A 72,089-nucleotide genomic window follows, 5' to 3' on the forward strand; every position below is an offset into this window, starting at 1 on the left:
ACTCACTCCCCCTCCTCACTCACTACCCCCTCCTCACTCACTACCCTCTCTCTTCACTCAGTACCCCCTCTCCTCACTCACTCTCCCTTCACTCACTCTCCCCTCTCCTCACTCACTCCCCCTCCCCTCCCCCTCACTGCCCCCTCTCCTCACTCAATCCCCCTCCTTACCCTCCCTCCCCATTACCCTCCCTCCTTACCCTCCCTCCCCATTACCCTCCCTCCTCACTCACTCCCCCTCCTCACCCTCCCCTCTCTGAATCCTCCCTCTCCCCGGGGCTAGTTGCTAGATGTACTCCACCCTGGGGGGGATGATCTCCCTCCTTCCCCACCCCCTCCCTCCATCCTCACCCCCCCTCCATCCCCATCCCCTCCCTCCATCTCCACCTCTACCCCCATCTCCCCCCCCCCTCCCTCTCCCTCTCCCCATCTCCATCCCCTCCCCCATCTCGTCCCCCCACCCCCTCCTCCATCCCCCTCCCCTATCTCCATCCCCACCCCCCGGGCTCCGCTCTCTGCGATCACTCGGAGTGACGCATGCGCCCGCCTGTGAGTGTCGGAGTGAAATGGAGTGAATGTGGAGGCAGAGCTGAGGGTGTGAACCCCTCAGGTAGGGAGCTGCGGCGGGGCGGGGCCGGGCCGGCTCCCACAGGGACACACACCGAGACACAGAGAGGGAGAGGGAGAGGGAGAGGTTCCCCGGGACTGCGCTGATGCAGCTCCAGCTGGTCCGGGCTGACAGTATGTGGCAGCGCAGACTGACCACACTCCTCCTGACCACAGGTAGGGAGGGGGTGGGGGTAGGGAGGGAGGGGGTGGGGATGGGAGGGTAGGGAGGGGGTGGGGGTGGGGATGGGGGGGGGTAGGGATGGGGGTGGGGATGGGAGGTGAGGGGAGGGGAGGGTAGGGAGGTGAGGGGAGGGGGGGCTGTGACGGGGGTGGGGGTGGCATTGAAGTCGGCTCAGGGCTTCAGGCTGCTCCTGCTCTGTCGCTGCAGCGAGATTCAGCATCGAATCGTCCCAGAGCAAATTACTGGCTGCACAGCACAGGAGCAGTCCCTTCGGCCCACCATGTCTGTGCCGACTGTGGTGCCATTCTAAATTAATCCCGCCCGCCCGCACATACTCCATATCCCTCTGTTCCCCGTGTCTTCATGCGTCTGACTAAATGCCTCTTAAAGGTAGCAATCATTTCTACCTTTACCCCCCACTGGCAGCACGTTCCAGACTCTGTAAAGACAAACTCACCTCACACATCTCATTTAAACTTTCTCCTCTCGCCTTAAACCAACTGCCCCCTAGTGAGAAACTGTATACAGTATGAGCAGGTACAAAAAGAGTTAAATTCAGGGTTGTGTAACAAAGATTCAGTGAGCATAACTTTGACCAGATAAGAATTTGTAGTAAACAATGAGGTGCTGGAGGCAAGGGCAGTGGGTTAATGAGGTGAAAAAGCATTCATTATGTAAGTCAGAAATCACACCACACCAGGTTATAGTCCAACAGGTTTATTTGGAAGCATTAGTTTTCGGAGCACTGCTCCTTCATCAGGTGGTTGTGGAGTTAAGATCATAAAACACAAGTTATAACAAAAGTTTTTTGCTTTTGTTGTGTGTCCTATGGACTAGTACTCCACAACCACCTGATGAAGGAGCGGCACTCCGTAAACTAATGCTTCCAAATAAACCTGTTGGACTATAACCTGGTGTGGTGTGATTTTTGACTTACATAATGAATGCTTTTTCACCTCATTGTCCATCCCAGACCAACACTGGCTCCTCCAAATCATGTTCATTAGGTGAAGCCAGTTAATAAGGTTAAGAACATCCATTGTATAACGCCAGATGGCTTAATATTAACTGTTGATGCTCGCTGATTGTAACAGTCACCCAATCAATATAGATGTTGCCTTATTTGGAGGCTGCTCCCTATAAGTGACTATATAATTCATTAAGAATCTGCTGTTCGAGAGAAGACAATAACTCAAGTCACTGTGCACGTGAGTGATCATTCTCTCTCCCTCCAGCGCCCGGAATAAAGATGAAGGAGGTAAAACTATATTGTGTCTCTGAGCATTTTGCTTTAACTGATACAGAGGTAGAGAAACGGGATGACACTAGTATTATACAGTATCCTGAACTAAGCAAAATAATGACATAAAAATGAGAATTTAATTTTTTTTGTGTACAGATACTCTTAATTACACAAATTTGACTTCAAAATGAATTGTATAATTTCGTTGAACACATGACGACCCAATCTAGCCAGCTGATCAACTGGAGTGATTTTCAACTCAATAGCTTAAATGAGTTTGCATAAACTTTTGAAAAGTCCCCTTGTGGGACCTGCTTTTTGTGGGGAGAAAGGATAAAGTATTCTGTGATTGCAGTGTTTCACCTGTTTTTGTGGTTGTATTTGACTGCAGCCACGTTCGGAAGTGTAACATTAACCCCCAGGGCAAATATTCTGACACATCTCCTGACAGGTCCAGGCAGGAGCCATCTCTGGGTTTATGAAGCAAGATTAACACCGTGTACTCTGCTACTAATATGCTCCCAGATTACAGGTGACCAATAGTTAGTATTTCATGTTTTTAACCAATTTGTGTGTCAGCTATGCCTCAGTGGGCAGCACTTGACTCAGTCACAAGGTTCTGGGTTCAATTGTTCCTCCAGGGTTTGGTCTGAACCTGCAGTCCTGAGGGAATGCTGCTCAGTCGGAGGTGCTATTTTACAGGTGAAACATTAGCTGGAAACGCTCTCTAGTGGATGTAAATGCTCCCATGGCTCTATGTTGTTGGGGAGCAGGTCAGTTCCCCTGGGGACCTGGCCCATTGTTTGTTTATCCTTCAATTGGCATCACAGAAACAGATTGTCAGCTCGACATTGTTGTTCAGAGGAGTTTGCTCAGTCTTTCCTGTCTTACTTCAGAGGCTGTACTTCAAAAAAATGTCATTGGCTGTAAAATGCTGAGTTGTGTAATGTTACAAAGCACACAACACCAGGTTATAATCTAACAGGTTTGTTTGGAAGCACTAGCTTTCGGAGCGCTGCTCCTTCATCAGGTGGCTGTGGATGTGACATTTATGTGAATAATTACATGTTTCTGTTGGTGTTTGTAAAAGGCATTTGGATTTCAGTTTGAGTTTTAAGTATCGGTGGTGGATAAGTAGGTGGTGATTCTGGACGATAGGATTTACATGCGTTTGGAGAGGGAAGGATTGGTTAGGGCTAGTCGGCATGGTTTTGTGTGAGGGAGATTGTGTCTCCCAAACTTGGTTAAGTTTTTTAATGAAACAACAAAGAAGATTGATGAGGGCAGAGCGGTAGACGTTTTTTACCTGGAATTTAGTAAAGCCTTTGACAAGGTTACACATGGTCGATTAAACTAGTAAAGTTAGATAACATGGGATTCGGGTTGAGCTTGCCATTGGATACAAAATTAGCTTAATGGCAGGAGACGGAGGGTGGTTTTTCAGACTGAGGCCTGTGACCAGCAGGTTCCCGCAAGGATCAGTTCTAGGTTCACTTTTTTGTGATGAGATTGTAGGAGGTATGGTTAGTAGGTTTGCAGGTGTCACCAAAATTGGTGGCATAGTGGACAGTGAAGAAGGTTATTTTAAGACTGCAAAGTGATCTTTATCAGTTGGGTCAATGGGCTGAGGAGTAGCAGATGGCGTTTAATTTGGATAAGTGTAAGGTATTGCATTTTGGTAAAACAAACAAAAGCAGGACTTAGACAATGAGTGGGAGGTGTGATGCTGCTGTTCCTTTAACAAGGTTACATTGTCCTTGTATTTTTTTCAGAGATGTCGTAAAAGTCACAGGTTAAGGGTTTCCATGGATTTTAGGGCTAGTTTGTTTACAGCTAACAGATACTGGCTCAGGCAAAAGGCTTTCAGGTTTTAAAAAAATTGTGCAATGAAAGGGGAGTGGCCAGTTCTCCCAGCTCCCAGTTCTCCCAGCTCAGCTTTTCTCTGATTTGGTTTGAACATAGAACAGCACAGCACGGTACAGGCCCTTCAGCCCTCATTGTTTTGCCAACCTTTTATCCTACTCTATAGTCAAACTAACCTACATATTCTTCATTTTATGTCATCCATGTGCCTATCCAAGTGTCGCTTAAATATCCCTAATGTATCTGACTCTACTACCATTGCTGGCAGTACATTCCGCGCACTCATCACTCTGTCTAAAGAACCGACCTCTAACATCTCCCCGAACCTTCCTCCAGTCACCTTTAAAATTATTCCCCTTGTGATAGCCATTTCTGCCCTAGGAAAAATGGCTATCCACTCTGACTATCCACTCTATCTATGCCTCTCATCAACTTGTACAACTCTATCAAGTCGCCTCTTATCCTTCTTCCCTCCAATGAGAAAAGCCTTAGCTCCCTCAACCTTTCTTCATAAGACATGCCCTCCAGGGCACTCAACGTCCTGGTAAATCTCCTCTGCGCCCTCTCTAAAACTTCCACATCCTTCCTGTATTGAGGCAACCAAAGCTGAACACAATATTGCAACTGTGGTCTAACCAAGTCTCTATAGAGCTGCAGCATAGCGTTGCGGCTCTTAAACTCAGTCCCCCTGCTAATGAAAGCCAGCACACCATACATCTTCTTAATGACCCTATCAACTTGGGTGGCAACTTTGGGGGATCTATGGACATGGATCCCAAGATCCCTCTGTTCCTCCACACTGCCAAGAATCCTGCCTCTAGCCCTGTATTCTGCATTCAAATCTGCCACTTCTCAGCCCAGTTCTGCATCCTATCAATGTCTGTTGCAACCTACAACAGCCCTCAACACTATGACTCACTCCACCAACCTTCGTGTCATCAGCAATCTTACTAACCCATCCTTCCACTTCCTCATCCAAGTCCTTTATAAAAATCACAAAGAGCAGAGTTCTAGAACAGATCCCTGCAGAACACCACTGGGTACCGAGCTCCAGGCTGAATAATTTCCATCTACTACCACCCTCTGTCTTCTATGGGCCAGCCAATTCTGTATCCAGACAGACAGGTTTCCCTGTATCCCATGCCTCCTTACTTTCTGAATGAGCCTACCATGAGGAACCTTATGAGACACCTTGCAAAAATCAATGTAAACTGCATCCATTGATCTATCTTCATCTATGTGTTTTGTCACATCCTCAAAGACTTCAAAAATATTTGTGAGGCATGACCTGCCCCTCACAAAGCCATGCTGACTATCTCTAATCAAACTATGGCATTTGAGTGGGAGCAGCGGCCGAGTTGAGGTGAACCCGGGAGACTACAGCTAAGGTAAGAGTTTTTTTTTTCAAAATTACTTACCTGTAGCGGGCATCGGTGTTTTGTTTTCTCTCTCCTTCACAGAAAGAGCGGGAGCAGCAGAGGAAGTGACGGCAAGCAGAGGGGCAGCCGAGACCCGGAAGCAGTTAGTGTAAGCTTAGCTGGGTTAGTTTTTTCCCCCTTTAAAAGCGTGAAGGAGAGGAACCCGAGGCACTACACGGGTAGTGCCTCCCACCCGCCCTCCATCTCTAACCTATTAATAACATCTGTTGTGGCAAGCAGGTAAGTGCTGAATTTTGCTTGTATTATTTAGATACAGTTTTTGTTTAAACAGTTAGCTTTAGAGGGATGGCAGTGAAGGCAGTGCAATGTTCCTCCTGCAACATGTATGAGGTGAGGGATGCCATCGACGTCCCTGCCGATTACACTTGCAGGAAGTGCACCCATCTCCAGCTCCTCCAAGACCGTGTTAGGGAACTGGAGCTGGAGTTGGATGAACTTCGGATCATTCGGGAGGCAGAGGGGGTCATAGATCAGAGTTATAGGGAAGTAGTAACTCCAAAGATGGCAGATAGATGGGTTACAGTGAGGGGGACTGGGAGGAAGCAGCCAGTGCAGGGACCTCCTGCGGCCATTCCCCTCAAGAACAAGTATACCGTTTTGGATACTTGTGGGGGGGATGACTTACCAGGGGTAAGTAACGGGGCTCAGGTCTCTGGCACGGAGCCTGTCCCCGTTACTCAGAAGGGAAGGGTGAAGAAGAGCAGAGCAGTAGTAATTGGGGACTCGATAGTTCGTGGCACAGATAGGCGGTTTTGTGGGAACGAGAGAGACTCACGTTTGGTATGTTGCCTCCCAGGTGCAAGGGTACGTGATGTCTCTGATCGTGTTTTCCGGGTCCTGGAGGGGGAGGGGGAGCAACCCGAAGTCGTGGTCCACATTGGCACCAACGACATAGGTAGGAGGAGTGCTGAGGATGTTAGACAGGCTTTCAGGGAGCTAGGTTGGAAGCTTGGAGTTAGAACAAACAGAGTTGTTGTCTCTGGTTTGTTACCCGTGCCACGTGATAGAGATTCGAGGAATAGGGAGAGAGAACAATTAAATGCGTGGCTTCAGGGATGGTGCAGGAGGGAGGGGTTCCAGTTTTTGGATAACTGGGGTTCTTTCTGGGGACGGTGGGACCTCTATAAACAGGATGGTCTACACCTGAACCTGAGGGGAACCAGTATCCTTGGGGGGATGTTTGCTAGTGCTCTTGGGGGGGGTTTAAACTAACTCGGCAGGGGCATGGGAACCCAGATTGTAGCTTCAGGGTGCAGGGCCTGGAATGTAGGGAGGTGAGGAACATGGCATCAATTTCCAAGGAGGGTGCCTGTAAACAGGGAAGTTGTTTGAAGTGTGTATACTTCAATGCAAGAAGTATACGAAATAAGGTAGGTGAACTTGCAGCGTGGGTTGGTACCTGGGACTTCGATGTTGTGGCTATTACGGAGACATGGCTAGAACAGGGACAGGATTGGCTGTTGCAGGTTCCGGGATTTAAATGTTTTAGTAGGTTCAGAGGTGGGGGTAAAAGAGGGGGAGGTGTGGCATTGCTTGTCAAAGACAGTATGACAGCGGTGGAAAGGACGATGGATGAGGACTTGCCATCTGAGGTAGTTTGGGCTGAGGTTAGGAATAGGAAAGGTGAGGTCACCCTGTTGGGAGTCTTTTACAGGCCTCCTAATAGTCCTAGAATCATTGAAGAAAGGATTGGGAAGGTGATTCAGGAGATGAGTGACAGTAATAGGGTGGTTGTTATGGGGGACTTTAACTTTCCTGATATTGATTGGGAAAGCTGTAGCTCAAGTTCGTTAGATGGGTCAGTGTTTGTTCAATGTGTGCAGGAGAGTTTCCTGACACAATATGTAGACAGGCCAACAAGAGGTGAGGCCATACTGGATTTGGTTCTGGGTAACGAACCAGGCCAGGTGTTAGAATTAGAGGTAGGTGAGCACTTTGGGGATAGTGACCATAATTCGGTGATTTTTACACTCGTGATGGAGAGGGATAAGTGTGTACTACAGGGCAAGAATTATAGCTGGGGTAAGGGAAATTATGATGCGGTGAGGCATGACTTAGGATGTGTGGCTTGGAAAAGTAGACTCCAAGGCAAGAGTGTAAATGATATGTGGAACTTGTTCAAGGGGCAACTATTGAGTGTCCTTGATAATTATGTACCTGTCAGGCAGGTAGGAAAGGGTCGTGCGAGGGAGCCGTGGTTTAATAAGGAATTGGAATCCCTTGTTAAATGGAAGAGGGCGGCCTATCTCAAGATGAGACGTGAAGGTTCAATTGGGGCGATTGAGAGTTATAGGGTAGCCAGGAAGGACCTGAAGAGAGAGCTAAAAGCAGCAAGGAGGGGACACGAAAGGTCCTTAGTAGATAGGATTAGGGAAAACCCTAAGGCTTTCTATAGGTATGTTAGGAATAAAAGAATGACTAGGGTAGGAATAGGTCCAGTCAAGGATAGTAGTGGGAAGTTGCGTGTGGAGGCGGAAGAGATTGGGGAGACACTGAATGAATACTTTTCTTCAGTATTCACTCAGGAACAGGGCATTGTTGTCGATGAGAATACTGAGGCACAAATAAGTAGAATGGATGGCTTTGAGGTATGTAGAGAAGAGGTGTTGGAAATCCTGGAAAATGTGAAAATAGATAAGTCCCCTGGGCCTGATGGCATTTATCCTAGGATTCTCTGGGAAGCAAGGGAGGAGATTGCAGAGCCATTGGCCTTGATTTTTATGTCCTCTTTGTCTACAGGAGTAGTCCCAGAAGACTGGAGGATAGCAAATGTGGTTCCCTTGTTCAAAAAGGGGAGTAGGGATAGCCCTAGTAACTATAGGCCGGTGAGTCTCACTTCTGTTGTGGGCAAAGTCTTAGAGAGAATTGTAAGGGATAGGATTTATGCACATCTAGATAGGAATAATGTGATCAAGGATAGTCAGCATGGTTTTGTGAAGGGCAAGTCGTGCCTCACAAACCTTATTGAATTCTTTGAAAAGGTGACGAAGGAGGTTGATGAGGGGAAAGCGGTAGATGTGGTATATATGGATTTTAGTAAGGCGTTCGATAAGGTTCCCCATGGTAGGCTACTGCAGAAAATACGGAGATATGGCATTGAGGGTGAGTTGGAGGTTTGGATTAGGAATTGGCTGGATGGAAGAAGACAGAGGGTAGTAGTTGATGGCAAAGTTTCTTCATGGAGTGCCGTCACTAGCGGTGTTCCGCAAGGATCTGTTTTGGGACCATTGCTGTTTGTCATTTTTATAAATGACCTGGAAGAGGGGTTAGAAGGTTGGGTGAGCAAGTTTGCGGATGACACGAAAGTCGGAGGAGTTGTTGACAGTGAGGAAGCATGTGGCAGGTTACAGCAGGATATAGAGAAGCTGCAGAGCTGGGCAGAAAGGTGGCAGATGGAATTCAATGTAGCTAAGTGCGAGGTGATTCACTTTGGGAAGAATAACAAAAAGATGGGGTACTGGGCTAATGGTCGGATACTTGGTAGTGTGGATGAGCAGAGGGATCTTGGTGTCCATGTACACAGATCTCTGAAAGTTGCCACCCAGGTAAATAGTGCGGTGAGGAAGGCATATGGCGTACTGGCTTTTATTGGTAGAGGAATTGAGTTCCGGAGTCCTGAGGTCATGATGCAGTTGTATAAGACTCTGGTACGGCCGCATCTGGAATATTGTGTGCAGTTTTGGTCGCCATACTATAGGAAGGATGTGGAGGCATTGGAACGGGTGCAGAGGAGGTTTACCAGGATGTTGCCTGGTATGAAAGGAAAATCGTATGAGGAAAGACTGAGGCACTTGGGGCTGTTTTCACTAGAGAAAAGAAGGTTTAGGGGTGACTTGATTGAGGTGTACAAGATGATTAGGGGGTTAGATAGGGTCGACAGTATGAACCTTTTCCCGCGTATTGAGTCGGGTATTACAAGGGGGCATAGCTTTAAATTAAGGGGGGGTAGATATAGGACTGATGTTAGGGGTAGGTTCTTCACTCAGCGAGTCGTTAGTTCATGGAATGCCCTGCCAGTAACAGTGGTGGACTCTCCCTCTTTATGGGCATTTAAGAGGGCATTGGATAGGTACATGGAGGATAGTGGGTTAGTGTAGTTTAGGTGGGCTTGGATCGGCGCAACATCGAGGGCCCAAGGGCCTGTACTGCGCTGTATTCTTCTATGTTCTATGTTCTATGTTCTATGTTCTATGTTCTATATGGTATTCCAAGTAACCAAAAATCCTGTCTCTCAGATTCCTCTCCAATAATTTGCCTACCACTGACATAAGACTGACTGATCTGTATTTCCCAGGATTATTCCTATTCCCTTTCTTGAACAAGAGAATAACATTTGCCTCCCTCCAATCATCTACTCCAGTGGCAGTGGGGATGCAAAGATCATAGCCAAAGGTGCAGCAATCTCTTCCCTCGCTTTCCGTAGTAACCTTAGGTATATCCTGTCTAGCCCAGAGGACTTATCTATCCTTATGCTTTTCAAAATTTTCAGCACATCCTCCTTCTTAACATCAACCTATTTGAGCTTATTAATCTGTTTCATGCTGTCCTCAGAAACGTCAAGATCCCTTTCAGTAGTGAATACTGAAGCAAAGTATTCATTAAGGACCTCCCCTACTTCCTCTGACTTCAGGCACAAGTTCCCTCCACTATCCCTGATTGGTCCTACCCTCACTCTAGCCATCCTCTCGTTCCTCACCTAAGTGTAGAACATCTTAGGGTTTTTGTTAATCCTACCTGCTAAAGCTTTTTCATGACCCCTTCTAGCTCTCCTAAGTCCATTCTTCAGTTCCTTCCTGGCCACCTAGTAACTACCTAGAGCCCTGTCTGATCCTTGCTTCAGCAGTATTAAGTAAGCTTCCTTCTTCCTCTTGACTAGATGTTCCACATCCCTTGTCACCCAAGGTTCCTTCACCCTCCATCCCTTCCTTGGCTCAGTGGGACAAACCTGTCCAGCACTATCAGCAGGTGCTTCCTAAACAACCTCCACATTTCTGTCATGCATTTCCCTGAGAATAGGTCTGGCTGTTCACTGAAAGCAGGCTGTCAGTTGTGAAGCTGCTGGACCCAAAGAATACGCCCCATGCTGACCTTCCCTCTCACTGACCTTTCTCCTGTAAGACCCTGGGTTTGATTTTACGTTTTAGTGCCAAGCGATGTTCGTGGGGATTGTTGCAAGTATTTGTAACACCATCGTTAAGTTGGGATGGCCTGTGGGGTTTTCGGGGAGGGTAAGTTATTCTGGATTCTATTCTCTTTTGTTTGTGTTTAATTCAGTAATCTTGTAAATAAATTCTGTTTTGTTTAAGACTAAGTGGTTTGACCAACTGCATCCCTCCTGGAAGATCCACGCTACACCTGATTAAAACAACAAACAAAGTTAGGGAGGGGCTACTTTCTTGGAATGTTTTGAGGGGATCTGGCCTGGTCCATAACAGTAGGCCCCTGGTAGTGGTATAAAACAGAGAGGGATGGGGGTGAGCTGCTGCCTCACAGCCGCCAGGGGCCAGGGTTCGATTCCAGCCTTGGGCGACTGTCTGACATTCTCTCCGTGTCTGCGTGGGTTTCCTCCGGGTGTTCCGGTTTCCTCCTACGGTCCAAAGACGTGCAGGTTAGGTGAACTGACCATGCTAAATTGCCCATAGTGTTCAGGGATGCGTAGGTTAGGTGCATTAGTCAGGGAAGATGTAGAGTAATTGGGGAGGGGAATGGGTCTGGTAAGATTACTCTTTGGAGGATTGGTGTGGACTTGTTGGGCCAAATAGCCTGTTTCCACACTGAAGGGATTCTGTGTATAATTGTTTGAAGTTTGCCTCACAGGTGTCAAAGGCGTTTCTCATGCCCGTCTTGGTTGCTCAGACCTTTGAGTATTAGGATTTGCGGCGTCATGTTGAGGTTGTACAAGACTTTGGTGAGGCCTCTTCTGGAACACTGTGTCCAGTTCTGGTCATCTTGTTGTGAGAAGGGTATTATCAATCTGGAAAGGGTTCTGAAAAGATTTACCAGGATGTTGCCGAGAATGGACCGTTTGAGATATAAGAATAGACGCAATAAGCTGGGACATTTTTCACTGGAGCATTGGAGGTTGAGGAGTGACCTTATACAGGTTTATAAAATCATGAAGGGCATGGATAAGGTGCATGACAAGGGTCACTTTCCTGGGGTGGGGGAGTTAAAACTAAGGATCATTTTTTACTGTGAAAAGGGAAAGATTTATAACGTGTATGAGGGGCAACTTGTTTACACAGAGATTGGTCATGTGTGGAATGAAGTTCAAGAGAAAATGGTAGATGAGGGTATGATTACAACGTTTAAAAGATATTTGGATAAGTGAATAGGAAAGGTTTGGTTTGGATATAGGCCAAGTGCTGGCAGGTGAGACTAGGTTAGTTTGGGATTTTGGTCGGTATGAATTTCTTGGACTGAAGGGTCTGTTTCTTTGCTGTATGACTCAATGACTGTCTAACTTACAAAGGAAGTTCTGGTTCACTGGACAATTAGTGAGTTTTGAGAAGGTTTGTTGCTCAGGTTGAGGTTCTGGATATAGGTTTGCTCGCTGAGCTGAAAGGTTCATTTTCAGATGTTTAGTCACCATACTAGGTAACATCTTCAGTGAGCCTCTGGACGAAGCACTGCTGGTATTTCCTGATTTCTATTTATGTTTGGGTTTCCTTGGGGTGGTGATGTCATTTCCTGTGGTGGCATCATTTCCTGTGGTGATCTTATTTCCTGTTCTTTTTCTCAGGGTGTAGTAAATGGAATCCAAGTCAATGTGGTTATTGATTGAGTTCCGGTTGGAATGCCATGCTTCTAGGAATTCTCATGCGTGTCTCTGTTTGGTTTATCACCACAGGAAATGACATTACCAACCCAAGGAAACCCAAACATATAAATAGAAAGCAGGAAACACCAGCAGTGCTTCATCTGGAGGCTCACTGAAGATGTTACCTTGTATGGTGATGAAATGTTTGAAAATGAACCCTCTAACTCAGCAAGCAAACCTACATCTATCATTGGACAATCACTAGATGATCTTATTAAAAGGCATCGCAGCTTTGAGGTGCCAATGGCCTATCGTCCTGTTCCTGTGTCTTCTCTTTGCAACAGGTAGTTACTGACCATGTAACTTGCTGCCTGTGGAAGCAGAAACAATTAATTTCAGAGAGAGATTGATGGTCCCTCAAGGGAAATAAAACAGCAAGCAATTGGAGAAAAGAGAGAGGGACAAATAGGTTTGACAAGATTGTGATAGATGGACTGAATGGCCTCCTCCTGTTCTGTAGTGACTATATTGCTAATGATTGGGTAAGGTGTTGCCTTGATTTAAAAATTAGAAAAAGGCAAAAGATGTATGTTTGATACAATTCCTTTATAACCTAAGGATGGCAAATCATTTTGCAGCCAATGAAGGAATTTTTGAACTGTTGTAAGAAACACAGAAGTCAATCCACACAGAACAAGATCCTGCAAGGCAGATCAACTGTTATTAGTGGGTATCGGATGAGATATTAATGTTGGTCAGGATGCTGGCAAGAATTCCGCTGCTTGTGTAGTACTGTAAGAAATTCACCAAGGGTCCTCAGACAGCACCTTCCAAACCTACGACCAGGACAAGGGCAGCAGGGGACACCCTCTGCAAGTTCCCCTCCAAGCCACTCCTGAGTTGGAAATGTATCACCGTTCCTTCAGTGTCACTGAGTCAGAATCCTGGAATTCCGTCCCTAAGGGCATTGTGGACTGTAGCGATTCAAGAAGGCAGCTCACCCCCACCTTCTCAAGGGGGCAACTAGGGACGGGCCAGCAATGCCCACATCACACGAGTGAATAATAGTAAATAGCGAATAGATCTGATATATCCATTTGAGTGAGCTTTGGGATCTCAGTTTTACATCCCATCCATAGGCCACAGCTCTGTTAGTGCCACACACCCTCTGATGATACCATGGTGTATTTTGCTAATGATTGAGAGGGATTAGACAGAATGAATTTGTTGTTTTCTTTGTGTATAGGACATATCTGGGCAATGTTCTGAAATGCCAGGTCTTACTGGAACAGCTTGGCTCAGCGTGGCTAGCTCTGGAGCACAAGTCTTCAGTATTATTGCCAGATTGTTGTCAGACCCATAGTCTGTGCTGTATCAGTGCCTTCAGCCCTTTCTTATCACATGGAGTGCATCGGATTGGCTGAAGACTGGAATCCGTGATGCTGGGGAGGCCCGGACAAGGCTGGAATGATTCACATACTCAGCACTTCTGGCTTAAAATAGTTCCTTAGATTTTTACATTGATGTTCTGGGATCCTCCATCATTGAGGATGAGGATATTTGTGGTGCCTCCTCTTCTCATTAATTGCCCCTATCATTTATATTTCTGTTGCAAAGGATTTATCATGTGATTAACTTTACAGTTTCAATCAAACATGTAAAAGAGACTATGGTCTATTACTGTTTACAAATAAAAAGTAATTTTGGAAAGCAGTATTGAGAAATGTTTTAGACAGAGATAATGGATGTTTTATTGATTTAATTGTTGAACACAGTCTTGAAAATTTCAACTGGGTCTATGCTGCCATGGCCTAGCAACAGCCTCTGGATTGAGGTAATGGATGTTTTTGCAGTATACCCCTGGAAGTTGTGGCTTGTTGCTGAAGAACTTCACAAGGATGTTGTTTCTCTGTAAGAGACTGAGCTTAGATCTGAATGCAGTGTTCCTGTGATCCCTCACATTTAAGTAGTTTGGACAAACTCTGATAAGTTTCAAATATCAGGATTCATAACCATTTCTAAACCGAATCTGAAAGCTAGCCTGAAAATTGCCCATCGTTCTATGACTGACAGAAAAATGAACTCATCATCAAGAAAGTGAAGGAACTGAGAAATTACCGGATTCTACCCTTTCACTTTAAACTCTTGATATTTCTGCAAAGCTATGTAGTGTATGTCATAGTCATAGAGTCATGGAGATGTACAGCATGGAAACAGACTCTTCGGTCCAACTTGTCCATGCCAACCAGATATCCTATATTAATCTAGTCACATCTGCTAGCACTTGGCCAGTATCCCTCTAAATCCTTCCTATTCATATACCCATCCAGATACATTTTAAATGTTGTAATTGTACCAGCCTCCACCACTTCCTCTGGCAGCTCATTCCATACATGCACCACCTTTTGCATGAAAAGGTTGCACCTTAGGTCCCTGTTAAATCTTTCCCTTCTCACCCTACACTTATGCCCTCTAATTCTGGATTCACCTGTCCTACTTGAGTATGAACACCCTTGTGCTGCTGTGGGAAGACCCACAATGTCCTTAAGGGAGGGAATTCCAGGATTTTGACCCAGTGACACTGAAGGAACAGCAATATATTTCCAAGTCAGGATGGTGACTGGCTTGGAGGGGAACGTGCAGGTGGTGGTGTTCCCATGAATCTGCTGCCCTTGTCCTTCTAGACAAAAGTGGTCATGGATTTGGAAGATGCTGTCAGTGGATGTTTGGTGAATTTCTACAGTGCATCTTGTAGATAGTACACACTGCTGCTACTGAGCCTCGATGGTGGAAGGAGTGAATGTTTGTGGATGTGGTGCCAATCAAGCACCTGCTTTGTCCTGGATGGTGTCGAGCTTCTTGAGTGTTGTTGGAGCTGCCCCCATCCGGGCAAGTGGGAAATATTCCATCACACTCCGGACTTGTGCCTTGTAGATGGTGGACAGGCTTTGGGGAGTCAGGAGGTGAGTTACCTGCCACAGTATTCCTAGCCTCTGACCTGCTGTTGTAGTGAAGGTGTTTATATAGAACATAGAACATAGAACAATACAGCACAGAACAGGCCTTTCGGCCCAGGATGTTGTGCCGAACATTTGTCCTAGCTTAAGCACCCATCCAGGTACCTATCCAATTGCCGCTTAAAGGTCACCAAAGATTCTGACTCCACCACTCCCACAGGCAGCGTATTCCATGCCCCCACCACTCTCTGGGTAAAGAACCCACCCCTGACATCTCCCCTATACCTTCCACCCTTCACCTTAAATTTATGTCCCCTTGTAACACTCTGTTGTACCCGGGGAAAAAGTTTCTGACTGTCTACTCTATCTATTCCTCTGATCATCTTATAAACCTCTATCAAGTCACCCCTCATCCTTCCCCGTTCCAACAAGAAAAGGCCGAGCACTCTCAACCTATCCTCGTACGACCTATTCTCCATTCCAGGCAACATCCTGGTAAATCTTCTCTGTACCCTCTCCAAAGCTTCCACATCTTTCCTAAAGTGAGGCGACCAGAACTGCACACAATACTCCAAATGTGGCCTAACCAAAGTCCTGTACAGTTGCAACATCACTTCACGACTCTTGAATTCAATCCCTCTGCCAATGAACGCTAATACACCATAGGCCTTCTTACAAGCTCTATCCACCTGAGTGGCAACTTTCAAAGATCTATGAACATAGACCCCAAGATCCCTCTGTTCCTCCACCTCACTAAGAACCCTACCATTAACCCTGTATTCCGCATTCTTATTTGTCCTTCCAAAATGGACAACCTCACACTTGGCAGGGTTGAACTCCATCTGCCACTTCTCAGCCCAGCTCTGCATCATATCTAAGTCTCTTTGCAGCCGACAACAGCCCTCCTCACTATCCACAACTCCACCAATCTTCGTATCATCTGCAAATTTACTGACCCACCCTTCGACTCCCTCATCCAAGTCATTAATAAAAATTACAAACAGCAGAGGACCCAGAACTGATCCCTGCAGAACTCCACTTGTAACTGGGCTCCAGGCTGAATATTTGCCATCTACCACCACTCTCTGACTTCGACCGGTTAGCCAGTTTTCTATCCAATTGGCCAAATTTCCCTCTATCCCATGCCTCCTGATTTTCCGCATAAGCCTACCATGGGGAACCTTATCAAATGCCTTACTAAAATCCATGTATACTACATCCACTGCTCTACCCTCATCCACATGCTTGGTCACCTCCTCAAAGAATTCAATAAGACTTGTAAGGCAAGACCTACCCTTCACAAATCCGTGCTGGCTGTCCCTAATCAAGCAGTGTCTTTCCAGATACTCATAAATCCTATCCCTCAGTACCCTTTCCATTACTTTGCCTACAACCGAAGTAAGACTAACTGGCCTGTAATTCCCGGGGTTATCCCTATTCCATTTTTTGAACAGGGGCACAACATTTGCCACTCTCCAGTCCCCTGGTACCACCCCCGTTGACAGTGAAGACGAAAAGATCATTGCCAACGGTACTGCAATTTCCTCTCTTGCTTCCCACATAATCCTAGGATATATCCCGTCAGGCCCGGGGGACTTGTCTATCCTCAAGTTGTTCAAAATGTCCAACACATCTTCCTTCCTAACAAGTATCTCCTCTAGCTTACCAGTCCGTTTCACACTCTCCTCTTCAACAATACGGTCCCTCTCGTTCGTAAATACTGAAGAAAAGTACTCATTCAAGACCTCTTCTATCTCTTCCGACTCAATACACAGTCTCCCACTACTGTCCTTGATCTGACCTACCCTCGTTCTCGTCATTCTCATGTTTCTCACATACGCATAAAATGCCTTTGGGTTATCCTTGATCCTATCCGCCAAAGATTTTTCATGCCCTCTCTTGGCTCTCCTAATCCCTTTCTTCAGGTCCCTTCTGGCTATCCTGTATCCCTCCACTGCTCTGTCTGAACCCTGTTTCCTCAACCTTACGTAAGCCTCCTCCTTCCTCTTTACAAGACATTCAACCTCCCTCGTCAACCAAGGTTCCCTCACACGACCATTTCTTTCCTGCCTGACAGGTACATACATATCAAGGACACGTCGTATCTGTTCCTTGAAAAAGTTCCACATTTCCATGACATCCTTCCCTGACAGCCTATGCTCCCAACTTATGCTCCTCAGATCCTGTCTTACAGCATCGTAATTACCCTTCCCCCAATTGTAAAACCTACCCTGTTGCACGCACCTATCTCTCTCCATAACCAAGGTGAAAGTCACAGAATTGTGGTCACCATCACCAAAATGTTCACCCACTAACAAGCCCATCACTTGTCCCGGTTCATTACCAAGTACCAAATCCAATATGGCCTCCCTCTGGTCGGGCAGTCTACATACTGTGTTAGAAAAGCTTCCTGGACACACTGCGCAAACACCGCCCCATCCAATCTACTTGATCTAAAGAGCTTCCAATCAATATTTGGGAAGTTGAAATCGCCCATGACTGCTACCCTGTGGCTTCTGCACCTTTCCAAAATCTGTTTCCCAATCTGTTTCTCCACATCTCTGCTGCTATTGGGGGGTCTATAGTATATGGTGAGTCCAATTCAGTTTCTGGTTAATGGTAACCCTCAGAATGTTGATAGTCGAGGATTCCATGATTGTAATGCCATTGAATGCCAAGGTTATATTATTTTTTGTTTGGGATGGTCATGACTTGGCATTTATGTGGTGTCAATGTTACTTGCCACTTGTCAACCCAAGCCTGGATATTGTCCAGATCGTGATGCATTTGAACACTGACTGATTCAGTGTCTGAGGAGTCGTAAGTGGTGCTGAACATTGTGCAATCATAGAGATGTACAGCACAGAAACAGATCCTTAGGTCCTACCCGATTCCCACTTCTGTCGTTACGATGGAGGGAAGGTCATTGATGAAGCAGCTGAAGATGGTTGGGCCTAGGACACTACCCTGAGGAACTTGTGCAAAGATGTCTTGGAGCTGAGATTTCTGACCCCCAACAACAACACCCAGCTTCCTATGTGTCAGCTGTCATGCACTAGTGTAGTAGGGCTTGATTTCCCATTTGATTTTTGTGGAGTCATCATGAAAGTTAAAGATTTTTAAAAGTGTGCAGAATTCCCTAATTTACTTGACTTTCAAATTCAGGTGGACAGAAAATGTGGGCCAGATTTCTGTAACTGATCAAGAATTGATATTTATTGCAAATCAAAACATTTAACTACAGATGAGTAATTGTGAACTGAGGACATCTATCTGTAACAGTTAAAGCTCTAACCCTGTTCTAAGCAGTCCCTACACAGGTAGATAGGAAGGAAATCACGAGTGTTCCAGGCAGAGGGAAAGATTGGGAAGGCTGTTTAATGTTCCCTGTTTACAGGGTTCACTGAGATGTTGCTTTATAATTTGTCAGGACATGCTGCTCCTGGATTCTCCTTTGCTAGTTGCTTTTACTTTCTTGTCAAAGGCACAGGGTGGCTGGTTCACACTTTATTATGTCTCTGGCTTAATAGCTTACATAGCTTACAACAATAACTAAGGGAAAAAAATAAACTGGCTTTCCTTCGGCTTATGTTGGTGCAGAGACAGGAGGTAGTTCTTGCTCTTACCGGGAACCAATAGATCAGTGAACCTTACTTTGGTAGTGGGTAAAGTTTTTTGGAAAGGATTATAAGAGATTAGATTTATAATTATCTAGAAAGCAATAAATTGATTAGGGATAGACAACACGGTTTTGTGAAGGTTAGGTCGTGCCTCGCAAACCTTATTGAGTTCTTTGGGAAAGTGACCAGATAGATGGCTGAGGGTAAAGCGGTTGATGTGGTGTATATGGATTTCAGTGAGGCGTTTGATAAAGTTCCCCAAGATAGGCTATTGAACCAAACACTGAAGCATGGGATTGAGGGGGATTTAGCAGTTTGGATCAGAAATTGGCCAGCTGAAAGGTGACGAGTATGGTGGCTGATGGGAAATATTCATCCTGAGGAGAAAGTGAGGTCTGCAGATGCTGGAGATCAGAGCTGAAAATGTGTTGCTGGAAAAGCGCAGCAGGTCAGGCAGCATCCAGGGAACAGGAGAATCGACGTTTTGGGCATAAGCCCTTCTTTAGGAAGGAAGCCCTTCTTCCTCTGCACCCGATGTGGCCTCCTCTATATTGGGGAGACAGGCCGGCTACTTGCGGAGCGTTTCAGAGAACACCTCTGGGACACCCGGACCAACCAACCCAACCACCCTGTGGCTCAACATTTCAATTCCCCCTCCCACTCCACCAAGGATATGCAGGTCTTTGGACTCCTCCATCGTCAGACCACAACAAAACGACGGTTGGAGGAAGAACGCCTCATCTTCCGCCTAGGAACCCTCCAACCACAAGGGATGAACTCGGATTTTGCCAGTTTCCTCATTTCCCCTCCCCCCACCCTGTCTCAGTCAAATCCATCGAATTCAGCACCGCCTTCCTAACCTGCAATCTTCTTCCCGACCTCTCCGCCCCCACCCCAGTCTGACCTATCACCCTCACCTTGACCTCTTTCCACCTATCACATTTCTGACGCCCCTCCCCCAAGTCCCTCCTCCCTACCTTTTATCTTAGCCTGCTGGACAAACCTTCCTCATTCCTGAAGAAGGGCTTATGCCCAAAACGTCGATTCTCCTGTTCCCTGGATGCTGCCTGACCTGCTGCGCTTTTCCAGCAACACATTTTCAGCAATATTCATCCTGAGTTCAGTTACTAGTGGTGTACCATAATGATCTGTTTTGGGTGCACTGCTGTTTGTCATTTTTATAAATGACCTGGATGAGGCCATAGAAGGATGGGTTAGTAAATGGGAAGAGAGAATAAAACTCTCACAGTTTTATAGTCCTTGGAGGGCTTATAACCTGACACTACAGTGGTGTAATTGTCAACTAGAAATATTTGGGCATGGGAAAGCAGCTAAGTGTGCTTTAGAATAGTCAGGGCTAGAGGTAACTAAAACGTGAATAGGTTTTCAGAGGTGGATAAACTGAATCAGGGACAGTGTCGGATATTTAACTGGAGGTGAAATGGACAGTGTTGGTAATGATGCTGATAAGTGCCTAAAAAAATTAATTCCAAGGTCACTGAAGGGGAGCCTCATGCAAAGCATTCAGAACTGTCATGGATCAGTTGGGCTGAATGGCCTGTTTCTCAGCTGGATCTGCCTTGCAATTTTACCCAAACAAATAGATTTGTTTGTAGCTGAAAATTAAAACACTGTTTTTAACTTGTTTAGGTTGGGCCTGGTGTAATCAAACAGCTTCTGATGTGAATCCTACCCTTACAATGGAAGCAGAGAAATCTTTATGTGCATCGGGGAGGCAAATGAACTGCACAGGTATGAAAGCACAGTCTGTGCTGTAAATAATCTCAGCGTAGCCATGGCATTCATGTGTGTGACATGGATAGATCTCACAAGTCCATGAGGATGTTCCTAAATCCCTCAGGTCCAAAAATATTAAAGGGATATCGAGATGAGGTCCTAAAGGTGAGATGAGGTCCTAAAGCTAAGTTAAGGGGTTAATGAATGGATCAAGAGAAACTATAACCTTGGATTGTGGGGAGTGATGTTTTAAATGATGTCAGAAAGCACTTCTTCACACAATGAGGAACTCTGTCCCCCAAAACCCTGTGGAGCGCGGGGTTGAAATATGTAAGTCAAAACTGAGATTGATAGGTTTTTATTGTACAAGTTTATTAAGGGTTACGGAACCAGAATGAGTGGATAGAGTTAAGGCACAGATAAGGCAGAAACCCAGCTGAATTGTATAGCAGGCTAGAAGGCCAAATGCTGAAAATGTGTTGCTGGAAAAGCGCCAGCAGCAGGTCAGGCAGCATCCAAGGAGCAGGAGAATCGACGTTTCGGGCATGAGCCCTTCTTCATTCCTGAAGAAGGGCTCATGTCCGAAATGTCGATTCTCCTGCTCCTTGGATGCTGCCTGACCTGCTGCTGGCGCTTTTCCAGCAACACATTTTCAGCTCTGATCTCCAGCATCTGCAGTCCTCACTTTCTCCTAGAAGGCCAAATGGTCTTTCCTGCTGAAGGGCTTTTGCCCGAAACATCGATTTTCCTGCTCCTCAGATGCTGCCTGACCTGCTGTGCTTTTCCAGCACCTCTCTAATCTTGATTCTGATCTCCAACATCTGCGTTCCTCACTTCTGTGTAGAAGGCCAAATGGCCTCCTCCTGCTCCAACCTTCCTGTTAGCAGCACTGTGGAGTGATCTGAAGATGTGAAAGGTGCTATAAAAATGCAATATTTTTTTCCATTGCACGTTTGAGATGACTGCAAAGCTGTCTTTGGTGTGTAAAATCCTAACCTGGTTCAGTTGATTTTTAAAACTGAAATCAGAAACATCCTGATTACAGCACTGACATCAATTAGATCGAACACGCAGAAAAGGAAACCTTGTTGTGAAACCTCCTGCCAAATCTTTTTTAGAATTACAATAATCTTGAGAATTGCTGTCTTGTAATTCTTTCTTAAATAATTGACCTTTTGGGTGATGGGATTCAGTGAGGCCGACGCAGAGAAAACATTCCCTTTCTGTGATGAAGACAGAATCTTTCTCCTATTTTTTTCTTTTATTCATTAGTGGAATGTGGGGGTCGCTGGCTGGGTCAGCATCTACTGTCTGTCCCAAGTTGCCTCTTGAGAAGGTGGGGGTGAGCTGCCTTCTTGGCCCGCTGCAGTCCATGTGCTGTAGGTAGACCCACCATGCCCTTGGGGAGGGAATTCCTTTTCTTTCTCTAAGCCCTCCTCCCACCCCTCCCCCTTCAGGTATCACACCCTAACACAGCACTGATGACCATGAACTTCCAGCCACTGGTCCCTGATATTTCTTGCGAAACTGTAGGGGTGGTTTTTCACGGCCTTCTGAACAATAGACTCTTTCCTTCTTACTGTCTCCCTAAGGGGTAATTGGAAACATTCACAGGTGGATACCCTGCCTGCTTGGCTGTGTAATGAAGATATTATTAACCATCAGGTCCTGGAGTGGAATTTGAACCTGGAGCATCTGGGGTTAGAGGTAGAGAGTCTACCCATTGTGCCACAAGATTTCCTTCAGGCTATAATGAGGATCACTGAATTAGGGGAGGTGATGACCTAGTGGTATTATCACTGGGCTGTTATTCCAGAGACCCCCGATAATGTTCTGGGGACCTGGGATTGAGTCACACCATGGCAGATGGTAGAATTTAAGCTCAATAAAACTTTGGAATTAAGAACATTGGAAAAACCCATATGGTTCACTAATGTACTTTAGGGAAAGAATTTACAACCTGGTCTGGTCTACGTGTGACTCCAGACCCACAGCAAATCTTAACTCTAGGCCAAGTCAGTTACCGATAGGCAATAAGTGAATGTGTTAAATTCATTTATTAAAAATAAGATGGTCATTAATGAAAGCAGTAAGGAATTCAGAACAAGCATCTTTACTCAGAGTGTTGGGAGAATGTGGAGCTTAGGAGTGGTTGAGTTGAGTAGATTTTAAGGAGAAGTTGGTAAAACAGAGAGAAAGGATTGGGAGGAGACTCCTGTGGATCAGAAACTCCAGCCTGGCCTGTTTCTGGAGAATGGACTTGGCGCAGCTCTCTTCTCTCTATCTGCAACAAGTTATTTATTAATATACATTCCAAGATTGTCAGAATCATTGGTTTCTCTGTGAGTGTATTGGTACATAAACCTGCTGGCTTTACATGAGTAGTTCAGAAACCTCCGGTCACAAATCCCAATTCCAAGTATGGGTATGCCCTGTGGGTCCAAATGAGTACCCCCTTCCCACCTCCCCCTGCACCTCACTTGGATCAACTTCCAGAGGAGAGCTCTGTGTCTGCTCAATCCTGACCTTAAACTGACACAGCAATTCCAGGAGAATGGGATTATTTATTTTTTGATGCTGAGGATATGGATGTCACTGGCTGGGCCCAGCATTTATTACCTGTCCCTAGTTGCCCCTTGAGAAGGTTATGGTGAATTGCCTCCTTGAAGCACAGAGAGTGTGGGGGTAGAATCCTTGTGTATATTTAGGGCTGCGAGAAAGACATTCTCCATCGGTTGGGGAATCGAGGTTTATGGGGAAAGAGCAGGGAAGTGGTTTTGAGGAATATTGGATCAGCCATGATCCTTTTGAACATTTTGAGAGGCCAAGTGTTCTTCTTTCTTATATGCTGTAGATTGGCCATTAGGGAGGGAATTCCAAGATTTTTACCCAGTAACACTGAAGGAACGGCAATGAAAAGTCTTTGACCTGAAACATTATTCCCATTTCTCTCTCCACGTGTACTGCCAAACTCCGAGTTTCTCTGACATATCTGTCGTTTATTGCATGTTTCCAACCTTTGTCATCTTTTGCATTTGTAATCCTTAAATGTTATGATGTCATATTTTGTGTTATTGTGCTGCTGTGAAACATCTTGAGACATTTTATTACTTTAAAGGTGCTATATAAATGTAGGTTCTTGTTTTATTGTTGCTTTCAGTAATTTGCATAAAATGTCTGCCTTCTAAATCTTCCAGATGTGGGTAAGTGGTGGTAAAATGGGAAAATAATTGAGAATATCTGGGAAAGAGAGCGGGGATATATAAAACAGAGTTTGATGGCACCTTCTCTCTCCTGCCTCATCTCAGGGGCTAGTGTGAGGGCAATGGGGAGAATGCACTCCTCCTGACCTGTAAAACCTCGATTGGAAAACCCACTTCTGCTTTTCCTCATCTTCCATCCTGTCGAGCAATCCGAGATCTTGGAATACATTTTAACTTGTCTCCTGAGCTCCGTCAACACAGTTTTAAAAGTAATGTGCGTTCTCAGAATGATTTTACAGTTGCAGTCATCACCCTGGTGTTCAGATGCCAAAGATAGACTACAAAGTACTCGGAAAGCTTTGTTCTTGTACTTATGATGTTATTTGAACTCTTCTGTTGCTTTGTAATTGCTCTAAGGCTCCTATGAATCGTTTACAATTTTAATTAATTTTCAACAGCTTCATAAGTGACTTTTTTTTTAAGTGGGTCGACCCCTGTGTTCGGTCTGTCCCCCAGTTCTCAGAGGGCTAAGTGTGGTCACTGATCATCATTTTCTGCTGTTGTGCTGATTATCTCCCAGGTGATTAGAGGCCGCCCTGATTCACACTGGAGGGACACTGATGCTTTTGTAAAAGATTTTTTTTTCACTCCTTTATTCTTTTGTAAACTCGAGCTGATGAAGCTTGCTCCTTGATGTGGCCAATGAAGCTGAGGAGTGGTGATGAAGTCAGTCAGAGGGTTGGAGAACATGTTGAATTATAATTCATCACTTAACCTGCACACCGCCCCACTCCCCACGCACCCCAAGCACCCATCCCCGACAACTGCTTCTTCCATTCTATTCCTGCTCTTAAAAAGAATAAGAACGAGAAAGGCACAGATTTAAAGGGATGTGCAAACAAAGCAGAGGTGACATGAGGAAAAAAACCTCTTCACACAGCAAGTAGTTTGGGTCTGGAATGAACTGCCTGGTTGGGCCAGGTATGAAGAGGACATTGGACTTGGATTTGGATATGGATAGAAATAGTCTGCAGTTGTATTTGGATATTGACACTGGGTAGTGATGCTCATTTGATGAGTGAGTGCAGGCACAATGGGCTGAATGGCCTCCTTGTGTACTAGAATAATTCAGTGTTTTTGTGTGCTTTTGCATGGGGGCTCAGTGGTTAGCACTGCTGCCTCACAGCACCAGGCACCTGAGTTCAATTCCAGCCTCGGGTGACTGTCTGTGTGGAGTTTATACATTCTCCCCGTGTCTGCGGGGGTTTCCTCCGGGTGCTCTGGTTTTCTCCCACAATCCAAAGATGTGCAGGTCAGGTGGATTGGCCATGCTAAATTGCCCATAATGTTCAGGGGTGTGTATGTTAGGTGCATTAGTCAGGGGTATACATAAGGGAGGGGAATGGGTCTGGGTGGGTTACTCTTTTGGGGGTGGGCGTGGGGTTTGGTGTGGACTTGCTGGGCCTGTTTCCACACTGTACAGATTCTATATCTAAGTTAGGTCTGAGGAGAAGACAAAATCTACAACTTTCTTTCAGCTTAAACTTCAAAGTAACACAATTTATTAGACATTAATATGAACCAATGTACTCCTCTCAAGAAGGCGAGAACCATCTGCACTGCATGGCTATATCATCGTGATCTAGATCCACTGGCATTGTATAAATCGGAATTCTGAACTTAGGAACTGGCACAGTTAAGTTCATGAGTTAATGTTTAATGACACAAGTCCATGCTAATGTAATGGGAACCCTCCAGGCCTAGTTCTCACAAATATTTTTGCTGGATTCCATGCATTTTTGATGGAATGATACCTAACCTCCCCGTCCTGGTATATTTCCATTCCTACATATATGTTTGTTATCTGTTCATCTGGAGCTGCATTTCAGAGTTGACCTTCCATCACCCGGCCTCAAATTCACCTTTTGAAATTGAACAGTCAAACAGCTCCCTCCCCTTGAGTTCCCAGTTCAGAAATTGGTCAGGGTTTCTCCAGTGCATGGTAAAAACAAGGACTGCAGATGATGGAAACCAGAGTCTAGATTAGAGTGGTGCTGGAAAAGCACAGCAGGTCAGGCAGCATCCGAGGAGCAGGAAAATCGACGTTTCGGGCAAAAGCCCTTCATCAGAAATAGAGGTAGGGAGTCTCCAGGGTGGAGAGATAAATGAGAGGGGTTGGGGGTGGGAAGAAAGTAGCAAAGAGTACAATAGGTGAGTGGGGGTGAGGATTAAGGTGATAGGTCAGAGAGGAGAGGGTGGAGTTGATAGGTGGAAAGGAAGAAACGCAGGTAGGACAGGTCATGGGGACAGTGCTGAGCTGGAAGGTTGGAACTGGGGTGAGGTGGGGGAAGGGGAAATGAGGAAGCTGTTGAAGTCCACATTGATGCCCTGGGATTGAAGTGTTCCGAGGCGGAAGATGAGGCGTTCTTCCTCCAGGCGTCTGGTGGTGAGGGAGCAGCGAAGGTGCCCAGGACCTCCATGTCCTCGGCAGAGTGGGAGGGGGAGTTGAAATGTTGGGCCACGGGGCATTGTGGTTGATTGGTGCGGGTGTCCCGGAGATGTTCCCTAAAGCGCTCTGCTAGGAGGCGCCCAGTCTCCCCAATGTAGAGGAGACCGCATCGGGAGCAACAGATACAATAAATGATATTAGTGGATGTGCAGGTAAAACTTTGATGGATATGGAAGGCTCCTTTAGGGCCTTGGATGGAGGTGAGGGAGGAGGTGTGGGCGCAGGTTTTACAGTTCCTGCGGTGGCAGGGGAAAGTGCCAGGATGGGAGGGTGGGTTGTAGGGGGGCGTAGACCTGACGAGGTAGTCACGGAGGGAACGGTCTTTGTGGAAGGTGGAAAGGGATGGGGAGGGAAATATATCCCTGGTGGTGGGGTCTGTTTGGAGGTGGCGGAAATGTCGGCGGATGATTTGGTTTATGCGAAGGTTGGTAGGGTGGAAGGTGAGCAGCAGGGGCGTTCTGTCCTTGTTACGGTTGGAGGGGTGGGATCTGAGGGCAGAGGTACATTGGAGGGCACCTTTAACCACGTGGGAAGGGAAATTGCGGTCTCTAAAGAAGGAGGCCATCTGGTGCGTTCTGTGGTGGAACTGGTCCTCCTGGGAGCAGATACGGCGGAGGCGGAGGAATTGGGAATACGGGATGGCATTTTTGCAGGAGGTAGGGTCGGAAGAGGTGTAATCCATGTAGCTGTGGGAGTCGGTGGGTAAAAAATGTCAGTGTCAAGTCGGTCGTCATTAATGGAGATGGGAGAGGTCCAGGAAAGGGAGGGAGGTGCCCGAGATGGTCCAGGCAAATTTAAGGTAGGGTGGAATGTGTTGGTGAAGTTGATGAATTGCTCAACCTCCTCGCGCGAGCATGAGGTGGCGCCAATGCAGTCATCAATGTAGCGGAGGAAGAGGTGGGGAGTGGTGCCGGTGTAATTATAGAAGATGGACTGTTCTACGTAGCCAACAAAGAGACAAGCATAGCTGGGGCCCATACGTGTGCCCATGGCTACCCCTTTGGTCTGGAGGAAGTGGGAGGATTTGAAGGAGAAATTGTTAAGGGTGAGGACCAGTTCGGCCAAACGAATGAGAGTGTCGGTGGAAGGGTACTGTTGGGGACGTCGGGAGAGGAAAAAACGGAGGGCTTGGAGGCCCTGGTCATGGCAGATGGAGGTGTAGAGGGATTGGATATCCATGGTGAAGATGAGATGTTGGGGGCCGTGGAAATGGAAGTCTTGGAGGTGGTGGAGAACATGGGTGGTGTCTCGAACGTATGTGGGGAGTTCCTGGACTAGGGGGGGATAGGACAGTGTCGAGGTAGGTAGAGATGAGTTCAATGGGGCAGAAACATGCTGAGACAATGGGTCGGCCAGGTTGGTCAGGCTTGTGGATCTTGGGAAGGAGGTAGAACCGGGCAGTGTGGGGTTCCCGGACTATGAGGTTGGAAGCTGTGGGTGGGAGATCTCCTGAGGTTCTGTATGGTCTGGGAGATGATGGTTTGGTGATGGGGGTGTGGGGTCATAGTCAAGGGGGCATTTGGCTTCAGCGGTGTAGAGGTCAGTGCGCCAGACTACCACTGCGCCCCCTTTATCCGCCGGCTTGATGGTGAGGTTGGGATTGGAGCAGAGGGATTGGAGGGCTGCGTGTTGTGAGGGTGAGAGATTGGAGTGGGGGAGGGAGGTAGACAGGTTGAGGCGGTTAATGTCCTGGCGGCAGTGGGAAATGAAGAGGTCGAGGGCAGGTAATAGGCCAGCACGGGGTGTCCAGGTGGATGCAGTGTGTTGGAAGTGGGCAAAGGGGTCCTCGGAAGGTGGGCGGGAGTCCTGATTGTGAAAGTAAGCTGGGAGGCGGAGGCGACGGAAGAATTGTTCGACGTCACGGTGTGTATTAAATTCATTGATGCGTGGACGGAGGGGGATAAAGGTGAGTCCTTTGCTGAGGACGGATCGTTCGTCCTCAGTGAGGGGGCGGTCTGGAGGGATGGTGAAAACTCGGCAGGGCTGGGAGCTGGGATCTGGTGTGGGTGTAGAGCTGGGAGTGGGGGCGGAACCTGTAACTGGCGTGGGTGTGATGGTGGGGGGAATGGGTGTGGAGTCATGAGCAGGGTTAGTATTCCCCTCGGGGTTCTGGGGGCCAGGAATGGGATCAGTGGGGTCTGTGGGGGGCGTGTCAGCAGAATGCAGGTGAGTGCCGCTGGTGGGGGTGGAAGTGGTGGTGACAACGGCAGTAGGGGTGGCGGAAGTCACTGAGCATGTGGCATCAGCGATGATGTGAGGGCAGAAATGATGTCACGTGTGATGCATGAGGAATTGTGAGGGGCGGAAATGGTTGTGGGAGTGGCCATGATGGGGGCGGAAGTGACATCATCAATCAGCGTGGGGGTGGCAGCTGCATCAGCTGCATGGCTAATGGCCTATGTGTAGTTCCGAGGCCAGGGGAATCTTCTGGAATGTTTGAGGAGCGCTGGTTATGGAGGTGGGTGGATAAAAGTTTGTTGTACTTACAGTTTTTGATGTTTGAGATGGAATTGAAATACTGTTTGTTGAGAGTATGAATTCTCCTGAGGATGTAGTACAGAGTGGGTCCTTTGCAATTCTGAGAGAGTGTGGCCCTCAGCTGAGGCAGGGCTGACTGTAGAGAGGTTAGGTGCCGGCGCATTGCTGCAAGCGTGGAGCGGAGGATCTTGAAGGAGAACTGTTGCTGGTGTTTTTGAATCTGTCGTCTGTACTGTTTGTCCTGTTCGGGTCCAAACTCTGCTGGTTTAAAGGCGGTCCAGAGTCCGTGTGGGATGAGTTGGTTACGGAGGCAGGCACTGAGGAAGCAAATGTGGCTGTGGTAGTGAGTTTGTTTCATGACGTGGTTGAAGAGCTTCAGAGCAGAGGAAATGACCTGGGAGTTGCAGTGGGAGAGGGACTCCCTGAGATTCTTGTAGAGAGAGGAGGAAAACTTCTTCAAGGCAGGCATCCAGTCTACCACACATCGACCTTCACTGGTCAGTTTACACCTTAGATTCCTACATTGCATGCACTATATAACTGGTCTTTTTGGGAACCTCTTAAGTAGGGACTGAGCCATTTGTTCACTGTGCGTGTTGTGACATTGAAATGTGGCCCATCAAAGCTATTCTGTGGGATAATGGTGACCCTGATCAGATCGTCTCTCACTGAACATCCTGCAAATTCACAGATGGACCTGATGGTCCAAAAAAGTGTTGAGTCAGGGAAAACTGCCCTTCTCTTCCTGGAGATGGGAGGTGAGACCAGACCATGGCTTTATGGATGATCTGAGCAGCAGCACCTATAACCATGCAGCACTCTGTCAGTATGGCACTAGGAGGGTTGGCCTGGATTTACTGCCTGTGTCACTAATGTGAGACTGGAACTGATGACCTCCTGAGTCAGAGGAGAGTACCCTGCCCACTGCCATGTATGTTCAAACTGATTAGATTTTCATCAACTTGTCTGAGCACCAGATTTGGATGCTAAGTGCTTAGTTGAGATTTAATTCAACATGAACACAAGTTGAGAATGATATAGAGCCTTGGGCCATGAAGGATCATCACCATCTCTGTCCATTAGAGAGAGACAATCAGTTATGGAACATAGAACACAGAACTGTACAACACATGATGTTGTGCTGAACATGATGCCCAAATTAAACTAATCCCTCTGCCTGCCCTTGGTCCATATCCCACTCATTCCTTGCCTATTCATGTGCTTATCTATAACTCCCTTAAACACTCCGATTGTATCTGCCTCCACCACCACCCCTGGCAGCAGGTTCCAGATTCCTACCACTCTCGGGGTAAAATAAAAATTTGTCCCTCATGTCTCCTTTGAACTTTCTCCCTCTCACCTTAAATGCAAGCCCCCTAGTTTTAGATTAGTACACAGAAAGGGCTCACACAGTTGGCACCCACATCCTAACCACCAAGCCAATGGATGATCAGCTGATCAGAGAGACTGTCAACATTACTGATTAACAGTTGCAAACACTTCAGTGATTTGTCTTTTCATGTCTGTAATTAGTTTCACTGAACACAAAGCTGAATTTCTCTTGCTCTTTCATCCTCCCTTTTTCTTTTCTTTCTCTCTTTCTTTCTGTCTGTCCCTCTCCCTCCATTCTCTCTTACCCTCTCCTCATCTTAAGTCTGTGCCCTCTCGTTCTCGATCCCCTTGTTGACTGGGGTCAGGTTCTCCCTCTGTACTCCCTCCAGACTCCTTATGATTTGCAACCCTCCAATCAAATCTCCTCTCTCTACTCTTCTCTTCTCTTCTCTTCTCTTTTTATTTCTCTTCTCTCTTATCTTCCCTGCCCTTCTCTTCTCAAGGGCAAAGTCTCAGTTCCTCATCTGCCCATGTCACTGAAGACCCTCACACAGGAAGCATTTATGTGAATCTTTTCTGCACCCTCTCCGATGACTTCTCTCTCTTCCTAAAGAGTGACGCCCAGAACTGCAGCTGTTCTCCAACGGGCCCCTTGCTTCGTGCCCGTTGCTGCCTCCACACATGCCTTCAGGCAGTCCTGCAGCTCTGCGTAACACACGGTGTGAAAAAACTCACCTCAACTTCCTTTTTCTTGTCAAATACCTTAAATCTGAGGAAGAGTCAGAATGTACTCCCAACTTTAGCTCTGTTTCTGTCTCCACAGATGCTGCCGGACCTGCTGAGTTTCTCCAGTAAGTTTTGTTTTTGTTTCAGATTTACAGCATCTTGCAGTATTTTGCTTTGAAATCTTAAACCTATGTCCTCCAGTAACTGACCCATCTCCCGGTAGAAATAGACTCTCTCTACCTTGAATAATTGTGAACAAACCTATTAAATCTCCCCTGAGCATTCTGAGTGCTAGCAAGAACAATCCCAGCATCTCCAGATGTTCCCTGTACCATTCCAGTTAATCAGCACCACAACCTCTCAACAGCGTTGACGTTGTTTCCTGGTGGCAGGTGATGGTGAAATTGGCTACCATACCTCTGCTGTGGCAAAGCCTCTTGTTTGAAGAGGTTTGGTGTAACCTCCCTGCCTGTGTGCTTTTTCACTTGGAGTAAACCACACTTATTCTGTCAAGCTTTCAGTTCAGGGCAAACGGTCAGCATTAGATTGCAGAATGTTGTTTACAAGGTGGAAGTTGTAAGCTGATGCAAAGATTCAATCATAATAAATAACTTTACAATTTTATGACAGTCCATAAAACATTATTTATTCAAGAATAGTTACAGCATAGCACAGGCATTTCTGACAAAACAGTGCAGTCATCGATTTTCACCGATCGTAACTAAAAGCTACCCATATAGAGTCTCTGACAGTAAACGTGAATATTCTCCGACTTCTGTGGGGTACCACAAGGATCAGTAATCAGTCCCCAGATATTCACACTAGGAATAAATGACCTGGATGAGAGAGAACCAAATGCAACACTCCTGGTTTGTAAATGATACAAACAGGGTGGGATTATCAGGAGGAGTCAAGGTAATACAGGAAAGGTGGGCAGTGGACAACATGTGGCAGGTGCAGTATGACGTGGCTAAATGTGAACTGATAGACTCCAGTGTAAGTAACAGAGAGGCGGGTTATTATTTAAATGGTGACATAATAGGAAGTGTGGATGTGCAATGGGATCTGGGTATACTTGTACACCAGTCAATGAAGGTAGACAGGCAGGTGCAGCACGCAGTTAGGAAGGGGAATGATGTATCGATCTTCATGGCAAGAGGATGAGAGTTTGGAATTAGGGATGTCTTACTGCAGTCATACAGGGCCTTGGTGAGACCATTCCTGGAGAACTGTGTGAAGTTGTGGTCTCCCTACCTAAGGAAGATTACGGTTCACTAAGCAGGGATGGCAGGACTGTCCAGAGGAGAGATTGGTTTGGCTGGGCTGACAGTCACTAGAGTTTAGAAGGATATGAGAGGACCTGATTGAACATATGAAGTTAGAACAAGGCTGGACAGACTAGATGCAGGGAGGATGTTTCCCTGGTTGGGGAGTCTAGAACCAGGGATACAGGGTAGACCATTTTGGACCGAGATGAGGAACGATTTTTTTTCATGCGCAGTGTAGTGAACCAAAGGAGGCTGCAGAGGCCAGACCATTGAATATATTCAAGAAAAAGACAGAGAGATTCGATATTTTTAAGGTATGGAGAGAAGTGGAAACAGGACTGAATTGGGTGATCGTACTAAATGGAAGAACAGGCTTGAAGGGCGGAATTCCTGATGAAGGGCTCCTGCCTGAAATGTTGATTCTCCTGCTCCTCGGATGCTGCCTGACCTGCACCACTCTAATCTTGACTCTAATCTCCAGCATCTGCAGTACCCACTTCTGCCTGGATAAAAGATGAGTCTACCATAAGTTTAATGGGTACTTGTGCCCTACATTGAGAGATGGGGACGGAAAATCAGCCACAGTTCTCGGTTACTATTCAAAGATCTCTGCTGGGTTACAACACACTATATAGAGAGTACACGTTGCTGCTACTGAGCATTAGTGATGGAGGGAGTGGATGGGCCAATCAAGTGGGCTGTTTTGTCCTTGATAGTGTCGAGCTAGTGGAGTGTTGCTGGAGCTGTACCCATCCAGGCAGCTGGGGAGTTGTGATCACACAATGTAGCAGTATGCTTGTCATCATAAGTTGAAATGAATTGTGGTGAATAAGCTGTGAAATCAGTGATTGGGGGCTGCCTATGATATGGTATCTCTAGCCTTTCTCTTTTTTGGAAAGGAACTTTAACAGAGGTTGAGTCTGGGAATAGTTTGCTGCAGGATTTACTGTTCTTATCCATCCAAACTTCCAAATCTTTAAATCTTCTCCCTCCCCATATTCTGGAAGACAGCACAATCCAATTCCAGGAATTTGACTGTTGAGCTCCGTTATCATTGAATTGTGAAAAGGGATGAAAGCCTTTGGTTTCTGTGAGGTCACTGTGGTAATGCAGGAATCCCAGCAGCTAACGTGAGTACGGAAACATTCCCACAAACCCAAAGAGGTGATGACCCAATAATCTGTGTTAGTGAGGAACCAGTGTATTGTGTAAAAATATTTATGAACATTGACACCCTGTTATTATGGAGAGCAAGATTACACCAACATCTCTCTTTCAAAAAAAAATTAATTATTATATTGCTTGGCTAGGTCCATTTATTGCCCTGTCCCTAGTTGCCCCTTGAGAAGGTGGGGGTGAGCTGCCTTCTTGAACTGCTGCAGTCCATGTGCTGTGGGTAGACCCACAATGCCCTTAGGGAGGGAATTCCAGGATTTTGACCCAGTGACAGTGAAGGGACGGCCAATATATTTCCAATCAGGATGGTGAGGGGCTCAGAGCGGAACTTGTAGGGGGTTGTGTTCCCATGTATTTTGTCCTTCTAGATGGAAGTGGTCGTGGGTTTGGAAGGTGCTGTCTGAGGAGCCTTGGTTTGTTGCTATGGCACATCACGTAGATGGCACACAGTATAGCCACTGTGTTTTGGTGGTAGAGGGAGTAGATGTTTGTGTCTGTGGGGACAATCAAGTGGGCTGAGCCACACCCAACCAGGTAAGTGGGGCATATTCCATCACTATCCTCACTTTTACTTGTAGATGGTGGGCTGGCTTTGGGCAGTCAGCAGGGTGAGCTACTCACCACAGGTTCCTAGCCTCCTCTAGCTCCAGCATTTACACAGCTATCCCCAGATTCAGATCAATAGTAGTTCCCAGGATGTTTTTTTTTCTTTCATTATCAGCGGTCTGAACCAGTGCACACTTCGTGTGATGGGGAAATAGTTTTGTTAATATCATGTGAATTTCTAAAAAAAACCGACCTATCCTCAGTGAAAGAAACAAACTGCTGGAGAAACTCAGCAAGTCTGACAGCATCTGTGGAGAGAGAGAGAGAGAGAAACAGAGTTAACGTTTCGGGCCCACTGACCCTTCTTTTTTTAGATTACTTACTGTGTGGAAACAGGCCCTTCGGCCCAACAAGTCCACACCGCCCCGCCGAAGCGCAACCCACCCATACCCCTACATTTACCCCTTACCTAACGCTACGGGCAATTTAGCATGGCCAATTCACCTGACCACCGTGCCACTGTGCCGTTCCATCTTGACTGAGGCTGAACCGAACCATATTTGCATTTGAACTGGAAGAATTCACTTCCATTTACTGACTGTGAAGGAATTCACAAGCTGCTACAGAGATTTAAAATATTTTGGGTGTAGCACCAAACAACGCAGCTGGATTTGTTCTTCTGGAAGTTGTTGAGGATTGCGGGTTTTGCCATGGCTTTGTGTAAAAGCTAATTATTTTGTTTTGGCTGTTATTACTGGACATTGTTCAAGCAAACAAATGTGGTGACATTAAGAAGTTATTGTGGGTGTGGCTGAAACTAGATTAACTTGTCAACTGAGAAAGAAAGAGTCAGCAGTGTGTGTGGGACCCCTCCTATTGTCAATTGGTAAGCATGCCAGCTATGTGACAAAGAGGAATTTACCCGGCCTACTCTTCACAAAGTATCCTTTAGCGATGGAACAGGTTACATAGCACAGGTCATGTGCAAGTTTGATCAATTTCATCCTTTAATCTAATTTTTGATAAAATTTCAATTTGCACATGAGAGAGAGAGTCTGTGAACACAAATGAAATGACTACTCAGTAAAAGGGACTGAATGGGTCTGTGGTGGATAATAGATTAAGAGTTTAATAATCAATTTGCTGAAACTCGCTCTGTTTTGACTGGCTCGGATTGCCGGTCTTTCAGTGCGAGCTGTTGTCCTTGCTCACTTTTTTTTATTTCAAAAATATACTTGATTCATAAATACTTTGATGGTCTGTACAACTGGACATGCCATACATATGTAAGCATTCCATATGTTTGCATACCGAAAACAGAGTAATCATTCCTATTTACAGGTCTGTACGATTACATTTTTAGCTGAGGCGTCAGCGAAGCCCAAATGACTGCGCAGGCCCCCTGTTCTTCTTTAGGCAGGCAGATGTTACACGGTGGTCTTTCCCCACTGTGCCTTGGCGGCAGCTGCCCCAAGCTTCAGCGCGTCCCTCAACACGTAGTCCTGGACCATGGAATGTGCCAGTCTGCAACACTCAGTCGGGGTCAACTCCTTCAGCTGGAAGATCAACAGATTTCAGACCACCCAGAGAGCGTCCTTCACCGAGTTGATGATCCTCCAGGTACAGTTGATGTTCGTCTCGGTGTGCGTCCCGGGGAACAGGCCGTAGAGCACGGAGTCCCATGTCACAGCACTGCTCGGGATGAACCTCGACAAACACCACTGCATTCCTCTCCAGACTTCCTCTGCATAGGCACATTCCAGAAGGATGTGTGTGACAGTCTCGTTCCCCCCCGCAGCCGCTTCGAGGGCAGCGTGCGGTGCGGCTGAGAGTCCGGGCGTGCATAAAGGATCTCACAGGCAGAGCCCTTCTCACCACCAGGCAAGCCATGTCTTGGTGCTTGTTGGAAAGTTCTGGCGATGAGGCATTCTGCCAAATGGCTTTGACAGTCTGCTCAGGGAACCGCTCGATAGGATCCGCCCTCTCCTTTTCCCAAGGACACTACGTGCTGACCACTTCCTGATGGACTTGTGGTCAAAGGTGTTTTTCTTCATGAATTTCTCCACGAAGGACAGGTGATATGGAACGGTCCAACTACTCAGAGCGTTCCGCGGCAGTGAGGCCAGGCCCATCCTTCGCAACACCGGGGACAGGTAGAACCTCAGTACGTAGTGACACTTGGTGTTTGCGTACCGGGGATCCACGCACAGCTTGATGCAGCCACACACAAAGGTGGCCATCAGGGTGAGGGTGGCATTGGGTGTGTTTTTTCCCCCGTTGCCCAGATCTTTGTCCAGCGAGTCCCTTCGGACCCGGTCCATCTTTGACCTCCATGTAAACTGGAAGATGGCCCGGGTGACTGCAGCGGCACAGGTTCTGGGAATAGGCCAGACCTGTGCCACGTATAACAGCAATGACAGTGCCTCACACCTGATGACCAGGTTTTTTCCCGCGATGGAGAGCGACCGTAGCTTCCATCTGCCCAGTTTCTGCCTCACTTTGCTGATACGCTCCTCCCAAGACTTGGCGCACGCCCCAGCCCCCCGAACCAAATACCCAGCACCTTCAGGTGGTCGGTCCTGATGGTGAAGGGGATAGAGGATTGGTCGGCCCAGTTCCCGAAGAGCATGGCCTCGCTCTTGCCTCGGTTTACCTTAGCCCCCGAGGCCCATTCGAACTGGTCACAAATGCACATGAGTCTGCGCACGGACAGCGGATCCGAGCAGAAAACGGCGACGTCATCCATGTACAGGGAGGCCTTAACCTGCAGGCCCCTGCTGCCAGGAATAGTCACCCCTCTCAGGCTCGCATCCTTCCTGATGGACTCGGCAAATGGCTCTATGCAGCACACAAACAAGGCAGGAGAGAGAGGGCAGCCCTGCCTGACTCCAGATCTGACTGGGAAGCTATCTGATTCCCACCCATTGATTGAGACTGCACTGACAATGTTGGTGTAGAGCAGTCTGATCCAATTGCAGATTCCCTCCCCAAAGCCCATTTTGGAGAGAACATCTCTCATATACCTGTGTGATATCCTGTCAAAGGCTTTCTCCTGGTCCAGGCTGATCAGGCAGGTGTCCAACCCTCTGTCCTGCACGTAGGCGATCGTATCCCTGAGGAGCGCGAGACTCTCAGCGATCTTCCTGCCCGGCACAGCACAGGTTTGGTCAGGGTGAATCACCGACCCTAGAGCAGACCTGACCCGGTTGGCGATTACCTTTGACAGAATTTTGTAATCTGCATTCAACAGTGAGATTGGTCTCCAATTTTTGAGTTCCTCCCTCTCCCCCTTCCGCTTGTAGATGAGGGTGATGATGCCTTTCCTCAGGGATTCACTCATGGTACCTGCCCGAAGCATACTGACATACACCTCCAGCAGGTCCTGGCCAATCAAGTCCCACAGAGCGGAATAGAGCTCGACCGGTAAGCCGTCGCTTCCGGGAGTTTTATTCTTTTTGAAGGACTCGAGGGCCTTTGTCAGCTCGTCCAGAGATAGCGGCTGGTCCAGCCTCTCCCGTGTTCTGTCGTCTAAGACCTCCGTGATAGAGGACAGGAACGACTGGGAGGCCGCGCTGTCGGTCGGCTTCGCGTCATACAGACTGGCATAGATGGGTTTGCTGATCCTCATGATGTCAGCCTGAGATGACGTTACCGAGCCATCTTCTTCCTTCAGGCTGCTGAGCACGGAGCTCTCTTTGTGCACCTTCTGGAAGAAGAAACGTGAGCACGTCTCGTCCTGCTCCACCGAGCGGACCCTGGACCGGAAGATTATCTTGGAGGCCTCCGAGGCAAAGAGCGAGGCTTGCTGGCCCTTCACCTCCTTGAGGTCCTCCGTGACATCCACCCCCATCGTCTGCAGCAGGAGCAGGTTCTGCATACTTTCCTGGAGCTGGGACCGTTTTCCCCGCCTCTCTCTCGCCTCCTGAACACCTTTGAGGATGAAGAACCTCTTGATGTTCCCCTTTACTGTTTCCCACCAGTCCGCTGGGGACTCAAAGAGGGGCTTCACGGTTCTCCAACCTGCGTAGTTCCTCTTGAGCTCCTCAATGTTTCCCGGGGTCAACAGCTTTGTGTTCAGCTTCCACGTTCCCTTACCAGCCTGCTCGTCCTGTAGGTGACAGTCAGCCAGCAGGAGGCAGTGGTCAGAGAAGAACACCGGCTTGACGTCGGTGGATCTGACCAAGAGCGTTCGGGACACAAACAGGTAATCTATTCTTGAGCGGATAGAATCTGAAGAAGTTCCCAAAGCCTGGAGCATCCTCCACCGAGGCACAATGAGGAAAGGACACAGTCTAGTGCCTTTCAACCACTGTACAGTGAGGAGCTGGAAACGGTGAATGCTGAGCTCCCAGCCCGATCGGAGTGAGCACTGTGTATACTAACAGGAGGCAGGTACCCCTGTGCAACTTGCACTTTGTATAATATTCACATCAAAAGATCTTGGAATGTGGTTTTACAAATATTGTGAATAAATAATAAGAAAATTCATATAAACAGAAACTCAGAGCAGCAGTAGGCCATTCAGCCCTTCGAGCATACTGCACCATTCAGTATGGTCCTGACTGATCATCCATCTCAGTCCCCTGTTCCTGCCTTCTCCCCCATACCCTTAATCCCTTTTCACCCTAAGAACTGTATCAAACTCCTTCTCAAGACATTCAATGTTTTGGCCTTAACCACTTTCAGTGACCGAGAATCCCACAGGCTCCCCACTCCCTGGGTGAAGACGTTTCTTTCATCTCATTTCCAAACGTCCTACCCTGTACCCTTAGATTGTGACTCCTGGCTCTGCACTCCCTGGTCTTCACGAACACCCTTCCTGTGTTAACCCTGTCTAGTCCTGTTACAATTTTATAGGTTTCTGTAAGATCCTCTCCCCCACATTCTCCTCAACTCCAGTCAATATAGTCCGAACTGATCTAGTCTCTCTTCATACATCAGTCCTGCCATCCCAGGAATCCCTCTGGGAAACCTTCACTGCACTCCCTCCATCACTAGAACACCCTTCCTCAGATAAGGAGACCCAAACGGCACACAATACTCCAGGGGTGGTCTCACCAAGGTCCCATAAAAACAGAAAAGCAGCCAAACACAGCACCAACATCCCTGATCCACACAATAATAATTCCAGTGTTAGCAGCAATTTTGTACAATCACTGACCATCACTTCTTGACATCTAGGCACCAAAAGTTAGGAACAAAGGGACAAGAGGTGGACATGCATCCCTCCCAGGCTGTTCTATCACTCGTTAAGACTGTGGTTGATCTGAGTTCTAACTCTGATGCCTCTCTTTGTTTCATATCCCTCAATGCCTTTGGCTAACAAATACCTCTGATTTAAAATGAGCCAAAAACCTAACATCAGCCTCCTTTTTTGGAAGAGAGGAACAAATCTCCCCCCATCCTTGTCTGTTGACCAGAGTTAAAAATCACATGACACCAGGTTATCGTCCATCCGGTTTATTTGGAAGTACAAGCCTTCAGGGCACTGCTCCTTTGTCAGCAAGTTACTGGGTCAGATCATAGGGCACAGAATTTATAGTAAGAGATCAAAGGGTCGTACAACTGATGCATTGGACTGAACAAACCGAGATTGCTGTCAAGTCTTTAATCACTTACAATGGGGATGAAGGTTTCGATTGATTAATATATAAATACCAGAATTTCTTTCAAGTCACAGTCCTGAGATAACTTCAAGTTGACCTGTGTTGAACTGTTTTCTAATGTAGCTCAGTTGGCTAGATAGCTGGTTTGTAGTGTCATGTGATACCAATAATGTGAGTTCAATTCTCACACCGGCTGGAATTCCCATTGAGGGCTCTCCTACTCAATCCCTCCCCTCACCCGAGGCATGGCATGGTGCCCCTCAGGTTAAACCACTATCTGGCACCTCTCTCTAATGGATACAATGGTCCAGTAGGATTATGGCAACTTTACCTTTTAGTCTCACTCCTGAAAGGGACTGGCTTAAATTGTTAGATGATGCCCTTGGGGGAAGATAGACATGCAACTCATTGGAATAAAATTCATATTCAGCAAAATTTAAACTTCTAGCATTGAAGAGTAATTGTGAGATTAATAAAAAGAGCCGATTAAAGTCAGCTTTTTAGCCTTTTTTTTGCTGTTGAAATTTCCAGTACACTTCCCAGTTCCTTGGAGTGCAGGTGCATAGCTCTTTGAAATTGGAGTCCCAGGTAGACAGGGTAATGAAGGAGGTGTTTTGTATGCTTGCTTTCATTGGTCAGTGCATTGAGTTTGTAATTGGGAGGTTGGTGTTGAGGTTGTACAGTGCATTGGTTAGGCCACTTTTGGAATACTGCATGCAGTTCTGGTCTCCCTGCTATAGGAAGGATGTTGTGAAATTTGAATGAGTTCAGAAAAGATTTACAAGGATGTTGGAGGATTTGAGCTATAGGGAAAGGCTGAATAGGATGGGGCTGTTTTCCCCGGAACACCAGAGGCTAAGGGGTGACCTTATAGAGGTTTACAAAATTATGGGGGGCATGAATAGGGTAAATAGACAAAGTCTTTTCCCTGGGGTTGGGGAGTCCAGAACCAGAGGGCATAAGTTTAGGGTGAGAGGGGAAAGATTTAAAAAAGACCTAAGGGGTAACTTTTCACACACAGGGTGGTGCGTGTATGGAATGAGCTGCCAGAGGAAGTGGTGGAGGCTGGTACAATTGCAACATTTAAGAGGCATTTGGATGGGTATATGAATAGGAAGGGTTTGGAGGGATATGGGCCAAGTGCTGGCAGGTGGGACTTGATTGGGTTGGGATATCTGGTCGGTATGGACGGGTTGGACCAAAGGGTCTGTTTCCATGCTGGAGAGCTCTATGGCTCGAGTCAAAGTTCAAGTTAATCAGGATGATCTCTTTGTGAGCTTGAATTAATCTTTATAAAATTAATCCAAATGTATTTCTTTTACTGTTCATCCTCTCTTACAGAAATTCCCCAGACAGGACACTTCACTAAATGTCCAAAGGAGTTGATGAGTTACTGTATTGAAGGAGAATGTCGGTTTATGCAGTCTGAAAATAAACCATCGTGTGTGTAAGTGACTGAGCAAAATGTTTTCAGTTCTTTCCTGCAGTCCTTTATTGATTTATAGTTTAGTTTCTAATTGTTCCTTGGAATTTCCAGGTAACTTTTATTCTCACAATGAGTATAAAAACTAAGAATTTGCATTTATATAGTGACTTTCACAATCTCAGGGCCTTCCAAACTGCTTTCCAGCCAATGAGGTACCTTTTGAAGTGCAGACACTCCCTCAATACTTGTTTCAATTGAAGGAGACTGGATGAAACAGTCAAGCCTTTGGACAATGTTTAGAATGAAGGAGATGATGGTATCATGGCTATGTCACTGGATGAGAAAATCCAGAGGCCTAGGTTAATGCATGGGTTCAAATCCCAACATGGTAACTGGTAGAATTCAAATTCAATTAGTTAATCTCAATGAGTCCAATCACAAAAGGGTGTTATAAAAACCTGCAAGGTTCAAAAATACCCTTCAGGGAAGCAAATCTGCTGTCCTTATCTGGTCTACATGTGACTCTAGTCCCACACTATGTAATGGCCAAGAAACACACAGAGTTAGCAATGGGGGACCAAAGCCTTGCCAGCAGGACAGATACAGGACATCTCTGCAGGCGTTCCTCAGGGTAGTGTCCTAGACCCAACCATCTTCAGCTGCTTCATCAATGACGTTCCCTCCATCATAAGGTCAGAAATGGGAATGTTCACCGGTGATTGCACAATTTCCAGCACCATTCACAATTCCTCAGATACTGATGCAGTTCATGTCTAAATGCAATAAGATCTGGACAATATCCAGGCTTGGGCTGACAAATAGCAAGTAACATTTTTTAAATTTGTTCTGGCTAGGACCAGCAGTTATTCCCATCCCCAATTGCCCAGAAGGCAGTTGAGAGTCGACCACATTGCTCTGGGTCTGGAGTCACGTAGGCCAGACCAGGTAAGGATGGAGGTTTCCTTCCCTAAATGACACTAGTGAACCAGATGGGCTTTTACCAAGATGTGTAGGTTGGGTGCATTAGTCAGGGGTAAATGTAGAGTAATGGAGAATGGGTTTGGGTGGGACACTGTTCGGAGGGTCAGTCTGGGCGTGTTGGGCCAAAGGGCCTGTTTCCACACTATAGGGATTCTGTAATAATTTCATGGTCATCATTACACTCTTAATTCCAGATTTAATTTTTGAATTCAAATTCCTCCAGCTGCTGTGGCAGGATTTGAACCTGGATGCCCAGAATATTTCCTTGGTTTCTGGATTAACTGTCCAGCGATAATGCCACTAGGCTATTACCTTCCTATTTGTGCTACGCACATGCCACATAATAACCATTTCCAACAAGAGAGAAGCCAACCATCTCCCATTGACATTTAAGACTTTACCATCACGGAATCCCCCATTATCCACCTCCAGGGGTTTACTATTGACCAGAAACTGAAGTGGATTTGCCATATAAATACAATGGCTACGAAACCAAGTCAAAGATTGGGAGCCCTGCACTGAGTAACTCACCACCTGACACCCCAATGCCTGTCCACATCTACAAGGCACAAGTCAGGAGGATGATGGAATACTCTCTCTCTGGATTGGTTGGTACCTCATCCATCACTTCCAAACTCACTCCCTCCACCACTGGTAGCAGCAGTGTGTACCATCACTGAATCCCCCAATGTCAACATCCTGGGGTTACTATTCATCAGAAACTCAACTGGACATGACACATAAATATGGTGGGCACAAGCACTTAATAGCAGCTGTATATATAATCGACAAGAAGCATCCTTCAACATTATCTTCCAAATCTGTGCTAACTTCCATCTACAAGGACAGGGGCAGCAGATACATGGGAACACCACCCCCTGCAAGTTCCCCTCCAAGCCACCCACCATCCTGACTTGGAAATGTATCACTGTTCCTTCAGTTTCACTGGGTCAAAATCCTGGAATTCCCTCCCTAAGGGCATTGTGGGATGTCCCTACACTACAAGGAATTGCAGAAGTTTAAGAAGCTCACCACCACTTCTCCAGGATAACTAGGGATGGGCAGTTAATTCTGGGCTAGCCTTGTTACCACACATCTGCTGCCCTTGTCCTTCTAGGTAGTAGAGGTTGTAGGTTTGGAAGGTGCTGTCTGAATTTCTGGTGAATCTCTGCACTGCATCTTGAAGTTAATACGTACTGCTGCTACTGAGCACTGGTGGTGAGGAGAATGAATGTTGAATGTAGTTCCATTTAAGTGGGCTGCTTAGTTTTGGATAGTGTTGAGCTTCTTGAGTGATGTTGGTGCTGCTCTCATCTGGACAAGTGCAGAGACTATTCGTTCACACTCCTTTCTTATGCCTTGTAAATGATGGAGATAGAGTCATAGAGATGTACAGCACGGAAACAGACCCTTCGGTCCATCAATGTCGACCAGATATCCCAACCCAATCTCGTCCCATCTGTCAGCACCGGACCCATAGCCCTCCAAACCCTTCCTATTCATATACCCATCCAGATGCCCTCTTAAATGCTGCAATTGTACCAGCCTCCACCACTTCCTCTGGCAGCTCACTCCATACACATACCACCCTCTCCGTGAAGAAGTTACCCCTTAGGTCTCTCTTATATCTTTCCCCTCTCACCCTAAACTTATGCCCTCTAATTCTGGACTCCCCCACCCCAGGGAAAAATACCTTGTCTATTTATCCTACCCATGCCCCTCATGATTTTGTAAAATTATAAGGTCACCTCTGATGCTCCAGGGAAAACAGCCCCAGCCTATGCAACTTCTCCCTATAGATCAGATCCTCCAACCCTGACGACATCCTTGTCATTATTTTCTGAACCCTTTCAAGTTTCACAACATCCTTCCAATAGGAAGGAGAACAGAATTATTTCATGCTTTTCCTCTGAGTACAAGAGACAAAATACTGGAGGTACATAGTAAGTTAGTGGGAAAATGTGACCAGAGTTTTTAGATAGATGATGGATAGATTTCCTACAGTGTGGAAACAGGCCCTTTGGCCCAACAAGTCCACACCGACCCTCCGAATAGTAACCCACCCAGTCCCATTTCCCTATGACTAATGCAACTAACACTTTTGGGCAATTTAGCATGGCCAATCCACCTGACCTGCACATCTTTGGACTGTAGAAGGAAACCGGAGCACCCAGAGGAAACCCACGCAGACACGGGGAGAATGTGCAAACTCCACACAGTCAATCGCCTGAGGCGGGAATTGAACCCGGGTCTCAGGCGCTGTGAGGCAGCAGTGCTAACCACTGAGCTGCCCCTAAATTGCGGAATTCTCAGCTCCAGTTAGTGTTCTATTGAAATCTCCAGATTATATATTTCTTCAACTCTATGACCACCAACCTATTAAAATGTTTAATAACCATCTGGTTGTTTATTTTAACCATTTACTCTTGTTTTCAACAGGTGTAAATTTGGCTATGTTGGCTCCCGATGTGAATTTCTGGATGTATTCTATCGAACCGGAAAACGGGATCAGTTCATCGTCGTGGGGCTGGTTCTGGCCATTCTGCTGCTCACGATTGCAATAATAGTCATCTGTTTTTGTGTGCAGTTAGGTATACTTTAATCCATCTCTTGTTGAATCTTGAGGAATTGCCTAACAGTTGTTCATGTATAAAAAGACATGTGTATTGTAGATGAGTACATCATGGAGGGGAGGCTATTTGACCCACTGTCCCCCGGTAAGCCTCTTTGGAATTGCAATGATGAGAACGTAAATATGACAAAAGGCTCAGAATAAAGGGGTACTAATTTCAGACTGAGGTAAGGAATATCTTCTCTTAGAGGTTTGTGAGTCTTTGGGATACCTTGCTGCAGAGAGTTGGGGGAGGGGGATAGAGTCCTTGTGTTCTTTTTTAAAGGTGACATTGATCAGTCGGGGAATTTATGGGAAAGTGGACAGGAGGGTTGGATCGGCCATGATCCTATTGAATGGTGGAGTAGGCTTAAGGGGCCGAATGGCCTGCTCCAGTTCCTATTTCTTATGCTTTTATAGGAGCAGAATTGGGCCGTATGGAACTTGCACCTTAACACAATCATGGCTAATCTCCAACATCCATTCCTGTAGCCCCTGATTCTTCCAAGTCCAAGTCTCTGTTGATGTCTGTCTAGGGCCTACTTGATGCCTGAGTTTCAGTGACCCTCTGGAGCAGAGAATTCCAAAGATTCACAGCTGCCACGAGTGCAGAAATTGCTCCTTGTCTCTAATCAGCTGGCGCCATTTCTGAAATCATACTCAGCGGGGCCAGGAGCTCGTCTAAGCACTGGCCCTGTCAGACCCTCTCAGAATCTTTTGTTTCAATGGTCACCTCTCGTTCTTCCTAACTGTTGTGACTGTAACGAGGTCAGCCAGGGTGGACCTCATAGAATCTGAGTTCCCTGATTGGGGCTGTGAATCTGATTCAATCGGGGAGCCCTGGCTGACAGATAAAACAGGATTGTCAGGGGTTCTGTTCACTCTGAGAGCTGGCTCCGAGGAAGATGGGTGAGTGTCAAGGACTCTCCGTGTGTAAATAAAGGGTGATTCGGTGATGAGATACCGGCCTCTGTGGAGTTATCTTAGAAATGACAGAGAATTTAGGCCCTTCTGACTCGATAGCGCCCTCATCTTGATAATCAATCCAGAGTCTCTGCTGCTGCTCCTTCTCCATTGTCCAGGAAACCTTTCCCATCCAAGTATTTATCAAATTCCCTTTTGAAAGTTCTGGAATTCCCATTATCTGGGAATGTTGAAAGATCATAATAATCATTAACAGAGTTGGCTAGTTATGTAAAGGTGATTTTCTAAAGCCCTACAGCTTAAAGAACCTAATGTGAAGGAAATAAGTGAGGACTGTTTGATATTTCGAAACCTGACTTTGTTTTGTGGGGATGAGCAGTAAGATGTGTTTTATCAGCTTAAGATCCAGTATTACAGGATATTATTGTGAACTCTAAGATAGTTGAGTTTAGAAGACTGAGAGGGGAACTGGTTGAGACATATAAGATTATTAAAGGATTGGACACTCTGGCGGCAGGAAACATGTTTCCGCTGATGGGTGAGTGCCGAACCAGAAGACACAGCTTAAAGATACGGGGTAGACCATTTAGGACAGAGATGAGGAGAAACTTCTTCACCCAGAGAGTGGTGGCTGTGTGGAATGGTCTGCCCCAGAGGGCAGTGGAGGCCCAGTCCCTAGATTCATTTAAGAAAGAGTTGGATAGAGCTCTCAAAGATAGTGGAATCAAGGGTTATGGAGATAAGGCAGGAAGAGGATACTGATTAGGAATAATCAGCCATGATCATATTGAATGGCGGTGCAGGCTCGAAGGGCTGAATGGCCTACTCCTGCACCTATTGTCTATTGTCTAATAAGAGGATCTTGAATTGGAAAAACCTAATTTGAATTAGATTCCAGTCACTCACTGGGAGGAACTTGTAGCACTGCAGGGGCAGAGGAAAGAAGTGGGAAGGATTGGACAAGTCCTGAAAGAGCTAGCACAGGCAGAGTGGGCCAAGTGATCTCCACTTTTGCTGTATGTTTCTAGTTATGGCTCTGCCGAGCTGTTTTATTCAGTAACTGAATTTGGGCAGTACCTCTGTAGGGGAGGCAGTGAGTAAATGAATGTTCAAATCCTGTACCCTACTTGTTACTAATTCATCCTTATGAAAGTGCTTTGCTATTGCTCAAGCATTCCAAGTTCAGGTAACAGGGAAGGTAAATGGAATATTGGTCTTTATCTCAAGGTAATGGGGTATTAAAGTATGGAGGTTTTGCTAAAACTACATGCAGCATTAGTCAGACCACAGCTGACATACTGGGACAGGAGACAGGAAGGAAGGAAGTGAGGACTGCAGATGCTGGAGATGAGAGTCGAAGAATATGATACTGGAAAAGCACAGCCAGTCAGGCAGCTTCCAAGGAGCAGGAGAGTCGATGTTTTGAGCATAAGCTCTTCATTGTGATTCTTCGAAATGTCAATTCTCCTGCTCCTCAGATACTGTCTGACCGGCTGTGCTTTTCTAGCACCATGCTCTGAGATCGGAGACAGTCCAGAGAGGGTTCACTTTGCTGGTCCTGGGGATGGAGGGTCTGTCCTATGAGGAGAGGTTGAGTAGATTGGGCCTGTACCCGGAGTTTAGAAGAATGAGTGGTGACCTTGTTGAAACATACAGGATCCTTAGGGGACTTGACAGGGGAGATGAGGAGAGACTGTTTCCCTTTTGGGGGGAATGTCTGGGACCAGATCATCTCAGAGTAAGGGGTCACCCAGTTAAGACAGAGATGAAGAGGAATTTCATCACTGAGGTGGATGAATCTGTGGAATTCTTTACCGTAGAGGGCTGTTGGGGCTGGGTCATTCAGTATATTCAAGGCTGAGAGAGACAGATTTCTAATCAGGAAGGAAAACGAGATTTTTATGGGAAAATGCAAGAAAGTGGAATTGAGGATTATCAGATCAGCCAAGACCCCGTTGAATGGCAGAGCAGACTTGATGGACTGAATGGCCTATTTCTGTTCCTATGTTATTAGCATTCTCGCTGACCTGTGTGTGATCAAGGAGAGTGCTGTTCTGTGTTTCTGAGTGTAACTTTTGTTTGAAATATTGTTTAGAACATAGAAAAGTACGGCACAGAACAGACCCTTCAGCCCACGATGTTGTGCCGAGGATTATTCCTAATCTAAAATAAAATAACCTAACCTACACACACCCCAATCACTGCTATCCATGTCCATGTTTAGCAGTTGGTTAAATGTCCCTAATGACTCTGCTTCCACCACCACCACTGGCAACACATTCCCTGCACTCACAACTCTATGCGTAAAGAACCTACCTCTGACGTCCCCTCTATACCTTTCTCCTAATATCTTCAAACTATGACTCCTTGTGGCAGTCAATCCTACCCTGGGGAAAAGTCTCTGTCTAGGGACTCTATTCATGTCTCTCATTATTAGATTAGATTACATTACAGTGTGGAAACAGGCCCTTCGGCTCAACAAGTCCACACCGACCCGCCGAAGCGAAACCCACCCCATACCCCTACATTTACCCCTTACCTAACACTACGGGCAATTTAGCATGGCCAATTCACCTGACCCTGCACATCTTTTGGACTGTGGGAGGAAACCGGAGCACCCGGAGGAAACCCACGCAGACACGGGGAGAACGTGCAAACTCCACACAGTCAGTCGCCTGAGGCGGGAATTGAACCCGGGTCTCAGGCGCTGTGAGGCAGCAGTGCTAACCACTGTGCCACCGTGCCGCCCATGATCTTGTATGCCTCGATTAGGTCTCCTCTCTTCCTCCTTCTCTCCAGAGAGAAAAGTCCGAGCTTATTCAACCTTTCTTCATAAGGCAAGCCCTCCAGTCCAGGCAGCATCCTGGTAAACCTTCTTTGCACCCTCTTTGTATCTTTCCTATAGTCGGGTGATCAGAACTGGACATAATATTCCAAGTGTGGTCTCACCAGGGACTTGTAGAGCTGTAGCAACACCTCGCAGCTCTTAAACTCAATCCCCCTTTTAATGAAAGCCAAAACACCATATGCTTTCTTAACAACCCTATCCACTTGGGTGGCAAATTAGAGGGATCTATGTACTTGAACACCAAGATCCCTCTGTTCCTCCACACTGCCAAAATGCATCACTTCTCATTTATCCAGGTTGAACTCCATCTGCCATTTCTCAGCCCAGCTCTGCATCCTGTCTATGTCGCGCTGCAGCCTGCAATAGCCCTCGATTCTATCAACGGCACCTCCAACCTTTGTGTCATCTGCAAATTTACTAACGCACCCCTCAACCTCCTCATCCATGTTATTTATAAAAACTACAAAGAGCAGAGGCCCAAGAACAGAGCCCTGCGGGACCCCACTCACCACTGACCTCCAGGCAGAATACTTTCTATCTACAACCACTCTCTGCCTTCTGCCAACCAATTCTGAATCCAGATAGCCAAATATCCCTGTATCCCATACCTTCTGACATTATGAATGAGCCTACCATGGGGAACCTTATCAAATGCCTTGCTGAAGTTCATACACACCACATCCACTGCTCGACCGTTGTTAACCTGTCTTGTCACCTCCTCAAAGAACTCAATAAGATTTGTGAGACATGACCTGCCCCTCACAAAGCCATGCTGACTGCCTTTAGTCACACTGTGCTTTTCCAAATAGTCGTTAATCCTATCCCTCAGAATTCTTTCCAAAACCTTGCTGACCACAGATATAAGGCTGACTGGTCTGTAATTGCCAGGGATTTCTCTATTACCCTTTTTGAAAAGAGGAACAATAATTTGCCTCCCTTCAATCCTCTGGTATGAACCCTGTGGAGAGTGAGGAAGCAAAGATCTTCGCCAGCGGCTTAGTAACCTCCTTTCTCGCTTCCTAGAGCAGCCTGGGATAAATCTGATCTGTCCCTGGGACTTATCGATCTTAATACTTACCAAAATTTCCAGCACATCAACTTCATCAATCTTGATCTGGTCAAGCCTGTTTCCCAGCATTAAGGTCCCTTCCTTAATGAAAACCGAAACAAAAAACTCATTTAGGGCTTCCCCTATCTGCTCAGACTCCACGCACAAGTTCCCTCCGCTATCCCTGACCGGCCCTACTTCCTCCCTGATCATTCTCTTATTCCTCACGTATGAGTAAAACGCCTTTGGGTTCTCCCTAATCCATCTTGCCAAGCCTTTATTGTGCCCCTTCCTGGCTCTCCTCAGTCCATTTCTGAGCTCCTTTCTAGTAAGCCTGTAATCCTCTAGAGCTGCACTAGATCCTTGCTTCCTCCACCTTACGTAAGCTGCCTTCTTCCTTTTGATGAGAAGCTCCTCTGTTCTCGTCATCCAAGGCTCCTTAATCTTGCCCCTTTTTACCTGTCTCAGAGGAACAAATTTATGCATTACTCACAACAACTGCTCCTTAAGCAGTTTCCACAATGTCTGTTGTGCCCTTTCTGTGGAACAATTGCTCCCAATCTGTACTTCCCAACTCTTGTCTGATAGTATCATAATTCCCTTTTCCCCAGTTAAATATCTTCCCTTGGTAACTGCTCCTTTCCCTCTCCAAGGCTATGGTAAATGTGAGGCAGTTGTGGTCACGGTCACCAAAGTGTTCTCCCACCGTGAGATCTGACACCTGTCCTGGCTTATTGCTGAGCACCAAATCTAAAATGGCCTCACCCCTCGTCGTTCTGTCTACGTACGGAGTAAGGAAATCCTCCTGAACACATCTGACAAAAACGGCTCCATCCAAACTGTCTGCACTTAGGAGGTTCCAGTCAATATTGGGAGTGTTGAAGTCACCATAACAATAACCCTGCTATATCTGCATTTTTCCAAAGTCTGCCGGCCTAAGAATTCTTCGATCACCCTACTGCTATTAGGGGGTCTGTAGAAAACCCCCAATGCGGTGCCTGTTCCCTTGCTGTTCCTAACTTCCACCCATACTGACTCCGTAGACAAACCTTCCTCAACAACCTTCATTTCTGTGGCTGTGATGCACTCTCTGATTAGCAATGCTACACCCTCTCCTCTTTTACCACTCTCCCTGTTCTTTTTAAATGTTCTTAACCCTGGAACATCTAGCAAACATTCCTGCCCTTCTCAAACCCATGTCTCCGTTATGGCCACAACATCATAGCCCCAAATACTGATCTAAGTTCGTCACTCTTATTTCTGACACTCTTGTGTTAAAGCGACACACTTTAACCGATCCCTTTGTTTCATCACACGAGAAACCTTCCCAATAGAATCATTACATCCTGTTTATGTATGGGAAAGGTTGCCAATATATCTTGGATCCCGGATACTTTTGTCGGTGCTCATGGGGGTTCTCTCAATGATACCAGTTTCCAATACTGAAAGGCCAATAGGAGTGGGATTGCATCTCTGGCTCCCCTGTCCTGACGTGTCCTCTTTCCACATCTTCGAAGGTGAGAATACCTTGATTAGAAACCCCCAGGTTGCGAGCCTCCGTTCCCAGCTCCGAGTTTTATTAACATGGGGAAGAGTGCTTCCTGTCCTGAGGGTGATCTGGAGAAGTTGGAGTGGTTTTCCTTCCAACAAGATGGACACTGTAGAATGGGTCACGTTGACTAAGAATAGATTGGAAGATGTTTGAAACAGTGAAAGGTTTGCAGAGAGAAAACGAAAGAGAAATTGTGTTTCTATTGGTGGAATAAATGATTGCCAGAGGACACAGGTTCAAGGTGATTGGGGAAAAAATACCAAAGATGATATGAGGAAAGTCTTCTTGCACAAGAGTGGGTAGGATCTGGAAGTCTGAAAGGATGAGAAACAGGGATTCATTAATAGCCTTCAAATAGCGATTGGATGAATGCTTCAGTCGGGAGAGGGACTGACTGGATTGTTTTTGGAAAGAAGAAAAAAAACTATGGATGCTGGAATTCCGAAATTGTTGGGAAAATCTCAGCAGGTCTGGCAGCATCTGTGGACAGAAAGCGGAGTTAATGTTTCAGGTCTAGTGACTCTTTCTCAGACTGTTCTGAAGAAGTGTCACTGGGCCTGAAACATTAACTCTGCTTTCTGTCCTCAGGTGCTGCCAGACCACCTGAGTTTTTTTCAGCAATATTTGATTTTCTTTGTGGAAAGAGTTGTTACAATAACAGTGGCCTGAATGTACTCCTGTGCTATCCTGTTGATGATTGTATGGTATATAGCCTGATGCTATCTGTATGTAGCGTATTGCAATGACATAAAACAGGATAAAGGAAGTAGTTATTTTGTCACTGAAGTGGTAATCCAGGCTATTGCTTTGGGTACACCAGTTTGAATCCCACCATGAGAGCTAGTGAAATGTTAATTCAATAAATATCTGGAATTGACAAGATAGCTTAACTTGAATAGAGCAAATAGCCAGTATTGGTTAGTGAACCCGATGGGGTTTTACAATAATGTCCTTTAGGAAGGAAATCTGCCCTTCTTACCCAATCTGGCCTACATGTGACTCCAGACCCACAGCAATGTGGCTTCCTCTAAATGACCCCTCTCAAAAGACCCTCGCAAGCCACTCCGATCAAGGGACAAATTTGGATGGGCAGTAAGTTCTGGCCCAGCCAGTCACACCCACATCCCATGAACGAATTATAAAGAAAAATGGAAATAAATGAAATAGGAGCGGGAAATAGACAATTTGAATCATTGAACCTATCCCAGCATTTATTCTGATCATGATTGATCATCTATGCCATCTAGATTTTCCCTCCCTATTCCTACATCCTTACATTTCATTAGTGTATTTCTTACAACTAATGAAATAGTAATTCTTACAACTCGGTTTTAAATATGTTCATCTCTGAGCATCCACACAGAGAATCCCAGCAGTTGACAACTTTTGTTTGAGGAGATTTCTCCTTCTGTCAATCCTAAATGACCAACTCCCTTGCTGAGAGTGTAATCACTAACCTCGACCCTTCAACCAGGGGAAAAGCATCCAGGCAACTACACAGTCAAGCCTCGAAGAGTTTTATGTATTTAAATTAGAATAGCTCATGTTCTTTTGAAGCCCACAGAATACAGGCACTATCAACCGAATCTCTCTTTATAGGACAGCTCTCTCATCTTGGGAATCAACCTGGCCAAACTGTTCTTGCTTCCCCTCTTTGAGAAGTATGTGCTTATGGTGGAGACAGACCGTACTCCAGATGCAGTCTCACCAAAGTCCAATCGAATTTACCGCATGACTTCCTTACTCTAATATTGTTGTGCATTGCAGTGAAGGTTAATGTACCATTTATCTTCTTGATTTCAAATGGTTCTTTAGAAATCCAATGGAGTTATTCAAAGATGTGAGACCTGCTGAGTTATATGCTGAAAATGTGCTGCTGGAAAAGCGCAGCAGGTCAGGCAGCATCCAAGGAGCAGGAGAATCGACGTTTCGGGCATGAGCTCTTCTTCAGGAGGGCTGCTCCTTAGATGCTGCCGGACCTGCTGCGCTTTTCCAGCAACACATTTTCAGCTCTGATCTCCAGCATCTGCAGTCCTCACTTTCTCCTGCTGAGTTATATGGCAAGAAGTATGTTTGTAACACCTTCACTTTCTCTGATCTTGGTTTTCCCACAGTCGGTTCCGCAGGAAACACAAAGCTCACAAGAAGAGGCGTGAAGAAGCTGAAATCCTCAGCTCCAAGCCACTGGATGGGAAAGACTCACGAGGTGAAGGTGAAGACACTGCAATGACCACTCTAGCTTGAGTAAGTACTAACCTATTTTGGCCAATCAGGTTGACCCAAGTCCAAGGAAAATGATTTGAAGGTGGGATGTCCAGGACCAATTTAATGACAGAAACAAGATGCCGGGCACAATTCCAAAGATTGGGAAAAAAGGGAAGGGATTATGAAGAGTGATGATTATTGAGACACTGATTGCTTGACATTCTTTGGAAATGTTGGTGACTGGTTTTAATATGTTTTACAAAAACTAAACCATTTCGAGAAAGTGCCAGCATCTGGGATAAATGGTAGTGAAGTGAGGCTGTTATTGGGTGATGTTCTGAAGCAGGTGGAATGCAAATTCAATTAATCATTTTGGAAAATAAAATCAGTAGCGGTGCCCGTGATACTGGTTGTTGCATCTTGTTCACTAGTATCCTTTGGGGATGGAAATTTGCAGTCTTTGCCTGGTCTGGCCTACAAGTAACTCCAGACCCCCAGCAATGTGATTGGCTCTTAACTGCCCTCTGAAATGACTGAGCAAGATACTCCCATCAAGGGCAATTAGGGATGGACAACAACTTCTGTCTTAGACAGTGACGCCTACATCCCGTGATAAAGTAAAAAAGTTGGACAGAAACAACATTTGCCCCAAACGATCCATTCTGCTGGCTATGCTCACACAAGGTGGGGGAGGGGCACTCAGTAATGAGACTCATTTGAAGAGCCAGTGTAGGGACATTGGGCTGAATGGCCTCCTTCTGCACTTTAACAATTCTGTGATTCTGGAAAATATCATCCTGACTTGGTGTCACCCCTTCAGCTTCTCCCTTGAATATGCCCCCTTCAGTGCATCAGTTTTGATATATAACAGGTTTTTAAAGCAAGTTCAGTTATAGATTGAGGAAGCTGTAAATGTTCCCCTTTGATAAGGTTAACAAGAGATTTGACAGAGGTTTTCAAAATCACAAGGGGCTGTGATCTGGATAGAGTCAAGCATTCCCATTAGTGAGAAGATTGAGAATGAGAGGACCCCAGCATTTGTCTGGGTGTCATTTGGAGAATAATACTGTGCAGGAAGTGACCATTCAGACCATCGAGCTTGTGTTGACTTAGTGAAAGGGCAATCCCACTGCCCTGCTCTCCCCCCACAGCCCCACTCAAGTCAGATGTTTTCTTGGAAATTATTCAAACTCACTGTTCAAATCTAATTTCTGACCTTTCTCTTAAAAGAAATAATTGATCAGAACAGAAATGAAACCAAATCAATTTTTCTCTGCTTTAAAATCCCAATTTACAAACGCACTGTGAACAAATTAGAAGTGTTACATCATTAAGAATATTGAACAGAGGGGTGGAAATGGCATTGGTGAAGTTAAGGAGAAGCTGGATCAACACGTAAGGGAGAAAGGAATAGGAGGGCATGCTGTAACAGTGGGATAGTGCAGAATAGGAGGAGGCACAAGGGGGGTATAAACAACGGCACAGACCAGTTGGGCTGAATGGCCTGAATACTGTAAAATCTATAAGTGGGACGAATTGACCCTGAAATAGGGTGAAGGTGACTGACTGGGATTCTGTCTCCTAGTTGTTATTTATTTGGCATGCTGCTATATGCAGGATGTTGAGGTTAAGGGGGACACAATGAGGTTAATTACGATACCTTTCCTATTTAAATAATGCTGTTTAACCTCCCATACAAAGCTTGGATTCTCAAAGTGGAGAGGAGGGAGGTGCAAGTGAGGCATCTTCAGGAGTGAAAATTGAAATGAAGAGGAGGAAGTGATTTTTGAGATCTGTGAATAAAGCTTTGCACTGTTTTAAAAATGATTTATTTTTTATTCCCTCTCTGTAGAATCGATCTGGATGGGTTTGAGGCACCTGCAGGCACAGTGTACCTTCCAACACGGCAGAGCACGCCAGCTTCCCGTTAGGCAGCAGACTTTAACCTGAACGGACACTGGATTAAAGTTAGGAAAAAGAATGAAAATGTTACTCACTATATTTTAACTACAATAACAATTATCGACAACTTGTCCGAAACCTGTTTGACTGCACTGTGTTTCTGAAATGGTGCTGAAAGGATTTCACATCACAAACTGGGAAATTATTTTAGCGTATAAGCTGGACACTAACAGGGAAGGACTGAGAGATTAATTCACAGTTCTAGACTATTCTTCAAACAGACTTACACATTGAGACCCTTTTCTCCAAGAACACTTCATCTGTTCTTACAGTGTGATAAATGTGGAATTGACATGTCAGAGAAAGTAAAATAGAAGGTTCCTTTAAAAACCCTGGGACACATGGGGAGACCGAACAGTTTCTCTCCAGTCCAGCAGAGAAGAGAAAATAGTTTGAAATGAAAGATGCTGTATTTTATGACCATCACTGGTCTTTGTGTTTTAATTCCATTAAATGTTTCAGATCCAGGATTAAAATTGTGAATTATGATAAACATTGCTTCTACAGCACAAAAAAATACACTGATTGTTGCACATATGAGTTCAGAAATCACTTTCCTTTCATAAAATGAATCTTTTTTTTTGTTAATGTTGCTATTTATGAATGCTGCTAAAAGGTGTTACTGATGTAGACTGTGTAACCACCAGGAAGTTGGCTGGTTCAGTGTTCTGTGATCAGTTTATCAGAGCTGAGTGACACGGTGTGTGAGTATTAAAGGGGTTATACTTTCTTCCTTACTGTTTTTGCAGCAGTAGTTGGGAATGCTGAAAATGAAATGAATGTGTTTTTTGGAAATGTTGCATTTATTTGTTATTTAATAAATGTGTGCCATTTATGACCTAATTGTCTTCTCAATGTTTTAACTCCATATTATCTGTCTACAAATAAAATCTTATAAAATAAGAAAATAGAAAGTGCTGGAAACATTCAGTAATTCAGGAGGCAACCTTCAAGGAAGGAAGCTGCCATCCTTATGCAGTCTGGCTTATATGTGACTCCAGACCCACAGCAATGTGGTTGACTCTTAACTGCCCTCTGGGCAATTAGGGATGGGTAATAAATTTTGGACTAGCCAATGATGCCCTCATCCCATGACTGAATTTAAAAACGCCATGGACAGAGAAACAGTTCACCTTTCCATGTATCTGCCGATCTGTCTCTTTGACACATTTTCTCTTACTGGATCAGATTTCAGTTTTGCAAATTTCTGCATCTCGGGCAAGATGGTGTTGTTGCCATGGCAGGCATAATTTTAAAAGTTAATCTAGGCTGCTGACTGCCTTTTTTTATTCACATAGGCCAAACCAGGTCAGGATGGCAGTTTCCTTCTGTAAAAGGCATTAGTGAACCAGATGGGTTTCTCCGACACTCAATTCATGGTTATCATTAGACTCTTAATTCCAGATATTTATTGAATTCAAATTCACCATCTGCCGTGGTGGGATTTGAACCTGGATCCCCAGAATATTACCTGGGTCTCTGGATTAACAGTCCAGCAATAACACAACTAGGCCATTGCCTCCCTGATTTAATGCAAGAGAGATTCATGACTCTGAATTAAGAGCTGATCTAGGCCATTCAGCCATTGAGCCTGGTCTACCATTCAGTAAGATCATGTTCCATTTGCGACCTCCATTTTCCTTTCCTGCTAAACCCTGGGACCTTTAGAATTTTGACCAATTAACCCCGTCACTAAAATATTCAAGGACCAAAGCATTGTGGGGGCTAAATCACTGGAAAAATTTAAAGGTGAGGTAGGGGGAATTTTGAAAGTCAGGGGAGTGGAGGGGAATGAAGTGCTGGCAGAAAAGAGAAATTGAGGCCTTGGATAGATCAGCCATGATCTTGGCGAGATGCGTGGCACATATGATGGGCTGAATGGCTGATTAATGCTCCTGTTTGTTGGATTCTTATTTCTGGGACTCACTGGATACTTGAAAAGGAAATATTTGCGGGGAAAGGGAAAGGGCATCGGGACTAAGCTACTACATTGGCTGACTAGGATTTTACAGGGGCCTGTAATTTCCCAGGATCTATCGGTGTGAAGGTCTGATCACTGTAACCTCTAAAGGTTACACATTCTAATTTTAATTTCTGCTCCATTTTAGTGGAGCACTCCACAACCACCTGATGAAGGAGCAGCACTCTGAAAGCTAGCGCTTCCAAATAAACTTGTTGGACTATAACCTGGTGTTGTGAATTTTAACTTTGTCCAGCCCCTTTGGTATCTCCAAATCAGGAGTCCATTTTACAGTTGGGTCTTACACGATGCTAATAATGCAGTGTGCACTGTGATTACTGGATCATTTCACTGGATGCCTACATCAACCACCCCTGCTGTGGGATATGTTGGTGAACTTTAAGCTCTGAGAGTTGTAGAGTGGATTGCGACTTTATCCAGAATATATCTTGAATGCTCGCAGCTACTGCCTTCACAGTGAGATGTTGAATTGGTGAGGCCGAGAATAAAACTAAAACAGATGGGAGGGTAGTTTTTTGGAATCCTGTTACCAGATTCAGTCTGCTGACTGGTGTGGCTTCAAATAATACACAGAAACCTGACTGACACTAACACACTGACCCCAAATTCTGGATTGACTTGGTTACTCCTACAATGATCTCATTGGAATGAATTTCTCCAGTGAAAGCGGAGTACAGCACTCACAGGATTACCGTAAATGAGCTTCATTACTTCAGTAAGATCTCACACGTGGGCTATTGAATTACTGTTGACAAATTCAACTCTGCTGCCAATGCAAAGAACATTAATATGTAGCTATGAAATGATGTAATAAGGATGTAGCTTTTGATATTGTAATGAATTGACAGAGTGAAACAGGCCCTTCGGTCCAGCTGCTCCGTGCTGGTGCTTCTACTCTGCATGAGCTCTTCCCTCTCTCTGTCTGTCTCTGTCTCTGTCTGTCTCTGTCTCTCTCTCTCTCTCATACTGTCGGCATATCCTTTGATTTCTTTCTGCTACATGTGTTTATCCAGCATCCCCCTAACCAGACCTTGCCCACTCCCTGTGAGAGGGAGTTTCACACGCTCCTCACTCTCTGGAGAAAAAGCGTTTCTCCTAACTTCCCGATTGGGTTTATTTGTGACCTGTTACCTGTGGCACCCAGGTTATTTGTAATGAGGTGGTTCAATATTATATTCTGCAAGTGTTGTGTAAAATATACAGCAGGGAATTAGGACTTACAGCCAATTGGGACTGTTCATGTTTTATTCACTAAAGTTTGCAAAGGAGGTCTCGAACACCCTACCATCATTCTAACTCGAATGCAGCTCACTGAGATATGTTTAACACAATGTTCCAACCTCGTTAGAAAAATGGGCTGAGACTGATTGGGAGCTCCTCGTTTCTATAACCACAGTGTAAACATTGCTTTTACAGTCAGTAAGGAGGTAGGAATGGAATGTGTTGTTGCACAGGATGAGTCACAAGGTCAGGTTAATGGATAATTCCCTTCAAAGGAAAGCCTGTGAGCAAAAGGTTAGCGAGGAAACTTTTCATTAATCAGCTGTTGTAAAAAGAAAACAGAACCTTCAAATAGTGTGTGTGTGTGTATACAGGAACACTTTAAGGCAGGGAATGTTCCAGAGAGGGGACGACAATTTAAACAAGTTTCTCATGATTAAACAAGTTCCTGTATAAAGCCATTAAAAACACTTTGATCAAATGTGTGTCCAGTGGTTGTAAATTCATTTAAGATTAAGTAAAAACATAAATAACTGAAGATGCTGGAAATCAGAAACAAAAACAGAAATTGCTGGTAAGGCTCAGTTGAAATCAGTTAATGTAGAACAAAAAGGGATCAGAAAGGCTGGAAGTTGACGTGACCGTTCTTAAGAACAATGGATGTTGGAGTGAGGGCTGTGGCCCACTCTGACTGGATAAATTCCAGAAGATTTAATCACATGACACCCTCCCTCCAACTGCTCTGCCTCTCCTGTACACAACCACCATTACAGGTCTGCTTTCTAATGGCCAATCAGAAAGCCAACAGGTCCTTCATTAGTCAACCCACCTTTTCTGTCTGGTGTCTAATACATTGATATCCATTAAATGGAAGGGTTGAAAGGAAATTATTTTTTAAATGCCCCTGCAGTTCTTGTTTCTCTCCAGTTCCTCCCAGTGGTGACCTGGATGGATTAGATTAGATTACTTACAGTGTGGAAGCAACAAGCCCAACAAGCCCACACCAACCCTCTGAAGAGCAACCCTCCCCCCCCCCCCCCCACATTTACCCCTTCACCTAACACTAGGGGCAATTTAGCACAGTTCTGGAAGAGCACAGCAGTTCAGGCAGCATCCGAGGAGCAGTAAAATCGACACCCTTCAGGCTCTCTGCTTGTATTCCTGATGAAGAGCTTTTGCCTGAAACGTCGATTTTGCTGCTACTCGGATGCTGCCTGAACTGCTGTGCTCTTCCAGCGCCACTAATCCAGAATCTGGTTTCCAGTCATTGTTTTTACCCCGCAATTTATCATGGTCAATTCACCTAACCTGCACATTTTTGGACTGTGGGAGGAAACTGGAGCAACTGGAGGAAACCCACACAGACATGGGGAGAATGTGCAAACTCCACACAGGTGGGAATTGAACCCGGGTCTCTGGTACTGTGAGGCAGCAGTGCTAACCACCGTGCCGCCCTAATTTTTAACATTGGACACTCTGAGTCAGTTCTGAAGGGTTTGTAGTCCTTTGCATTTCTTCAGTTATCCTTTTTCAAAACAGGTCTTTGGCAAATGTTATTTTATTCCTGGGGAAGAGACGCAGCACTGGGAAAGGCTGCACCTATTGTTCTTGAGAAGATGGTCTATGAGGTCTCTTCAATACATGGAATAACTTGCTCAATCATTTCAGAGGGTGGACAAGAGTCAACTGCATTGCTGTGGGTTTGGAGACACATTTAGATCAGACCAGGTAAGGATGGCAGATTTTCTTGCCTAAAGGAGATTAATAAAGATGGTTTTTACTGCAATCAATAATAGCTTCATGGTCATCATTACTGAGACAAGCTTTTAAATTCCAGTTTTTTGTTTGCATCATTTACTGAGTTTAATTTGCCAGTTGCCATGCTGGAATGTGAATTGTTGTCTCCACAGCTTGAGTTCAGGCCTCTTGATTGCTACAACAACAAACAGTGCTGGAAAAGCTCAGCAGGTCTGGCAATATCTATGGAGAAAAGTCAGAGTTAATGTCTCACGGCCAGTGACCCTTCCTCAGAATTCCTCTTGTTTGCTGTTTTTTGCTGCAGCATTCCCTAATTTATTATGGAGCATTTTGGAAGTAAACCTTAATGCTGAGTTGTTTCTTTCTGAAATCATGGCTTAATTTTTTATAAATATGTCCAAACCAATAGAACAAGGAGCATGAGAAGTCCATTCAGCCCCTTGAATTTGCTTCATGACTGAATCTGGTTCACCACTGAATATGGTCATGGCTCCTCTGATTGTAATCTCAACTCCATATTCCCTCCTACCCTGGATGCAGAAAATGCCCTTTGGCCCATCAAATCTTTCAGGCCTTTGCTTTCCCTCTGGGGGAGGTAGTGGTAATGTCACTGCTGTAACAGGGTCAGGATAGACCTGTTTGAAGAGGAGAAAGGGTGTTCTGTCAAAAAGTCAACTTTAAATAAAAGCATAGTTCTTGGGATCAGAAAGTGACTTGTTTTAAATATGAGTGGAAATTTGACCACCTCGGTTGTAGAGAGTTGCTACTTAAATTAGTAAATACTTCCTAATGAGAGAAAATGGGGACTGCAGATGCTGGAGATCAGAGTCGAGAGTGTGGTGCTGAAAAAGCACAGCAGGTTCAGGCAGTATCCGAGGAGCAGGAGAGGAGATATTTCAAGCATAAGCTCTTCAGGTACTTCCTAATTCCAACCCGGTCAAATCTATTGTTTTTTCCAAAATTAGCCCATTCATATTGGATTGGGATTGTGCCTCTTTAAATTATTACTGCACAAGGAGGCCATTCGATCCATCATGTCTGTACTGGCTTTTAGAAAGAACTGTCTAGTTAAGCCCAATCAGCATGTACCCCATTGGCATTGGAAATGATTCCTTGTTAAATTCTAATTCTCTTTCAGGTCATTATTGAATCTGTTTCCATCAGCTTTCCAGGCAGTGCATTCCAGGTCACCAATTACTGTACGTTGCTTTCTCCTCACCTCACCATTGATTAACAGATCCATCCAATCAATGTCCTCTTGTTTACTGACTCCCCTGCTTGTGATTTGTTGCTCATGGTCAGCAGGGAGCTCTGGAGATGGAACTAAATAATAAGGTATTGTAATGGAGCCAAAGCAAACTTGATTCAGGTGTCTGAGTTGGTCTCTGTCACATTTATTTCCATTGATATTCACCAGAAAGACAGCCAGGACCTGTAAAAATCATCTTTTAATCTTCTCGGAGCTGTTCAGCAGTCAATGGCTCAGTGACAGGCGAAGCATTACTGTGGGTCTACTCTAAGCTGTAGATGTCAGTTGAGTGGATTCTCCCTAGTGTCTACTATCTGCATCCCACACTTTCATTCTTCATGATTGTCATTCATTCCATCTCACTGGGCTCTCACTTCTATTTGTGCTCTTGAAGTCAGTATTTTTCCATTAAATAGCTTCAATTTTACTTTCAAGGGCTTAATTTTTGGGTCACATCTTAAGGTCCTTTACACAAGTCAGTGAAGGTTAGACCCCACGTAGAGCACCAGGAGCTGATCTGGGTACCACACCTTAGGAAGGCTAGATTGGTCTTAGAGATTTTCAAGAATGATACCTAGACTTCAGGGGAGAGATTGTACAAATTAAGCCTTTTCTCTTGAGAGTTTAGAAGGTTAAGGGGTGATCTGATTGAAGTCTTCAAGATATTAACAAGAAAAGACAGGGCAGATAAACTATTTCCACTGGTTAGGATTCTAGAGCTAGGGATATAGTGTGAGAGTTAGGGCCAGAGCATTCAGGAGAGATGGTAGGAAGCACTTCTACACCCCCAGGGTGGGAGAGGTATGGAACCCTCTTCCACAAACTGCAATGGAGGCTGGATCAGGTGTTAATTTTAAATCTGAGATAGATAAATATTTATAAAACAAAGAAGTGTGGATGCTGGTGATCTCAAACAAAAACAGAAATTGCTGGTGAAACTCAACAGGTCTGGCAGCATCTGTAGGAAGAAAGCAAAGTTAATGTTTTGAGTCTGTTGACTCTTCATCAGGACTGGATAAATTAGATAAAATTTTGTTCAGCAAAGGTATTGAGGGATATGAGCGAAAGGCAAGTATATGGAGTTAAACCACAAATCAGCCATGATCTCATTGAATGATGCGATGGACTCAAGGGGCTGAATGGTCTACTGCTGATCCTATGATGCATGAAGCACACTGTCATGCTCTCTTGATGTTCTCCTTCTGCAGTCAGCATTCTAACTGCAACAAATTATTTCTCACCTTTCGACCTGACAGCTTGTTGTATGATGTAGAGTGAATTGTCAGAATCATTGGCTGACCTTTCCTCAGTAGCTGCCATTATTGGCTTGTTTACCTTTCCAGCTAAGCACTTGTGTAGAAAGTGATCTTGTGTGATATCCTTCCAGTATTTATATCTTGTCCTTTGCTTGTTTTTCTGCAAATATTCTTTGCTTTTCTCAAAACCTGCTGTTCACATTTAGCCTGGACTGTCCTTCAGCCTCATGCAAAGCCTCATCTGTTTCTGCCGGAAGTATGTTCCAGATGATGATTGACAATCTGCGCTTCTGTTTATGTTGTTAGCTTTTTTGTCAGTACATTTCTCCTCTCTCAGCAGTCGTGCTCTCATGTTAGGATCTCTTATGCCTAATACAGTGCTGTTTCTGACGTTTTGAGACTTGTAGCTCAGGTTGAGGTTTTGAATGTAGGTTTGCTCGCTGAGCTGGAAGGTTCATTTCCAGACGTTTCGTTACCCTACTAGGTAACATCTTCAGTGGGCCTCAGGCGAAGCAATGCTGATGATTCCCACTTTCTATTTATATGTTTGGGTTTCTTTGGGTTGGTGATGTCATTTCCTGTGGTGATGTTATTTCCTGTGATTAAGTCACTTCCTGTTCTTTTTCTCAAGGGGTGGTAGATGGGGTCTAACTCGATGTGTTTGTTGATAGAGTTCCAGTTGGAATGCCGTGCTTCCAGGAATTCTAGTGTGTGTCTTTGTTTGGCTTGTCCTAGGATGGATGTGTTGTCCCAGTTGAAGTGGTGTCCTTCCTCATCCGTTTGTGAGGATACTAGTGAGAGAGGGTTATGTCTTTTTGTGGCTAGTTGGTGTTCATGTATCCTGGTGGCTAGTTTTCTGCCTGTTTGTCCAATGTAGTGTTTGTTACAGTCCTTGCACAGTATTTTGTAAATGACATTAGTTTTGCTTGTTGTCTGTATAGGGTCCATATAAAACAGGAGCTAACTAACTTGATAGCAGGAATTTTCAGTATTGCTTCACCTGAGGGCCACTGATAATGTTACCTAGTAGGGTAACAAAAGGTTTGGAAATGAACCTTCCAGCTCAGCGAGCAAACCTACATCCATTTCTGACGTGATCAGCTATCAGCATTCCAAACTTTCAGGATTTATCTAGATGTATCAGTGTGATTACAGATTGATCAATAGACCCCCTTTCCCATTGAGCTCTGATATTGAACACATACCATTTATAAGTAACATTAATATGGTGATTAAAGCTTGTAAATCTCTGCAGCCTGGCTTTTCTGTTCCTCTGAGATCCAAGCTGCAGTATAGATTGTGTTATTGTTTCCCAGGCACTGATAGCAAGTTTGCTCAGGTTTTTAATTTATTTCTTTTTGCAATACCACAGTTTTGCCATTGAGTAGAGGATAATATTTATTTCAACCTATATGTTCCAAGGCTGGATCCATCCTGGCAACATTAAAAACAGAAGGTGATGAAAATAGTGGGTCAGGCAGTACCTGTGGAGCGAGAGAGAGAAAGAGTTAATGTTTTGAGACCAATGACTTTGTGCGGGAAATTCTGCCTCTCATAATTTAATTGAGTTTTTTTGAGCATGTACCAAAAAGATTGAGGTCAGCAGTAGATGTAGTCTACATGGTGTCCTTAATCAAGCCTTTAACAAGGTTTCGTATGGTAGACTGGTTAGTCAAGTTAGATCCCATTGGATTCAGGGTGAGCTGGCCAATTGGATACAAAATTGACTTGACGTAGGAGACAGAGGGTGGTGGTGGAGGGTTGTTTTTCACACTGGAGGCCTGTGACCAGTGGTCACAGAGATCAGTTCCAGGTCCACTTTTGTTTGTCATTTATATAAATGATTTGGATGAGAATATACAAGGCATGGTTAGTAAGTTTGCAGATGACACCAAAATTGAAGGCTACCTAAGATTACAAGGAGATCTTGGTCAATTGGGTCAATGGGCTGAGGAGTGGCAGGTGGAGTTTAATTTGGATAAGTGTAAGGTATTGTATTTTGGTAAAACAAACAAGACCAGAATTTATACAATTAATGATAGGGCCCTGGTTGTGTTGTAGAACAGGGGGACCTGGGGGTTCAGGTATATAGTACTTTGAAATTTATGTCACAGGTAAACAGGATGGTGAAGAAGGTATTTAGCTAGCTTGCTTGCCTTCATTGCTCAGACCATTAAGTTGGGTTATCATGTTGAGGTTGTACAGGACGTTGGATGAGACCACTTTTGGAGTACTGCGCACAGTTTTGGTCACCCTGCTATAGGAAGGATATCATTAAATTGGAAAGGGGACAGACAAGGTTTCCTGGGATGTTGCCTGGACTGGAGGTTTTGAATGATGAGGATAGGCTAGGACGTCTTTTCACTGGAGCGTACGAGATTAAGGGGTGACCTTACAGAGGTTTACAAAATAATGAGGGGCTCTGACAAGGCGAGTAGCAAGGATAGGTGAGATTAAAACGAGAGGGCATAATTTTAAGGGGAGAGGGGAAAGATTTCAAAGGCTCCCGAGGGGTAACTTTTCTCTCTCGTGGTGGCTCATATATGGAATGAACTGCCAGAGGAAGTGGTGGGGGCAGGTGTAGTTATAACGTTTAAAAGACATTTGGACAGGTACATTAATAGGAAAGGTTTAGAGAGATATGGGCCCAACGCAGGCAGGTTTGGGTAACTTGGTTGGCGTGGATGAGTTGGATCAAAGGGTCTGTTTCCGTGCTGTATGACTCTGACTCCATAACTGCAAGATCTTTAGCAGTCCAACACTGTCTAGGTTTAAGAGCTGAAGAACAGATGGTTGTAATTTGGCCATAACCAACTCCTAAACTGAGCTGTATCCTTGTGAGAAATTTAACGCTTTGAGGAGGGAAGGGAAGGGGCAAACTTAAAATTATAGAAAGTCTTCAGAGAGTTCTGAGGAAGGGTCACTCGACCTACAGCGTTAACTCTGATTTCTCTCCACAGCTGCTGCCAGACCTGCTGAACTTTTCCAGCAATTTCTGGTTTTGTTTCAGTTTATAGCAGATCTTCTCAGATTTCCGGGCCCCTCTCCGGGTAGGATGTGGTGATGTTTCAGTGACATTGGTCAGACCCGGCACGCTGATCTCCAGTTGGGAAACTTGTTGAGCAGATATTTCTTGCAAATAGGAACAGCTGCACTTGCAATTTTGCAAAACTAATCCAAAAGTTCCAGCGCCTCTGGTTTATACGACCAGAAGCCACTGGGGGGCAGCGATGGAGTATTTGTGAGGAATCCGTACACAGTTAAAACGGGAAGGTTTCCCCAGTGACTTCATAACCGAGTGGAGACTGGGAATTCCACAGGGATGTGACAATAATGTTGGTGTGACTGACTTGAAGAACGTGGAACCCTTCCCAAAGAACACAACTTGGTGACCTCGCCAAAGAACATTGTTTCCAGGTCTGTGATGGAACTTAGCTCCTGTGAAGCTCTCCCTCTCCTGCTCTCCCAACTCCAAACAGCTATCTCCCTCCCAAATCCTCCTGACTTTACTTCGTTTCCTCTACTTGTCCAGTCTCTTCCCAGCCTTCAGGAAAGTGGGTGTGAGGAATGTCCGATCAGCCATGATCTGATTGAATGGTGAAACAGGCTCAATGGGCCAAATAGCCTACTCATTATAATATGCAATACAAAATCCTTTTATTGTCACATGTGCTGCAGTGGAGGAGCACAGTGAAAAGCTTTTACACTGTCTGCCGTCTCATGGTGACATTGTACCTAAATGCAACTCTTGGATGTGACAGTGGAATAACAGAAGTTGCATTACTTAGAATTGAAAAATATAGTAAGAATAGGGCACCATTAAAGGGTTGACATCCCAGTAAGGTAGGAAATTCCAAATAGACATGACAATGTAGCAGCTCAGTGCAGGGCCTCAACATGTGGACTGTCCGTCCATGTCAGACCCCAATCCAAAGGCCATTCCCATTCCACTCTAAACCCCAGTCTGCTCTGTACCTGCTCTCAGCTGCTCCACAGCGCCAGAGACCCGGGTTCAATTCCCGACTCAGGCGACTGACTGTGTGGAGTTTGCACATTCTCCCCGTGTCTGCGTGGGTTTCCTCCGGGTGCTCCGGTTTCCTCCCACAATCCAAAAAAATGTGCGGGTCAGGTGAATTGGCCATGCTAAATTGCCCGTAGTGTTAGGTTAAAAGGGGTAAATGTAGGGGTATGGGTGGGTTGCGCTTCAGCGGGTCGGTGTGGACTTGTTGGGCCGAAGGGCCTGTTTCCACACTGTAAGTAATCTAATCTAAAAATTATTAAGGTAAGTCCCAGGACTGCCTCCCCCGTGCTGTCTCCGCCCAGTGCACGCTGCTCCTGTTGCTACTTTGTATGGTCTCACCTGTTTGGTTTTTTCTGATGCCCTATTTTACCAGTTGCCTGTTCCTGACCCGGCCTCCTCTTCACTATGGATGCCCAATCCATCTACACCTCAGTTCACCATGTGGACTCTCTGAGATCTCAGCCCATTGAATGGGGTCCAGAGGATCCCCTCCAACCCACCCAGCTCAGCTGGTTTTCTCATTAAATTATTTCTCTCCCAACTTGTTTCTCTTTGAGATCAGGAGAAGAGTCAGACTGGACTCAAAACACTAACTCTCCCTCTCACTCTCCACAGATGGTAAGTTTCTCTGATTTTACATATTTGCCAAGTATTCCTCTATATTATCCCTGAGCCAGCATTATTAAAGCAGTACACTTGGTTGACACTTTCCTGGGTTCTTACTGAGTGTTGCTGTGTTTCCAACATTATAGCAGTGAGTGCATTTCTAAAATATTTCACTGACTGTGAAGTGTTTGAGATGGTCTGAAGTTCCCCAAGGTGTGAAGTAAGTACAAGTCTGGCTTAAAGCTGCCTCCCTGATTCACTTGAGCAACAATGCATTGTCGACGTGAGATAGCAGAATTTCCTGGTAATTATCTGTAGATTGCCTGTGAACATTATAAAATGACTCTTTTGTGTTATCAGTTTGTTGTCAGTAGAAATTAGCTGTGGATAATCTGATACTACGCCCAGTATCCATAGGAACACACCTCAGTAGTGAGCCCCAGGAAGGTCCAATAGAAAATCATTTAGGCCCTTTGTCAGCCACCCAATGAGATAATGGCTGATCTGTGACTTAACACCATTATCCCCTTCTGTTCCATGTCCCACAAAGATCCAGGTTTAAAATTATTACCTGCATCAACACCTCTGTTGTGTGTCACCTTCCTATCGCCCTTTCTGTTTCTGAACTTCTCTCCTGTCTCTGGTGTTGAGCTTGTGTTCCCATAGCTGGACTCCCCTGTGGGGTAGAAATCTTCTGAATTGTTTCCCCTTTCAAAATCCTTCAAATATCATGAATGGAGGTGCCGGTGTTGGACTGGGGTGTACAAAGTTAAAAATCACACAACACCAGGTTATAGCCCAACACCTCTTGGACTATAACCTGGTGTTGTGTGATTTTTAACTTTAAATATCAAATCATCTTTTAACCCTCTATATTCAGGAGAATAGATCACCTTCTGTCACCCCCTCCTGTTATCTGTGCCTGGTAACATTTGATAAACCTGTGTTGTATAAAAGGACAATATATCCTTTTGAAGTTTCCCAGATGGAGTGAGCTTCCTGGGCCAGATCTGGCAGCAGACGTTCTTCTGATGAAGGATTGGGAATCCCAGGAGGACCAAACTGAACAAAGTCTTTGGAAGGTACCATCAGGGTTGATCAGCAGTGGATTTCGGTCTTCCCAAGTCTCCCTCACCAGTTGAGTGGAGAAAGGAGTTCCCCAAAGCGCTGGGAGCTCTCGGGAATATTTGTTCACGGAGCCCAGGCACCTTTTGGAAGGTGGGCTTCCAAAAATCCCCAGGTTTCCCACCTTTCTCCGATTCTGCTGACAAACTGGGAGATGTTGCGACTCTTTGGAAAGCATGTCAGGGAGGACCATGAAAATAACTTCTCCGATTGAAGCATCTTAGTTCTTGAGTTGGTGAAAAGATTTGCAATTCTTTGCATTATTATAAAATCCTGTCTATGCTCTTGGGTAGTAGAACCAGAGCTGTTCATTCACGTAATGTGTTTACTTCCAACATAGAGGTGGGTCAGCTGTAAACTGAGTAGGGAGAGGCCATTCAGCCCATTAAGCCTGTTCCACCATTCAATTAGGTCATGGCTGGTCTCTCACTTAGTTCCATTTACCTGCATTGGATCCTAATTCCTTCGAAACTTGAATGAACAAAAATCTAATAACCTCAATTTCAAATCTTCTAATGATTCCCCAACCCTCAACAGTATTTTGGATGTGAGGGAGGATGAGGGGACAGAGAGAGTTTCAGATTGTGTGACAACACGTTTCCTGACATAACAGTGGTTTTGATTAATTCACAGCATTAAGGCATCACTGGCGAGGTTGCATTTTCTGTCCAGCCCCAATTGTTCCGGGGGTAGTTAGGAGTCACCCACATTTCCTTCCCTAAAGGGCACTAGTGAACCAGCTGGGTTTCTCTAACAATCAGCAGTGGTTGCGTACAGCACAGAAACACACCCTTCGGTCCAACTGGTCCATGCGGACCAGGCATCCTAAATTAATCGTGTCCCATTTGCCAGCACTTGGCCTATATCCCTCTAAACCCTTCCTATTCATATACCCATCCAGATGCCTCTTAAATGCTGTAATTGTACCAGCCTCCACCACTTCCTCTGGCAGCTCATTCCATACATGCACCACCTTCTGCATGAAAAAGTTGCCCCTTAGGTCCCTTTTAAATCTTTCCCCTCTCACCCTAAACCTATATCCTCTAGTTCTGGACTTCCCGATCCTAGGGAAAAGGCCTTGTTTATTTATCCTGTCTATGCCCCTCATGATTTTACAAACCTCTATAAGGTCACCCTTCAGCCTTCGATGCTCCAGGGAAAACAGCCCCAGCATGGTCAGCCTCTCCTTATATCTCAAACCCTCCAACCCTGGCAACATCCTTGTAAATATGTTTGAACCCTTTCATGCCTCACAACATTCATCCAATTGGAAGGAGACCAGAATTGCACGCAATATTCCACCAGTGGCCTAACCAACATCCTGTACAGCCAGAACATGACCTCCCAACTCCTGTACTCAATACTCTGACCAATAAGGGAAAGCATACTGAACATTTCCTTCACTGCAAGGTTTGTGAAGGTTTGTAGCTCAGGTTGAGGTTTAGGATGTAGGTTTGCTCGCTGAGCTGTAGGTTTAATATCCAGACGTTTCATTACCTGGCTAGGTAACATCATCAGTGGCGACCTCCAAGTGAAACGAAGCTATTGTCTCCTGCTTTCTATTTATATTAACAACATAATCTACAAACAAACCAACGGCACACCCATGGGATCTCCGCTATCAGGATTCATAGCAGAAGCGGTAATGCAAAGACTAGAACAAACAGCCCTACCAACCATCAAACCAAAAATCTGGGTCCGCTATGTAGATGACACCTTTGTCATCACAAAACGAAACAAGATAGAAGAGACATTTAACATCATCAACAACACCCTCACAGGCATAAAGTTCACCAAGGAGGAAGAAACCGACAACAAACTCGCATTCCTGGACGTCACAGTCGAAAGAACGGACAACAGAGAACTACAAACCTGCGTATACAGAAAACCGACAAACACTGACCAAATACTCAACTACACCAGCAACCATCCCAACACACACAAACAAAGCTGTATCAGAACACTATTCCAACGAGCCACCACACATTGCAGCACAGACAAACTTCGGAAAACAGAGGAGAACGTATTCGAGAAGAACGGATACTCAAAAAACACAGTGCGCAGATTCCTCAAGAACAAACCACGACAAGCAGACCAAACACAACCAGAAACCCTAACCACCTTACCATTCATCAAAGAAGTTTCACCAACACTCTCAAACAAAAACTAACAAACTTAAAAGACCCAGTACAACCCATGGACAAAACCAACGCCATCTACAAGATTCCATGCAAGGACTGCCACAAACACTACGTAGGACAAACAGGAAGAAAGTTAGCCACCAGGATTCATGAACACCAGCTAGCCACAAAAAGACACGACCCTCTCTCCCTCGTAGCCCTACACACGGATGAAAAAAACCACCATTTCGACTGGGACAACACATCTATCCTGGGACAGACTAAGCAAAGACATGCCAGAGAATTCCTGGAGGCCTGGCACTCCAACCTCAACGCCATAAACAAACACATAGATCTAGATGCCATCTATCAACCCCTCAGAAACGAACAGGAAATGACATCACCACAAGCCGCAAGAACCCCATCCAGGACAAACATATAAATAGAAAACAGGAGACAACAGCTTCGCTTCACTTGGAGATCGCCACTGATGATGTTACCGAGCCAGGTAATGAAACGTCTGGATATCAAACCTACAGCTCAGCGAGCAAACCTACACCCTATTTCTTTCACGATCCTATCTACCTGTGACTCCACTTCCAAGGAACTATGATTTTTGTTTTTGTTGAGTTAAAATGGAGGGATTTGAACTCAGATCACTAGAATGTTCCTGGGTCTCAGCATTAATAGTCTAGTGATAAAACAACTAGGCCATCACCCTGAGCAGCCCCACCCAATCACTCGCACTTTTTGAATTCCACTGATCACCAGAGCAAATAGTTCCTCCAGTCTACACACGTGGTCTTGCTCCTGTGCACTGCTCTTAAAATGCTTAAATGTCATGATCACATATCACTGTTCTTCCTCGTCCTTTGTTCTCCTGTAATAATTACTTTTAAATTTGCCCAAGGGAGTATTGTAGAAGAGGTAATGTTTGACTGATATTTCCTTCAGCCTTATCTATGAGCATCGTTCACACACTCTGTCAGTTGAGGAGAATAATTGATACCAATTCTCCCAGCAGTGTTACCCAGAACAATAAACAATCCCCACAGCCACACCTGCCCCATCTTTCCACTCCCTTGTCTGATCATTGCTTCAGGGAGTTCCCACGCTCACTGAGACTTCTGTAAAACAGAGAGGGGTTCAGAAGTACTGATACACAAATCACTAAAAGTAGTGACAAAGGTTCGCATGGGCACTATCAAACCAAAGCACTAACTACATCGGAGCAGGAGTAGGCCATTCTGCCCCTCGACCCTACTCTGCCATTTAATGAGATCGTGGCTGATCTGTTCCTCATTCCATACACCTGCCTTTGGCCCATTTCCCTTAACAGCTTCACTTAGCAAAACTTTATCTTTCTCAGACTTTAATTTAACACCTGATCCTGCATCCATTGTGGAAGAGAGTTCCAAACCCTTCCCTTTGTGTGTGGAAGTGCTTCTTAACATATCTCCTGAGCCCTCATTCCCAGACTGTATCCCTAGTTCTGGAATCCCCAATCAATGGGAATAGTTTCTGTTTATCTACCCCTGTCTTTTCCTGTTAATGTCTTGAAGACTTTGACCAGATCACCCCTTAACCTTCTAAATTCTAGATGATCTCTCGCTGTACTAAACCCCTGAAGTCTAGATACCGTTCTTGTAAACCTACACTGCGCGCTGTCTCCAAGGTCAGTCTATCTTAAATTACAAGATCAGATAGTTTTCAATGACAGCTGTAAGCTACTGAAACAGAAACAGGAAAAGGTTCTCAGGAAGTCTGGTAGTGCATGTGGCAAGCGAAACCGAGTCAATCTTTGAGATGGATGCCCATTTCTCAAAACTGGGAATAGTCTGAAATAGAGGCGGTTTTGAGTTTGTTGGAGATAAGTACAGAAGCTTTTCACGTTTTACACATGATTCTGCTGCCAGGCGAGAGCAGCCACTTCTGACAAATCT

General features: G+C 45.5%; 1 protein-coding gene across 5 annotated transcripts; it reads left to right on the plus strand.

The window, feature by feature from the left end:
* The first annotated feature begins 585 nt into the window (after window positions 1-585).
* LOC122539530 (protransforming growth factor alpha-like) lies at window positions 586-55,652 on the plus strand. 5 transcript variants are annotated; one of them, XM_087979890.1, is made up of 6 exons: window positions 586-782; window positions 20,322-20,423; window positions 40,594-40,699; window positions 44,099-44,250; window positions 52,757-52,886; window positions 54,697-55,652. In XM_087979890.1, the coding sequence occupies exons 1-5, from the start codon at window positions 713-715 to the stop codon at window positions 52,870-52,872; spliced, it is 546 nt and encodes a 181-aa protein (XP_087836016.1). In that variant the 5' UTR covers window positions 586-712; the 3' UTR covers window positions 52,873-52,886; window positions 54,697-55,652. The 5 variants fall into 5 exon arrangements, with proteins under 5 accessions (XP_087836016.1, XP_087836015.1, XP_087836014.1 ...); XM_087979889.1 differs by having other exon boundaries at window positions 591-782; window positions 54,700-55,652; XM_087979888.1 differs by having other exon boundaries at window positions 598-782; window positions 44,099-44,245.
* Window positions 55,653-72,089: the final 16,437 nt, after the last annotated feature.

This window comes from Chiloscyllium plagiosum, unplaced genomic scaffold, assembly GCF_037043375.1.
Source record: "Chiloscyllium plagiosum isolate Xiang-an unplaced genomic scaffold, Cpla_swu_hap1 HiC_scaffold_36, whole genome shotgun sequence".
Lineage (NCBI taxonomy): Eukaryota > Metazoa > Chordata > Chondrichthyes > Orectolobiformes > Hemiscylliidae > Chiloscyllium > Chiloscyllium plagiosum.

What these genes read in the sequence shown, in the direction of transcription:
- LOC122539530 (XM_087979888.1), top strand. Translation starts at nt 713, where the DNA reads ATGCAGCTCCAGCTGGTCCGGGCTGACAGTATGTGGCAGCGCAGACTG. An exon ending in GAGGCAAATGAACTGCACAG is followed by an intron (nt 20,424 to 40,593) that starts GTATGAAAGCAC and finishes CCTCTCTTACAG; the next exon opens with AAATTCCCCAGACAGGACAC. An exon ending in GTCATCTGTTTTTGTGTGCA is followed by an intron (nt 44,246 to 52,756) that starts GTTAGGTATACT and finishes GTTTTCCCACAG; the next exon opens with TCGGTTCCGCAGGAAACACA.